We start from the raw sequence: 72,089 nt of genomic DNA on the forward strand, positions 1-72,089 counted from the left end.
ACTCTTGAGAGAGAATCTTCATACACCAAAACACCTCCATATTTCTCTAAGAAAAGAAGTGGTGATTTTTGGCTATGGAGTAACCTATTTATATGTAGGATAATCAAGAGTCATGGGTATAACCCAAATCCATACCCATGGGTTTTACGATCCATGGTTCATGTGGCCCAACTCTTTATGTATCCATACATAAATTTGGTCCAACATGGATCATAAGCCCAACACATATAAATATAACTAATTACCATAATTAGTCCACATAGATTTAATTAGTCTCTTTTGATCACTAAATTAATTCCAAATTAATTCTTGATCAATACTAATTAAAACATATGATTTCTTATTAATATATTAGAACTTATAATATATTAATAACTCATATATAACCTTTTCTCAAGAGTCCATCCTAACAAATTGTCCTGGTGTTATGTAACCCAAATGGACCATGCTACTCTCGGGTCGAGTACATACCAATAATAGTTATGGGCTTAGACATCTAATCCAACAGTCTCCCACTTGGATAAGTCTAAAACTATTATTGCAATTATGACTCCAAAATCCCGACTAGCAATCGTAGCTCTTAAAAGCCGCTGTCGAACTCTGACCTAGTCAATGACGTGTCTATTAGATAAGAGATCATATATTCCTCCATTCTAGATATCATATGGACTGAGACATGGATTATAATCATACTCTCTGTCCATTTGTTGTTTCCCGATTTCTGATTTATGACGACTGAATAATTGAACAAATCAAATCAGTCCAAGCCCGGCCGAGCACTTACGTTTTTGTCATCACTAAATAATCGAGGGGCACACAGATATTGCTTTTATCCTTATAAGGGTAAAAGGAATGGATAAACTTCGACTCAAATGCTTGCTGTATTTACTCATCAAATCACACACAACAATGCGTTTTATAACACCAAGTTACTAGTGAGTTTTCGCATTATCAATGTGCAACCAACTTGTAAATAACAACTCACATGTCTTGGTTTGAAGAATATAAGATATTATCATCTCATGATTCACTCGTGATAAAATCCATGAAGTGATTCAAATGAGCATGGGTTTAATCCAATACTCGAATCTTATTCCAGGAGCACTCATGAATACTGCAACTATGTCTAGGCCACCTAGACAAACTACAGACCCATTCATGACAGTCTTGCCTCAATACCTACTTCCGAAGTATGATCGACTGTGGATGGTTTGAATGACCCAGTTATTCGGGAAGTCAAAACATGCAAGGTGAAACACAAGAATAATACTAATCCTATATGGCCCCAAAACTTTTGAGCCATATTGATTACTCATTATTCATTGTATAATGTTTCGGATAATCAACTGTATAATTGAATGAAAACAATAGTAATGCCATGCTCCAAGCATGCACACTATGTTTACCTATGGTCCTATCTTTGACAACATTTCAATGATGCTCATTTCACAATTTCCAAATCCTTATGATAAATGTAAGAATACAAGATTCTTAGATATTTACTGAAATCTGTTAGATTCTAAACTTATATGCAATGATCCTCTTGTAATGACTATGCACAAAAGTCACAAAGACTTGGCAACAGACATTACAAAATATTTCAATGGAGAGCAATTCCATGGAAGTGAAGTCTCAAATTCAAAGTACATTCCTTTGAACATCCTTCTTGCATTAAGTTTTCTAATCTTACACAGATTCAAAGAATAACTTCCACCTATGGAAACATTTCCATATTCCCATTTTGGCTATCACTTCTGAACAAGAGTTGCCTCTTTTCCAGAATATGTCAATATGTTTCTTTCCGAAGTTTACATTATACTTCTAACTGTCCATGAGCAACCAATCTTTGGTAAACCTCAGATTGTCATCGACAATTGCTTAATCATTTTAGTCATATCCAGTTCTAATCCTTTTTTTCCCTCTTAATGCCCTAGGCATTTGGAAAATTTAGAATGGATAAATATTATAGCACATGTAATCGATCCTATACCCGAAGCATATGGGACACGATTCCTGATGTCTTACACAAAGACATGATACTTGACCAGTCTTTTGCTATATCGGACACGATTCATGATGTCTTACACAAAGACATGATACTTGACCAGTCTTTTGCTACAATATTTTTAATTTTCCATGTTCTCATAATTCAGACTATGAAGAGGGATGCCGAAATCACAGTCGAATTTTGAGAACGCAATGTATATAGAATTTCCTTATGTTGAACCATTGCAACAGAACATTCATATATATCTTTGACTAAAGTTGATTAAAATCTCAATCTAAGCTTTTAGAATTGGAATGAAGTATAATTTCCTTTCCCTTAATTATAGCAAAACAACTTTTCAAACTCTACGAATTTGCAAATTTGAAACTTTTGTTTTATATAATTAATATTGATAACTTGCAACACTTAACATAATAATCATGCTCCCACTAACATGATAATTATTAGCATAACACTTATCCTCCCACTAGCTTTGACATGTATCCATAAATCAGCTGGACTTCTATAAATCAATACTTTATTGACTTTCTTACCAAAGTTCAGATTTCTGATACGAGATGCTTTGATAAGACTTTATCAAAATCACACACCTTTCCTTAAATAGCTCACATGTGTGTCTAAGAAATTATTAAGAGGGATGTCGTAATCATAATGTTTAGACCTTTTCCCATTCTCACAAGTCCATGTTAGTGTGCCGGTTAACCACACATGCTCCACTAACGACTTTGAGAATGCAAATATCACAATTGCTATCTACTTAAAATCTACTTAGTGAAAGCGTTTCCTCACCATCATTTTCATGAATCGGAGAGAAATCTTATGACACTTAGATTTTTTATGATGTATGTTTTCCTATCCATGTAAATTTGTCATAACCTTAATCACAAGACAAGGTTAGTGACAAATCCAAACTCATATGGACTGAACTTGTTTAATCTTAATTTCTTACCTCCTGGCAGCTCAAGAGCCTACCATTGCTTCCAGGTTGTTATGCAAACAATTGAGAACTCATAGAACTCACAAGCACAGTGAACTTTTAACTGGAATAGACACAGAAATAAGAATGTGTCAACACAATAGGTTACAAACCTCAAGTCGTGGGCTAGTGATAAACAATATGTTTTATTCTTGATTAGTTCTTGAAACTTTTCAAGAACTTTAAGACTCCCACTGACCTCTTAACATATAATGTCAAGAAACCTTACTTGACAAACAAATATTCAAGAGTTAGTGCAGATTCTTATCAAGATAAACACTTCAGACAATCGGTCTTAGTTGGTCCTTGTTTTATCCAAAACATCACAACTTACCAATTTCAAATGTACAAGAGTAAGAAACATTTTACTCTCCATTTGAGAAGTGTTACAAACCTTCTAAAGATTATGTCACTCAAGTTACAATCTTGGAGTATAACTCTAAGACTTGTTTTTGGAACGATGTATGATTCACCTTTTGATTTAACCATTTCAACAATTCACGATTCCTTTTCTTAGTCATACAAATGCACTAAGATGTCCTTAGAGGATCAATTGTGATATGGTTTCATAATCACTAAAGATGATCATAAAACACGATACTAAAGTACTTTCCCATCTTTTCATATTGGAGAAACTTTTATCTTTCTGCCTAATTTGATTCTTCTTATTCGTTCTGCCAAACATTGAAACTTTTCCAATGTTTCAGAATTACACTTAAACTTGTAAGTATAATCATATTTACTAAACTTTAGTAAATCATGACGAATAATCTTATCATTCCTTGTGGTGGACCTGATCAGCGCACACCCAAGTGTACTCGATCCCCTAGTCCTCCACTTGACTCACATATACATGTGAACAAGGACTTAGTCTTAATTTCCCGAAGATGAAAAATTCTCATTCATCATACAACACAAGTTGCATGATTCCAAGTTTCTATCCAACTGAAACTTGGTTGATGAGAATCATTCCTTATTTGGTAAACTGTGACACTACCACAAATGAAAGAATCAAATCCATTTTCCAATATTGCTATCAATGAAATCATATAAACAACAATTTTCCACTAATGCCATTGTAAGGATACTTAAAATAAATAAAATCAACACTTTTTCTTTTATTTTAAAACTTGCGGAAAACTTATCCTTACAATTCAAATACATATGAAAAAACATGTTGTTATCTATTCCTAAGCAATATATCATAACTCTTAAGCAGCAACTCAAAATTCTGATCACCGAACCATGCGATCCATCTCTTCGCGATCAGAATCAGCTTACTTTTTCTTTAAGCTTCCATACTTTTCCTTGATTCTTCAAAACATCAAAATGCAATTACATTACATCATGTATTAAGAATCTCCAAACATGAACTTAATAGAGTTAGATAGTGGACTTTACCTGAAGTAGAGTCAAACTTTTGACTTTACTATCTTTTAGATATCTCAGGTAGTCAGGGCAGCTTCGCTTCCAATGTCCCTTCTCTTAGCAAAAGAAACATATGGACTCTTTGGAAATGGTACACGAGACTATCTCAAACTTAGCCTTTCTCTTTACCATTGTGTCAAACGACTTGACCATGGCCGATCCCTTTCCATTGGTAAGAGAAAGCTTTTCTGGACTTCTAATGTTACGATTGTCAATGTCCATGGAAGTTTGGGAAGTAGATCTTCCAATCAAATTTACTTTACCAATGCTCCAAATCATTGCTGATTCAGCAGCAAAAAGGAAACATGTAAGATCGATAAGGGTCATGTCGTGACCTTTCATCAGGGAGTGACTAAAGAACCTAGTCAATAGCCAACTTCCTCGAGACTTCGACACCCTATTCTCCCGGCTTGTCAATATGTGACTTCATCTCCAAAATGTGAGCACATATAGACTTTGCTTGCCAATAGGGATTGAGTGACTTTGAACTTTTGGGTTAGGGAGAAATATTGGAGGAGGTGGAGGAAGTGAAGTATGATTTCCAGTCCCATTAATGCACGATAAAGGGATTAATCTTTCACCTTGATCGCCATGTGGGATATCATCTTCATTAGGAAAGCTTTTTTCAAAAGAAAAAGGAAGACCATAGTTGTGTTAACTAGACATCTATGGGGGAGAAATTCAAGTTAAGTTGATTTAAGTCCTTAATATAACACCCAATATGAAATATTAAGGCTAGGACCCAACACAATATTTTATAACTTGGAAGAGGGATGCCGTAATCCAAGCTACAAAATATTTGAAGGTAGGTAAATGACGATTTACCAATTTCTACCACGAAAAACGAAAAAGGAATTTTAGGTTTTAAGTGAATTGAAACTCCTAGATCTTTTGAGATTCATTGAACTATTCAATGGCATGTTTAAATCTCGATTGTGCCCTTCAAGTTTGTGACTGGGATGTCGAGGATCACAAACAAGGAGTGAATAACCATGCAAATTAGCTTGGTACACCCAATGTTACAACCACCTAATCAATGTGCCGGTTAACAACACACGCTCCATTGATCTGTGATTAACATCAAGCTACCCTTTGCCACACATTATCAGTCCCAAATTAGTGTGCCGGTTAACCACACACGCTCCACTAACGACTAAACAAGGTGCAAAGTGCAATTTCATGGATTAGCACTAAATTCACATTTTCCTAAGTAACTAAGATTGAGAATTTGTAAGTGTTTAGTTACTTAGTGTTTATCATTATACTTTTAATGAAGGGGGAATTAGAGTCCTGTCCTACCCGTTCGGCTAACGACCCTCTACCAGTCAAGGAAGTGGTGGGTGAGAGTGGACACCCATTAAACTGCCATTTTATAGGCAGTAACCTTATACCCCCTTATAGACTGGCTTCGTGAATGAGGCCTACTAACGGTAAGACTGACTTTGTTCTTATACATATATATAAGTATTAACTTTTAATATTATAATAGTATAAGGGTGTATTTTACACATTTAAAATACTTGGTGGTTTAATCTATTAAAAATATTCTCTTAATTTAATTAAACTTAAACCATGTCATTATGGAACTATTAACTCTTTTAATTAAACACTTTAATTAATTTAATGAAGTCCATAAAGTTTAAGTTTTAACTTTTAAAATTCTAAGGGTTGGAATTAAAGTATACATGGGGGGGGGGGGTAACTTTGCAAATTCCAAAACTTGAGGACAAGTTTTGAAACTTTTCAAAACTCTTCAATTTTATAACATATGAGTTTAATATAGGTTTTAAAACTTTTAATGAAGAGACTCTTGAACATCCATAACTTGAGGACAAGTTATGGAGTTCATAAAACTATTTATGAGAAAAATGACTCTTCAATTGTGTAACCTATGGTTTTTAATGGCTCTTTAACTAAAAAGACTTTTGGTTTTCCATAACTTGAGGACAAGTTATGGAATCCATTAACAAATTATCAAGATCATCAATTCAACTAACAAACATGTCAAGAAAAACTATGATCTAGATTAAACTCATACGAACAAGACAATTCAAATCAAACAATTTTCATGTAACTAGCCTAACCATTAAACTAATACAAAACATGAAACTTTTGACAATTATCTTTGAAATTGGATCAGCATGATCCTTACCACATCAAAAACAGGTTTATAAGTTCAAAAACAGCTTAGGGTAATGTTCCTAGTCCAATTCCAGCCAAAAAACTCGAAGATATGCTGTCAGGGGGTCCAATTCGCCGAGTGCAATAGACAATCACATGTGATTATGCTAATCAGTCAAAATAGGTCAATAGACAATCACATGTGATTATGCTAATCATGTAATGTGATTTTGTTAAACTAGTAATGTGATAAACGTGCTATGTAGTTCATGATAAATTCTAATACAAATACGAACTTTCTTTATGATGCAACTCAAAGTATACGTCCATACGATTCCAAAAATATAGAGAACGTATGAATCTGACTTCGCATGAAGAAGTTATGATAAACCGAACACTATAAATCTCTATAATAAGAGGAATTTAAAATAGAATTAGAATTAGCTATTGGAGTCTAAACGAGAGTTGTATTACTCATAAATACCTACGCGTGCATACAAATAACGTCAAAAACGGAGTTCGTATGTGAAACTTACGACCTTCCAAAGATACAGCTGTCAGAAACCCTAATCCGACTGAGCTCACGACGTGAGCATAGAAACTCATGATGTGAGGAGTCATTTTGCCACATTTCGGATCTAGAAGGTGCATGACGAGGCTACGAAGGGATAAGTTCTAAGCTCACGATGTGAGCAAGGATATCTCACGACGTGAGGAGTCACATGGACACCTTCCGAAGCTAGGGACACAAATAGCAAGTCTACGGGGTGACCAGCCATGGCTCACGACGTGAGACTATATGGCTCACGACGTGAGAGGCCAAAAATCTTCCTATAAATAGAAGGTCCGACTCCATCCATTCTTACACCTAAACTTCTTTCTCCTCCCTCCTTTGCTGAAGCCCTCTTGCATCCCGAGCCCCGACGACCTCGTACCGCTGACCGTTTCAGCTTAGATTACATAAAATCACGCTACTAGGGTGAGTTTCATGGCCCCACTTTCTAATATTTTCAGGGGAAAATGCATGCTAAATATTGTATATACGTTACTATTATGTCTATATGATGGTACATTAGTATCAACGTAGATAGTTATATAAACTGGGATATAGTTGTTCTAAATATAATATTTTGAATATATACAACTATTATCAACTTGTTAGCATGTTATTATACTAATGTAGATCTTGAGTTATACATAGCATTCTATATATATGTTGTGTGCGATATAGTTCCGAAGTTATATTCGGAAGTTCTATATGTTAATTTATAAAGTATGTTGCTATTATTGGTTTTATGTCAAGATAAAACTTGGTATGCTATATGTTGATATTGTTAGTTTTATGATAAGATAAAACTTGGTATGTTATATGTTATTGTTGGTTTTATGTTAAGATAAAACCTGATTTTTCCTCAAGTTATAGCTGTTATACTGCCTAAAGTAATACGAACTTAGGAGTAATGTTTAAAGGCATAGTCTAATAACTTAGGGTTTTAGACATGAAAATGCTTTTTTTGTTAGAGCTATAGGAAGCCGTCGAAGTCTACATGAGTAATTGTATTCATCAACTAAGATTGGGGATCTTAGCAGGAAATCCTCTGAACTGTAACCGTTAATCCCGTGTGAGCGAGGAAGTTGTATATAATTAGTATACGGGTCGACCACCCCACTTGTGATTGTTAGCTACAGTCAACCATAAGCAAGTGACGAACTATCCTTTTACTTGTTATTGTTCCGGTGTCGATGAAGCGTGCGATGTTGTTTCTCATGGAAATCATGAGTGTGTTGTTTCTCATGGAAATCATGAGTGTGTTTTATCAGAGGTATTATGTCATAGCAGCGGCTACAGGCTCATGGTAGCAAATTGTTAGAAACATTATACTTTGTCGTATACAAGTATTAATGTTAAGTATAAGTTTCCCCTACTTATACCCTAGGTTCAAGGAACGTTTAGGTATATCACTTAATTGATAAGTAAACTATTATACCTAATATATCTATTAAACGTTGGAGAGTCAAAATGATACTTTCAAAACTATACTTTTGAACATGAAAAATGTATTATTTTCATATGGAGTCAAAACCTGTGAACTCACCAACTTTATGTTGACGTATTTTAAAATGCATGTGTTTTCAGGAACTTGAAAAGCTGGTATGTATTTGAGCAGGAGAAGTTTTACTATTACCTTTCTGTTCATTAAGAAGTATGCCATAGTCGGATATTATGTAATAAGTACTAGGAAAACAATATTGTAACTGTTGGAATAATAGAGTTATAGATCGATAGAGTCCAAACAGAAAAACAATATTTAATCAAGTAAAGAACACAAGAATGGATCAATGGTGTCGAAAGATTAATAACTCACACCTCAGAAGAGCTCGATGAAGAACTTCGACTGTAGAGGTGTGCTAGGGTTACAATGCAAGTAATTAATGAGAACGATCGATTCTGTAAGCTATACATGCATGCAATATTTATATGCTAACCCTAATGTTTATCCACGGTTAGACAGGCCCAAACCGGGTTAACTATATGGACTTATAACCGAGCCCAATGACGCAACACCAGACCCAACAATCTCCCCCTTTGCGTCAATAGAGGCGAGAGACTACTTCGGCTGAGTGACCTTTGTCTTCTTTACAACCTTGAACAGCCGAGGGATGATCGCAAGAAGCGTCTGTCGAAACTGAATATACAACCGAAGCATATTAGTGAACAACTTCTTGTCAGCTTCACTGTTCTGATTGCACCTATATATGATCTCCAAAATGTGCTCCAAACAGGAAGTGGAAAATAGGTGTTTGTCAATCAGAGCGAATAAGCATTTCTGACTTTCGCCTCTTATGAACATAACAGTGTGAGGTTTTGTATCAATCTTCCCCTTAACCATTGTATTCACATCACTTGCCCTCCACATCGGCTTCATAGTAGTCTTCTTGTGAATAGCAGAAGCGATCTCCTGATCCATCTTCGCGACCTCATGAATATAACAAACGAGCATACGCTTGATGTGATCAATGATGGGCTGATACTCATGTGGATTGGTCAGCAAAATATTATTAAGGAGTATCCAGTCGTGAGGGTTCAAGTTCGGCAGGTCAGCCAAGGAAATCATATGGACCGAGCTATCAGAGCCTCAGGTCACTTTGAATTTAATGTTGATGAATTTCCCTGCCGAAGTGGGCTTCAACACCTTGACCGTTGTGATTTTCTGAGTGCTCCAGATCAGGTATTGTGGTTGAGCAAACTCGAGATAATACTCAAGCAAATCCTGATCGACCTTTGGGTCTGGAGAAGGAATGCCAGTCGTTGACTCAAAATAGTGGAAGATAAATGCCTTTCGAGTGATTGACATATCAAACTGTAAGTCCTTCGAGTTCTCAAGGCCAAACGAAAAAACGGGATCAAGCCAATGAGTGCTCGGTGCATCAATAACTTCCCTGCGAAGCGATTCCATAGTCCATTCAGGAAACATGGACTTCTTCTTCTCCAGAAGCTTGTTCGCTTTCAACTCTTTCGCAAGAATTTCCCTCTTCTTTTGAAGTCTATCCCGAATTTCTTGTTCAGTGGGCTTGACTTTCAAACTTTCCTTTTTCAAAACATTTTCTCCTGTATCATCATCATCATCATTCACATCATCATCTCCAATCTTCTTCTTTTTCTTGTCCTTCATACTGCCCGAAGCTTCATTAACCTTCGGCTCAGTAGTGACGTTCGGTTTGGAAGGTGGATGAGATTGACCTTTGCCCTGAGTGGCTTTATCTCCCCCTTGTTTCGGATGGACACCAGTCGCCAAAACACCTTCAATACGACTCAACACATCCAATGCAGGTCTTAGCTTTTCAGCCAAGTGATGTCGGATGGAGATGGTCAGAATGGAGTCGTGAGCTTCCAGTAGATGTAAGAGAATGGAATGCACATCCCCAACTGAGCTTTTAATCACCTCTCACTCAGATTTCAAATCGTCAACCTCTTTGGTGGCATTCTTAAGCTTGATATTCTGAATCTTAAGCTGTGAGGTTCGCTTATCCAGTTCATCCATCACTTTGTTTTCCACAGCAAGCTCGGCTTTAAGTTGAGTCAGACGAGCATCAACTGAAGTGTGAAGCTCGTGGTTAGTAGCCTCAATTGCTTTACGAGGTGCTTCAAAATTTTTCTTCTCTGCCTCCAGTGAACGCGTAAGATTATCAACGGAGGCGTTCACTGTTTGAGCATTTTTCTGAGCTGCCGCTTGTAGAGAATCCAGAAAGATTTGGGCCTCTGAAACTAGTTTTTCGACTTTTGCGGTCGCTTCCTTGCAATCTTCGGTGGAAGCTTCAACGACAAGAGAAGCTTTCAGGAAAGTGGAGGTGGAGGCTTCAATGGCTTTGGCAGCATTGGAGATGGAGGGCTCATGATCTTTGACAACAGAGGAGAACAGAGCTTGAAGAGCAACCTCTGAGTAGACACCAGTAGAAGACGACGAAAGCAACTGATCAAGCTTTTCTGTGACAGCCTTGAGATGCTTTTTAGTAATTGGGGCGTCATCATCGTCATCGCTTTGTACACGATAAGGACTGAAATAAGTTGAATCAAATTCCATGTCCTCACCGCCAAGAACAGGTTCAGGTGATGCAGGTGGGGTTAAAGAAGTTAAGGTAACAGGTGGAGTAGAATCGACAGTGGATGTCCCCATATCAGATACATTGACATGAACTGTAGGTTCGGGTGTAGTAGTGGTTGTGGTAGTAGTAGCTGTAGAGAACAGAGGGGTTGCAATGGGGATGGATGAAGCGGTTGTAGATGTGATAGGTGGAGGACAAGGAGCGATAGTAATATGAACCGAAACTGGAACAGAGCGTGGAGGCGAGGTTCGGTTGCTATCGTTAGTGGGTGAGGGAGGAGGCAAATTACCTCTAGATGGACTTTCGGTTTCAGTGGATTCGTCATCAGTGGACTGAGGATCTGGCTGTCCATCAGAAGGAACATACTCAGGATCAATTGTAGAGGGGGAAGGAGACTTCGGTCGTCGAGCTTGCTTCTTGACCTTTCGTTTCTTTGAAACAGTAGGCACAACTTGCTTTGCCTTGCGTTTCTTAGGAGTAGAAACCTTGGAGGATTGACCCTCTTTGTCGCCTTTGGGATCAGCCTTCTTCCCTCGTTTTGTTGGTTTGTCTGCAGCATCCAATGAACCCTGCATCTCCGGAGTGAGTGGGCGTGGTCCTGTAGGGGTCAACTTCCTGTAATCAGCCATGATTTTACTTGCGTCGGAGACACATCGGTACATCGATTCTGGAATTGAACCGATAAACATGAACTTCGTTGGATCAGTCACAATAATTTTGATTGTGTGAAAGGCCGCAATTGAAGACCACAGAGCACCGTACATTACCATAATTTGTAAAGAATTAAAAGCTCTGTTAGTGATCAAAGTCCAGAAACGGCCGCAGGAGATCTCTGAATGTTTCGTTGAGGAGTTGAGACTCTGCACCAGTTGGGCCTAAAGAAGTGTTCCATAATCTAGATTGATCCCGTTATAGATACCATAGAGAATGGTCAGGAACCCTTTGCTTTCCCCATCCGACCCTGCCACACGTTCTGCTAAACCCTTGTAGAGAAGGGTAAGCAAACCATTCCACTGTGGTGGCAAACAAGACTTCTTGAACTTCGTTACTGTTGAGAGAAAAACTTAGAGATACACTTGAACAAACGTTAGAACAAGTAGATTGCAGAATAGTTAATCTCGAAGGATCTAAAAGCTCAACAATAATATTAATAAGTTAGAGTTAGATAGTTAGAGAGTTAGTTGCGGAAAAGTAAAGAAATAGAAATGACAACAATTGTTATATCAAGTATACACATAAGTTGATTCATAACAAGGAATGCATTCAAACCAAGTTAATAAGGACGATCAAACTTAGTGATTAAGTCACAAAAGACTTGCTCCGAAGAGAGGTTATAATCAGTAGTATTCTAGTAAGATTTGAGAGTAAGAAGGGATGCGTAGTAAGATAGAGAGATAGAAAAGATAACTTCAGAGATGTGCATTCAGAATAGATAGATGCGTGTCTTTGAATACAAGAGAATGAGCTCTATTTATAGAGACTCACGAAGTACACTAGATTACATCTCTATCAGTAGCCATGCAAGGCATACTGGACAATAGAGAGTATTACAATAAAAGACAAGTAAAGTAATCTAGTAAAGTGACTGCGGTAGGTAGAGACTCCGGATGCGGTTGCTGATGAAGGAGCTCAACTGCGGGTGCTTGACGGCTGCGGTAGCTGAAGTTCAAGAGGGTCACTTTTTATGATTCAACAATTTCCCCCTAAGTGACCTCATTAACTTTTGTTCAGCTATCAAGTTTAAGAAACTTGATCAGGATCCACCAAAACTTCCTGATGTTTTCCAACCAGATGATTCTCCTTAAAATCTCAAACTTGACTTCTGCAGTAGTGTGCTTCGAATTTTCAACTGCGGTTCGGCAGATATCAAGTTGCTTCCTGGTGAGGCGATGCATGGCAGTCATAGGAATGAAGTATTTGACATTATCGATTTTCCTTTTGAAAATGACTCCAAGTACAGGAAAGTTGGTTGCACCTAAGGATCTTTTTTGATAGCCTTCGGTAGGCATTGGTGTAGGATCGAGTGGTGGCGGATCAAATTTCTTCGCAATGGTAGGGTAGATGTCTGCATCGATTTTAGCAAAATCGCAAACAGTTTCCTTCAAGAAAATATTAGCCCTTTCAAGCGCAATCTTCATCTTCGGATGCTTCTCCGACTTGTTCTGGAACACCTTAGCTATGAGAAAGACTTCTTCCGGATTTATACAGGGGAAGTCAGCTTGGGTGCGAACATAGTCGTGTTCCCTTTTAGTGAAGGTGTACTGGATGAAGTCAGCCTTCATGAACTTCCGAATCTTGTAGTTCTTGACTGCGGATGGTCTATCGTTAGACCATATTTTCTCAATGGGAGAGGCATGCTTAGCATAAAAAAGACTAAGTCTCTCAAAATCCATTGGCAGTCTTTTGTGATCTGGAAGGCTGCGGTCGAATTGCTCGAACACCGTGAAATATTTGGCATTTGGGGAGATTGGAACATCCCAGTAACCATCCGAAGGGGGTTCAACATAGGTGAGGTGAGGTCTGTAGTCTTCATCCAACAGTCTGCGGTGAGGATTGATCCAACCGTTTATCAAGGATTCGTCCATGATGGTATCAAAACCGCATTCTCTCCATATGAGCTCCGCAAGTTTAGCTGCCTTCCAATCTTTTTTCCTTTGGGTGGTGGCAGGGGAGTCATTTGAGCTTGGAGAGGACATGTGCTCAACCAGGTTTGTGAAGTGAGGGGGAGTCTCTGGTTTGTCAACCGTGGTCTCTTTTTAAGGTGGAGTCTGATGAGATGGAGTGTGATGAGATGGTTGCGGTGAGGGTTGCAGTGTAGGAATTTTTTCGGTAATGATGGGGGGACTCTGATGCTGTGAGATGGAGTGATTTGAATGGACTTCTTCTTCACTGTGATGGACTTCGTCTTCACTTCCCCCTCTTGAGGAATGCAACCCAGGGGCTTCCTCAAGCCATTTTCGAAGGCCATCAACTTTGGCAAAAACGTCTTGAAATTGAGCTTTGAGGGCATCGGCCAACTGTTGATTATTGGGAATGGAGGAGTTGAAGAGTAGTCTATGAATTTCCTTGGTGATCTGAAGAATCTCAGGACCATGGAAGTTGGAGGACAGGGATCGTTGCAGTCTATTGATTGTGGCTTGAAGAACTGAGATAATGGACTCATACACAGTGTGAGTCTCAGCTATCAGTTTTTGAGACTGTGTGGCTTGATCCGCAATGGCTGCTTGGAAATCTTTCTTGATTGCGGTCACTTCAGAGATGAGGTGTTCCGCAGCAGCCATGAAGTTTTTGTGATCTGCCTGTCGATTGTTGTCAAGGGACCGGATTCCCATTTCGACTTTGAGAGAAATTCTCTCAGCAGCCAATCGCTCACGCGTTTCCAACGCTCTATCCGTTCAATTAATGACTGCGGTCCAGGCAGGTCTTCTGGTTGCGGTTGAGTTGGCTTGACCACAACCAGAATTTGATCAACTTTTGCTTGTAAGCTCAGAAATTCTTTTCTTGTGACAACATTCTTCTTCTTTTTCTTCTTCTCTTTGTGTTTTGAAGTTGAATGGTGAGAGCCACTGGATTCCTCTTCTTCATCGAACATCATAAGGTCATTATCAGAGGGAGAGGGTTTGTTTACCTCCTGAATGGTATCATCATCAAGACCAAAGGTGGGAGCAGAACTGACTTCTATTGCGGTTCCTTCGTCTTGTGATTCATGAACTGTTGGAGTTGGAGTTGGAGTTGGAGTTGGAGTTACTCTAGAGGGGCCTGCACCTTCACCTATTGCTTGAGCTTTGAGGATTGTCTCAGCCATCTCGGTCATCCAGTCTTGAACCTTTAGAATGGTGGCTACGGTATTGGCATTATTGATTGCATCTGCCCAATGCTTAGTCACTGACTGGATTTCTTGTTCCTTTTGTTGTTGTTGCTTGATTTGTTGTTCCTTGCGTGCTTGGAATGCCCTCCTGAAAGCGGCATATTTCTTGATGTCTGACTCAGTCACCGGAGTATAGTTCAACCATGAGTCATTTGATTCATCCCCGTCAAATCCTTGGAAGCGCACCGAAGTGTCCTTCGGGTTCACGGATCCTTGCACATTTGTGCTCACCGTGCCTAAACCACCTGCTGCGGATGTAAGCAGAGTAGGATTTCCTGAGCTTCCTTGGTCTCCTTGACCCGGAGTCAAGTTTGGCCTCGGCTCAGTTCTGGCTAGGGCGGAAGAAGTGCCCTGCGGTTGGGGAGGTGTTTGAAGTGTTTGGGTTACGTTCAAGAGGATGAAGTGCAACTCCTCAGAAGAAAATAAATGCAGTCGGGAAGCCCTGGAGACCTTAGGGCGTGCACCAGTGTCATCCTCGTGGGAGTGAACTGGGGGGGAGTCTCCACGATGTGGTGAATCAGACTCACTTTCTGAGTTTGAGTGGTATTCGATGGTGGCGTTGAATGGCTCTGCGGCCACCCCAAGGACTACCGGAGCCTTTTGAGAGGCCGAGGTATCAGTCCGGTCACGTGTATGGCCAGTGGTATTGGTTTTTCTTTTCTTAAGGATGGAAATTGGTTACGCATCCTCATCAGAATCACTATCAGGTGTGGGTGCGATTGGTTTGGTTTTACGTTTCTTGGAGGGTGCGGTTGCTTTGGGAGCATCCTTCTTGGGAGTTCTTTGTTTCTTCTTGGAGGCCAATTGCTTTCTTCTTTGAGAAAGATTGGATAGAGTAGTGGAAGAAGGGACTGCGGTACCTTCAGGGTTGATGATTGCGGATGGGTTTTGAGGAGGCGGGATAGGAAGGTATGGGGAAATACCTTCCGTAGCCTCAATATGATCTGAGACATCAGCAGTCTCAAGACCAAGAGTGGAAAGAATGTGGGTAGGAAGTTTTCAAATTGGTCCAAAAATAGATTGATCAGAGGAGGGATTGTACCTTTTGAGATCCTTAGGGACAAAGAAATTGATGTCACTGCCCATGTTGATCCCTGCATCCGCATGGAGGTCAGAAATGCAGAGGGACCAGAACCTTGCGAAAGTGAGTTCGGTTGGGTTCTCCCTTGGGCTCTCCTTGGGAATGTATTGAAGAAAGTCGTCCCATAGGATCTGCCCGTAGTTCACGTCATGACCTGTGAAGATACTCCACACCAGCTCCAGAAGTTTGAGTCCCATATTGTCCGTGCCTCCGGTTCTGCCAGATAGACTGCGGATGACGAAGTGGCAAACAAATTGCCAGACCGCAGGCAGTTGGTTTTTCTTGAATTCACCAATCCCTTTAATCTTCTTCTGGTATCCCATTTGGTAAAGTGCAGAAGTAACGTCCGCCATGGATGGGGTGAAAATCTTGATGGAGGGATGAACAAGGAGGTTAATGGAAGAAAGAAACTTTTCTTTGGACAGAATGACCAAATAATCGTCAACCAGGTTAATATGGACTTCTTGTGGGTTTTCGAGTGGGCGATAGGCGGAGAAGGCACATTTGAATAGGGTTAAGATTGGGACAACATCCGTGAAAGCATCGAAGGGGCCAAACAGGGGGTGATTCTTCAGAAACTTGATCATCAGTTTGATCGGAGCATTATAGGATGAATGATCTTCGAACACAGCTTTGAAGTTGCTTGAAGCAATCGTGGGAGAGACTGAACCACTAGGGTTCACTGATCCAGATGCCTTGGATTGTTTCTTAGATACACCGGATTTCACCATTGTAGGAGCTTGAGAGAAAGAGTAGAAAACAGAGTGCTTGAAGGAATTTGAGAGGGAAGATTCAATGTTCAGAGAGCGTAAAGTGAATTTGGGGAAGACGAAGGGTTTATATAGGGGTGAAGTGAAACAGTAACTGTTTTTACCCTAGGTAAAAAGAAAGGATAAGGTAAAAGGTCGTTTGGGGGGAATCTTTTGAATTGAAAATTAAATCTCAGCCACATAAGATGAAACGGTTTAAAAAAGTTTTTGAGATTTTACCAAAGAGGGATTTGCATTTAATGAAAAGTCAGACGTACATCATCACGTCAGGTGATCGTGTGGTGAGAGGAAAGGGAGTTGTAACGGATGGGACGTGCTGGGTAAGAGGAAAAGACAGATTAAGGATGCGTTTATGGAAAAACGTTCTTTTTGTCATCATACGTAAAATAGGTCTGACACAAGGTTTATTCAAAAAGGAGAATGTGACAGTTTCTCAAGGAATGTTTTTTATTTAATGTTTTCTTATTTAATGAAGGATCATTAAATAGCACACGATGAATCAAGGATTAATGAAACAGTTGAGAAATTATCAATGTGATTGCGGATGGACACTTTATTGCGGATGACCAGATGTCATTGCGGATGAACAGATGAATGTCTGCAATATAGGAACTGAGGAGAGCACTTGTAAAAAAGGTTAGTAATAACAAACAATAAGGACCCATGAAAGATAAGTATGATATATGGTTGCGGTACATAGACTGCGGTACCAAAACCATCTATCATAAGTAACTTTCAGTTAGAACCGCAACGGAGACCAAGGATGGTCTGCGGTATCTATTAATTCAAAAAGAATTGCGGGTCTGGATTCATCATTCCTAACATTTGCAGGAAGGTGTTAAGTTTTGTGGAGTCGAGCGCTTTTGTGAACACATCAGCAATCTCTTCATGAGTATGGACAAAGATGAGTTCAATGTTACCTTTCAAGATGTGGTCTTTGATGAAATGATACCGTAGTTCAATATGCTTAGTCTTGGAGTGCTGAATAGGATTATGAGAAATCGCTATAGCACTTTCAGAGTCACAGTAAATTGGTATCCACAACATTCTGTATCCGTAGTCCATTTGCTTTTCTAAATAAAGTTGGATCAATCACTCCTCTTTTGTATCCGGACGAGACAAGAAATTCAGAGAGAGTCTCGTTCCATGCTCTTGGGGCTTGCTTCAGACCGTAGACTGCTTTTTCAAGTTTGTAGCAGTGGTCTGGGAATTCAATACTTTCAAAGCCTGGAGGTTGCTGAAGATAAACCTCTTCTTTTAATTTCCCATTGAGAAATGCACTTTTAACGTCCATTTGGTGTACCTTGACGTTTTTGTGGGCTGCGTATGCTAAGAAGATTCGGATGGCTTCCATTCGTGCCACCGGAGCATACGTTTCATCATAGTCAACACCTTCAAGTTGACTGTAGCCCTTTGCAACTAGCCTTGCCTTGTTTCTGACTACCGCACCAGATTCATCCAACTTATTTTTGAACACCCATCTAGTGCCAACAATGGTGTGACCATGTGGCTTCGGGATGAGCTTCCACACTTTGTTCCTTTTGAATTCTTCTAGCTCTTCTTGCATTGCGGATATCCAATCAGGTTCTAGTAATGCTTCTTTGATCGTTCGGGGCTCAACTTAGGACATAAATGCTGCGTAGTGACAATGATCAGATAAGTCCTTGGAAGATCGAGTCTGGATACCTGCGGATAGGTTGCCAATGATTTGACCTGGTGGGTAGTCCTTCGTCCATACGTGTAGACGGGGTTGTAGATGATCAGCAGCTGCGGTAGAGGGAATATCTTCAATATCAGAAGATTCTGCGGTTGGAGATGGCAGTTCCCCCTGGATTTGAGAACATCCTGCGGAATCATCTTGGTTTGTTGGAACGAGAATGGAATTTTCTTGAGCAGTTGGAAGTGGTTCCCCCTGGATTGCTGATGGAAGTTCCTCTGGAACCTGAGAAGGTTCCCCCTAGACTGCGGATGGGAGAGTGATAATTCTTGAATCGGTTCTTGTGTCAATGTTCTCTATGAGTTCATCATCCGAATCCGAAGGTACGTTTGATGGTAATGATTCTCTGCGGATAGGAACTTGAGCAGCATCAAGTACTGGAACCTCGACGGTTGTTGCTTGATCCGGAGTAGAGCTTTCCCCCTCAACCGGAGAGGTGGAAGTATTGAGAGATGCTACTTCGGATAGTGATGGACCAGAAACATCAGCGTGTTGTTGTTGAGCTGCCGGTGACACAAGAACTTCGGATAACTTGGCTGTTTCTACAGGGTCGAAGAGATCGTCATAATTGACTTCAACAAGATTTAAAGGACCTGAAGAGGCAGGAATATCACTTTCCATGATTGCTGTGGTTTCAGTGGATGGAGGGGCGTTACGGATGTGAGAATCATCAAATTTCACATCGAAGCTTTCAATGATTAGCCTTGTACGTCTGATGAGGACCCTGTAAGCAACTTTGTTAGTGGAATAGCCAAGAAAGATGCCTTCATCATACTTCGGTGCAAACTTGTTAAGCTGATCTCGGTTGTTGATCACGAAACATCTACACCCAAAGATATGAAAGAAGCGAACATTTGGCTTGCGGTTGTTAAGGCCCTCATACGGTGTTTTGTTGAGACGTTTGCACACAATGCTACGGTTTTGAACAAAGCATGCGGTGACTACAGCTTCAGCCTAGAAGTAGAGAGGAAGGTGTGCGAAGTTGAGCATGGATCTGGCTGCTTCTACTAGAGTGCGGTTCCTTCTCTCTACTACCCCATTTTGTTGTGGTGTATAAGGAGCTGAGAAGTTATGAGTGATGCCTTTGGAAACCAAGAAACTGTTGAGAAGATGATTAGTAAACTCGGTTCCATTATCACTGCGGATACGTCTTACTGGAAGCTTGATCTGAAGCTCTATTTCCTTGATGAAATTGATGAGAATCTGCGGTGTTTCTGACTTGAGTCTAAGGAAGAAGACCCATGTGAAGCGTGTAAAGTCATCTACAATAACCAGTATGTATTTCTTGTGATGGAGACTGGCTACGGTTGATGGACCGCAAAGATCAATGTGTAAGAGCTCTAGAGGTTCAGAGATTGAAGAATCAATCACCATGTGGTGACTTGCTTTGGATTGCTTCCCACATTCACACGCCGGACATAGAGTATCGTTGCTGAATTTGAGAATAGGGAGATCTCTGACTAGTTCTCCAGTGACCAAATTGTTGATGTACCTGAAGTTGAGATGAGCTAGCTTGCGGTGCCATAGCCAGCTGACTTCAGATACGACTTTGGATAGGAAGCACAACTGCGGTCTACCAATGATCAGAGAGACATCCAAAGGATACATGGTACCTTCGGATCGGGATTTGATCAGACACGTGTTCCTATCACTTGTCATTACATAGCAAAATTGATCATCAAATTCAACTCGATGGCCTGCCTTACATAGTTGGCCAACACTGATGAGATTGTGTTTAAGGCTTTCTACTTAAGCAACCTTTTGAATAGAGAAATTCCCCGTAGTGAGAACACTATAACCTCGGATGACTCCATTCGCATTGTTGCCGAATGTGACATTTCCACCATTGCATATTGGCCTAAAATCCCGAAGGTATTCTAACCTTCCGGTCATGTGCAAGGAGCAGGCACTGTCAATTAACCATTCATCTTCTTGTTCCTCCTTGCACAAAGCCTGAGAATTACATGGTTAGTTTAGGCATCCAAACTAGTTTGGAGCCTGGGGCAATTGGTGAATTTCTGAATGATGCATGGACCGAGGTTGCAGGGACGGGTCTCTTGTCAACTTTTAATCCTAGTCCTGGGTGATTGTGCAGATTTGGAGTGTTGTGAGTTTGTGAAAAAATACGAGGTTTCTGACTCCGACTAGATTTGACATAGGATGAATCCTTTTGACAACTACACTGAGATTTACAAAAAGAGATTTTGTCTTTTGTTCTGACACTATGCTTGGTCAGCGGTCTATAGGATGAATTGGACTTGTTACCGGTCCGAGGTTGGTAATCCCTGACATGAGTGGTGTTGGGTTTTGAAAAAGTTTGTTTTTGAAAAGGTTTAGCACGTGTAGGTCTTTGAGTTCTTTTTGGTGGAGTTGGTAAAATACCCTTCCACTTTTTGAAATTTTGACGTGACTTTAAAAGTGTTGGAGTGGGTAAGATACCCTTCCATTTTGGGTCATCTGAGGAATAGACTTGAAAATCATTGTTTTGAAAAGACTTTGCACCTTTTTGGGTTTTGTCAGATGAATTAGGGATGACTGATGAAACTTGACATTCTTTTTTGTGTGTTTTCTTGATAGGAGAGTTTTTTGAAAAGTAGTGTGAGAAAACAAATTTTTCTGGACTCTTGGACTTTGGAAATCTTACATGCTTCTTGTTTTTCGAAAAAATTTGTCTATTTGTGCCACGGGATCGAATTTCCTCTTTGAAAGCCTTTTTAGCTAAGGATTTTGGTGAACCGCAGTCTTTGTTGTTCAACTGCGGTTTCCTAGAACCTTTTGAAAATTTATGAAAACGAGGGCTTGAGTCATCAGAACTTGAAGATTCAGGGATTTGAGAGCATTGACCCACTTCAAAGTTTTCAGTGGGTAATTCGTGATGAATTGTTTGAAGAGTGGAAGAACTTTTGTTTGAAGACTGCGGTAGGGATGACTTGACTACCGCAGAGTAAGTCTTAGTTGGGACGGCAGTGGGACTTTTGTGGGACTTTTGGCTACAGTGAGAAACACTGCGGTCTGAGGGCAGAGATGGAAAGTCTTTCGAGACTTCGGGGCCCTCAATGACAATTTCTTCATCAACTACGGATGAGGTTTGAGAATTTGGGTAAATGGTGCCACAGATAGGAATTTGATCACATGTGTGACCCGAAACCTAAGGCATAATTTCCTCAATGACACAATTATTGCTTAGATTATGCAGTCTACCGAAGTGAGTTTTGATGTCTTCGGGAAAGGTCTTGTCATTGACTGGGAAATGAAATTCTCGGTCTGGAGGGACATACAGTCTGTCTTTGTTGAACCGGGGTGAGGAATCCATTGCGGTAGGATATCCATTTGACCAACCCCAATTGTATGTATTGTCCACGGTTCCATTGTTTACCAAATTTTAAATAGCTTCACTTTCATTGAACAATTTTTCGATTAAAAGATTTAAGCGTACAATTTCACTCTGAGCTAAATCTCTTTGGTTCAAAGCTATTTCTAATTGGGTTTCACTCAACATTCTTGCATCTTTTTCTAACTCTAAGTCCTTCTCTAACATAGCCATTTTGAGTCTTTTGTTATCCAGTCGTCCTCTCACGTGGAACATCTCTTGGGACACAATGTTCTTCTCATCTAAGGCTTTGTTATAGTCTGTAAGGACGGCAGCACAAGTGTCATTAAGATCATTTATGTAGGGTTGACAGTCATGCATGCTATAGTTTAGAGTTTGGATCAAAAGTTTTACCTGTTCGACGATGCTTAGAGTTCCATCCTTTGCCATGTAGCAGTAGTTCTTGTCCAGGTTTGTAGACCCATCATCATCCGCAGTTGCCAGCATGCAGATTTTCCCTTTTCCTTTGACACTGCTGATGGCTTCATCTTCGTCTCTGGATGACCAAACTTGATGGTCTCTTTGACATGGGCTACGTATGCCCTTGCCTTTTCCTTATCTTCCAGCTCTTGAGCCATTCTAAGGTAGAATGCTCTGTCTTTTACTACATTGGCCTTACAATCTCTTGCAAAGTGATTCTCTTTGTTGCATTTGTGACAAATTACAACATCAGTCTTGTCTTCTGAGGGAGTACCGGAGTCAGTGGTTTGAGTAGACTGCGGTGCTTCCTTTGGTTGATTATTTTGAGATTGCGGTGGTGGATGAGAACTTTTGGGATATCGAGGATGGTTATTCTGGGAACCGAAATTACGGTTGAATGGAGGTTTGTTGAACTGTTGATTCTTGCGGAAGGAAGGAGGTGGTAGACGGTTGAACTGTTGGCTAACCAGAGCAATAGCCTTCTGAAATTCTTCTTCATCATCATACTCTGAATCAGCTTCGTATGACTGCGGTGGAGTGTCATACGAGGGAGAGTAAGATTGATTATGTGGAGCTTGTGCTATGAGAGCAAGAGGTCCTCCGAAGTCAGCACAGTCTTTGAGTACAGTGGATTCTTGTGCTTGCAATTCTCCATAGAGCTTGTAGAGTGACAACGAATGAATCTTTCTATCGCCTTGGACTATCATCTTCGCCGTAGTCCAATGTCTTCCCAAACCATTGAGAAACTGAAGATTTGTTTCATGGTTACTGCGGATGGTGCCCGCATTGGATAACTTGGTGACTATCAGGTTGGACCTTTTGAAAGAGTCTTCCAAGCTTTCGCCAGTATGAGCTTTGAAATTGTTGAACTCATTGAGTGCGGTAGTAAGCTTCTTGTCTTGTGCTTGTTCTGAGCCTTCGTATAAATTCTTGAGAACTTCCCAGATCTCTTTTGCTGATTTGCAATTTATGATAATATCGAAGTTGTCAGGAGCAACTCCATAGGAGATTTCATAAAAAGCAACAACATCATTTTCCATTTTATCGAGATCATCCTTGGTGGGACGGTTCATGACTGGTTGACCTCCTCCTAGTCTGGTTGTAGCGCCGTCAGTTTGGACTGGTGTAAGGACTGGGACATGTGGTCCTTCTTCTACGGATCGCCATACATCTCTACCAAGTCTCCTTAAGTATCTTTCCATTCTTTGTGACCAGTGATGATATTCATTTGCTACCAGTATTGGGGCTCGATTAGAACCACCAACACTGTTGGAAACATTCAGAGATAACGATTGTGCCATTTTTGAAGTTTTTTTTAAGAAATGAGCTTCAGTGGTATAGAAGGCTCTTTGAAAATCAGAGTTCCGTTTTCAAAAAGCAACCACTATGGCTCTGATAGCAATTGTTGAGAGAAAAACTAAGAGACACACTTGAACAAACGTTAGAACAAGTAGATTGCGGAATAGTTAATCTCGAAGGATCTAAAAGCTCAACAATAATATTAATAAGTTAGAGTTAGATAGTTAGAGAGTTAGTTGAGGAAAAGTAAAGAAATAGAAATGACAACAATTGTTATATCAAGTATACACATAAGTTGATTCATAACAAGGAATGCATTCAAACCAAGTTAATAAGGACGATCAAACTTAGTGATTAAGTCACAAAAGACTTGCTCCGAAGAGAGGTTATAATCAGTAGTATTCTAGTAAGATTTGAGAGTAAGAAGGGATGCGTAGTAAGATAGAGAGATAGGAAAGATAACTTCAGAGATGTGTATTCAGAATAGATAGATGCATGTCTTTGAATACAAGAGAATGAGCTCTATTTATAGAGACTCACGAAGTACACTAGATTACATCTCTATCAGTAGCCATGCAAGGCATACTGGACAATAGAGAGTATTACAATAAAAGACAAGTAAAGTAATATAGTAAAGTGACTGCGGTAGGTAGAGACTCCGGATGCGTTTGCTGATGAAGGAGCTCGACTGCGGGTGCTTGACGGCTGCGGTAGCTGAAGTTCAAGAGGGTCACTTTTTATGATTCAACAGTTACCGTTGTTAGAATGTCTGTGTAACCTATATCGTAGAGCATTTGAAATAACTGGGTCGTAGTGATGAAGTCCGGTGAGATGACAGAGGCATCAACTGCAAGCCCTAGCAGCGAACAAAATCTTGCCTTGGAAACAGATGTCTTGTGATTGAAGATATCGAAAAATATCCGTTCCTTGCGCTTGTCGTATGTAGCAGTAAAATACACCTGGGATAAAAGAGACATCGGAACGGATTCCACCTGAGTGAGTGCGATCACCAATGGAGAATACTTGAGGCACTCGACAACATGGAGCATGTAGGAATCGTAGAGAAAAGGATCCAGTTGAATGATGAGGTTCTGATTGGGTTTGATCGTGAGCAACGAGGAAGACACAGTTTGATCTTGGACTGAGGATGATTCCGCCATTATTGCAGTAAGAAAGAAGAAGATGAACAGTGTACAATCGCCAAAGAGTTCTTGAGAGAGAAAAGAGTTGGTAAAGGAGTCCAAGGGTTCGAGAAAATCTTTTATACCATCTCTAGGAGAGAGAAAAATCCGGTTGTGATCATGACTGGATCTCTGCAACGTCGCCTGAAAAAGCGCGATATGATAGCTTGGTATCCCTAGAAATGCGTCAGCAGGCATGGGTATGGAAACCGTTTCAGATTCACGCGCCTTCTCGATCTTATCTCTTATTCAAATTTCGAATCGTTTCAACTTCATGCTGACTCATCCTCATGTGATTTTTATTATTAAAATAAATCAGCGTTACATCCGTTCGCTTTGTGGAAATTAACTGTCGCTTCTCCATAATTAAGAAGATCACCATATCTGGTAGAACCGAAAGCACACATCTGAAAAATGCTGTTAGAACCACGAACAAGAATTTTTGAAAATCCTAAAGACTTTCGTGCATGAGTGTGCCAATGATAAAGAAATAAAGCAAAATATTTGTGGGATTTAGTGATGTCTATTGAGACATGGAACTGATGATCCCGGGCACGAATGTCTTCCTTCAAAGTCAAGAGAGACTGAGAAGTGTCTGTGTGGTTTCCCGTGAAATACGATCAAATGTTTATAAAGAAACGTTGAAAGGCATCATTTCAATTATAGGCTTTATAGGGTGGCTTACCTTCAACCGAACCTTGATACTTGAAATAAGACCAAAAGTCGGGTGAAGTACTTGTGAAACCGATGTGGTTTGTTGAACAAGTAGGTTTGAAAATATAATAAGTAACTGGAAAATATTAAGAAATCTCAAAAAAATAAAAATAAACGGGATCTTATGGGAAGAAACGTCCTGGTGTTAGACGGTTTCATAAAGATCACGCAAAAAAGAGAAAGAGATTTCGTGAGGTAACAAGTAATAGCTTGAACATTATTGCGTCCACCGTCAATGCATTCAGGGTGTTGGATTTTGGGTTTCACTTAGCACGTGGTAAACGAAACTAAGATCATCAACACAGAGATTGTGTAACCATAAACCTCAGTGGTAATTGCTGAGAGTCTCAAGGGTTACTTTTAGGAAGCGAAACTGAAATGGAGAAATGTGAGGTGGCTAAGAAACCGAAAGTACCTCTGCTATATTGCAAGGACAAAGCAGAAAACTCTTAACTCACTATGAGAAGAGTTAGGTAGCTCATGACTTGAGTGATTTAAGCAACCTAATTTGGAAGAAACGATTGATATTTATCGAATCATTAAGGCTTCGTCCAGAGTCATGGAGGCTTCGGTCTACATACAACAGCATGCTTCTAGGGACGCTTAACTAGTACAAAGAAAAGAAAATTATACCTGCCCCATCATCAGCGTGTTTCGCATCTGTGAACTTGATATTAGAAAATTGATGTTTAGAAGAGTAACTTTAGATAAAAGTAAAAAGAAACATGGAAATATTTAGAATTTATGGTTTTTCTGAAAAAAAAATAAAAAACAGAAAAGAAAATATTTTTGGATTTTTGGATTTTCTGAAAAAAATAAAAACAGAAAAATAAATGTAAACACTCGAAAGAGAAAGAAAACTTTACAAGATTATACAACCGAAACCATCCTTAGGAAAGATGAAGCGCAATAGACCGAACGTTCGGTTCATTTCGGTTCCCAAATATTTAAGAGCCGAAATAGACCGAGCGTTCGGTTCATTTCGGTTCCCAAAAATTTAAGAGCCGAAATAGACCGAGCGTTCGGTTCATTTCGGTTCCCAAAAATTTAAGAACCTGAAATAGACCGAGTGTTCGGTTCATTTCGGTTCCCGAAAATTTAGGAGCCGAAATAGACCGAGCATGCGCTCTATTTCACTTATTTACTTTAAATGATTAGAAGAAGGTTTCGGTGCTGACTCAGCTTCCATCATTCCTAAGCCTTGGAGTATTTTGTTAAAGATTGCTTCTGGTAAGGCCTTAGTGAAGATGTCAGCCAATTGATCTGAGGACCAAACGAAGTGAATTTCAACATTTCCATCTTCAACGTGGTCCTTGATGAAGTGATATCTCAGTGCGATGTACTTTGTCTTGGAGTGTTGCACTGGATTGTGACATATTCGTATTTCACTTTCAGAGTCACAGTATAGAGGGATTTTCTTCATGCTCAAGCCATAATCTCTAAGTTGGCTTTGTATCCATATGACCTGTGATGTGCAGGACGCTGCATCGATATACTCTGAGATACACACGTCTGTTTGTTTGACTGCCAGCTGACAAGTTTGCCATCTAGGAACTGACATCGACCTGTTGTGCTCTTTCGATCCAAACCACATCCACCATGATCATCGTCTGAGAAAGCTCGAATAAAGAAGCCAGATTTTGCAGGATACCAAAGACCGAGAGAAGAGGTTCGCTTTAAATACCGAAAGATATTTTTCACTGCAATCATGTGAGGTTCTCTTGAATTAGCTTGAAACCTGGCACAATAACAGACAGAAAACATTATGTATGGCCTACTAGCCGTTAGATACATTAGAGACCCTATCATTTGACGATAAAGAGTCATATCAATAGCTGGTTTCTCTAGAGATGGAGTTAGCTTCGTGCCAAATGCCATTGGAACCTTTACTTTGGAATCCCCCGTCATGCCGAACTTCGATAATAGAGTCTTCGTGTATGCTTCCTGATTGATGAAGATGCCCTCTGGTCCATGTCTTATATTCAATCCAAGGAAAAAGTTAATCGGACCCATTACGCTCATTTCAAATTTAGTCTCCATCAACTTCCTAAATTCAGCTGTTAGGCTAGGATTCATGGAGCCGAAGATGATGTCATCGACATAAATCTGAACTATCATTAAGTGTTCGCCTTCTTTCTTGCGAAAGAAGGTTGGGTCAACCGAACCTTGATCGAATTTTGACATTTTGAGAAAACGAGTAAGAGTTTCATACCAGGCTCTCGAGGCTTGCTTCAATCCGTAGACTGCTTTATCCAGAATATAGCAGTGATCAGGATACTTCTCGTTCACAAATCCGGGTGGTTGCTCAACATATACCGTTTCTTCTAGTTCTCCATTTAAGAAAGCACATTTAACGTCCATTTGGAAAACTTCAAAGTTTTTGTGTGCAACATATGCCAAAAAGATTCTTACAGATTCCAGCCTTGCTACTGGAGCGAAGGTCTCTTCGTAGTCTATCCCTTCTTCTTGGCAATATCCTTTCACCACCAGTCTTGCTTTGTTGCGAATAACATTTCCCTCTTTATCCAATTTATTTCTAAATACCCACTTTAAGCCGACTACAGATGCATCCTTTGGTGTGGGAATCAGTCTCCAAACACGATTACGTTCAAACTCATGGAGTTCGTCTTGCATAGCTTGCACCCAATCAGAGTGATCAAGAGCAGCATTTACCGTCTTCGGTTCAACTTTAGAGACAAACGAATTAAACATGCAGAATTCTACTTGAGAGAATAAAGCAGTTTGCTTCGCTTTCATTTGTGAGCGTGTGAGAACACCCTCAGATGATTCACCAATAATTTGTGTTTTAGGATGATCCTTTGTCCATTTTACAAGAGGAGGGTAATTGGGATCATAGGCAGGATCCAGTTCAGCGTTGACTTCTTCTTCCATTTCTGACATTTCTCCTTCGTCATTTGCATTTTCATTCTCCCCCTCAAATGGTGAACCGAAACCTATGTCAGATTCAGTGCTCTCCCCCTCAGATGGATCTTCATGGGTTGTGGCCTTTGAAGGATTCTCCCCTTGGAGAGGCATGTCGTGTGGTTTTGGAGTAGACGAACGCTCCCCCTGGATTGTTGAGCTTTCTATTGGAGGGTCATTGGTAGCTGAATGATCACATGCTACAGTAGGTTCGCTTTGAGACTGCTTCTCGGTTGGTTGGTGAGGTTCACTTTCCATGTCTTTAGCAGCTTCATCGATGATTTTCTTCAAGTTATCGATTTTGTTATCTGCTGCTTTCTCTTCTAAGTTGGTCGCCTTTTCTGGTTCATCGAAGAGTAGCATGTATTCATCAAACAGGTTGACAATAGGAACCGAGGCCTGACCTGATTTTGGAAAGATTTCCTCCGTTGGATTTTCCGTTGTTCACATTTTCTTCATATAATTGTCGTCAAAAGTTACATAATAGGTTTCTTCAATCTTCTTCGAGCGTTTATTTAGAACCCTATATGCTTTGGAAGTAAGCGAATAACCGAGAAAGATTCCTTCGTCTGCCTTAACGTCAAACTTGTTTCGGTTCTATTTGGAGTTGAAAATGAAGCATCTTGAACCGACCACATGGAAAAACTTCACATTTGGCTTTCGACCATTCAAGATTTCATACGGAGTGATGGCGAATCTCTTGTTTAGGAAGGATCGGTTCTGAGTGTAGCATGCAGCAGCAATTGCATCAGCCCAGAAATATAGAGGAAGTGAGGCGAAGCTTAGCATGGTTCTCGCTGCTTCACATAAAGAACGGTTTCGCCTTTCGACAATCCCATTTTGCTGTGGAGTGTAGGGAGCAGAGAAGTTGTGAGTTACTCCCTTTTCAACAAGATAATCTTCGAAATCTTTATTCTTGAACTCAAGACCATTGTTGCTTCTTATATTTCGTACCACCTTTCGTAGCTGGACTTCCAATTGTTTGATGAAAACTTTCAGCTTGGGTGTCGCTTCTGATTTCTGTTTAAGAAAGAAAACCCAGGTGAAGAGAGAAAAATCATCTACAATCACGAGTATATACTTACTACCACCGAAGCTTTCGATAGCTGAAGGGCCACATAGATCGATGTGCAGTCGTTCGAGGGGTTCAATGATCTTTGTGTTGATGCGAGTAGGATGACTTTTTCGGCTTTGCTTGCCCATTTCGCATGCTGCACACAGATGTTCTTTGTCAAATTTGAAAACAGGAAGTCCACGCACGTGATCACCAAGCACCATTTTATTGATATCTTTGAAGTTCAGGTGCGATGGTCTTCGGTGCCACAACCAGCTTTCATCTGAGTTCGCCTTTGACAGCAAACATATTGCTGGCTTTCCTTTGATCGGGTTGAGAATTAGAGGAAACATCTTCCCTTTTCGCTCTGATTTTAGCAGAATTTTCTTCGTTTTTTTTTCAATTATTTTAGAGCCCTCATCATCAAATGAGACTTTCAAACCTGTTCCTGCCACTAGTTGAGAAACGTTGATGAGGTTATGTTGCAATCCTTCCACGTAGGCTACCCTTCGTATAGAGAATTCTCCGTTGGTTATCATCCCATACCCTTTGATCGTGCCGTAAGAGTTGTTTCCGTATTTAACACATCCACCATCCTTAAGGGACCGAAACTCCCTAAGTTCTTCCCTTCTTCCAGTCATGTGACAAGAGCATCCACTGTCAATATACCATTCTTCGTCAAACTGCTCGTCACTGAGTACCTGCAAAATTAAGCAGATTTAGGAACCCAAAGTCTCTTGGTTCCTTGTGAGTCTTTTACAAAATAGGGAATTGCAACCGAAAGATCAACCATATATGTTTGTTTTATTAATGTGGTTTCATCTTTTCGTTTAATGGTGTAAAATTTGATTTGATTTTTATCTTGTTTTAACTGGGGTGTGTTATTGTTAGATGGTTTCGCAGCTGAGGTTTTCTTTGGAGTTCTAGAATTAGCTTCCTTTCTGGTATTTTGGACTTCAGAGTCTGAGTACACCTTTCCTTTTCCTTTGATATCCTTCACTGAGTTGAGTTTAAGATGAGAGTGAGGAGGATGAGATTTGGGACCGAAACTTGACCTTCGGTTCCGAGCTCTTGTGTTGGGACCGAAACTGGTCCTTCGGTTTTTGGCGTAGTAGGAGCTGGGACGAAAACTTGTCTTTTGGTTCTCGTGACCACAAGTATTAGGGCCGAAATGGGTCGTTCGGTTCGCATGACGGTACGATTGATGTTGATTGCTGGAATGAGACTTGGCCTGTGCTTCCTTTTTGAGAGCAGAAGCCTTTTCAGAGCGAACATAAGAGGGGTTTTGTGAGTGCCAAAACTGCTTTCTCTCATTGAGATTCTTCATGTATCTTTTGTTCCTCTGTCGTTTCTGATCAGCAATTTGCTCTTGAGTCAAGTGAATGTTGGCCTTAGGCTTTGCTTTCTTCTCATGAGCACTGTTTGTTGTTGATGAATCGCTGGTAGCCTTCAGTGGTTCCTCTGGTATATCTTTTGTACCACTTGTGCTAGGTTTATCGAAGCTTGAGGGCTTGTTGAGGGGTTCGGGTATATATCGTCCCTTAACTCTTCATCAGGTTTTCTCTGACAGACCAACTGTTTCATCTGCATTATCGATGGGAGCCGACCAAAAGAAGTTATCACATCCTTCAGCATTATCTTTGTCAACCATTGATGTTAACTCCGCCGTTTGCTTCTTAGTTACACCAGTCACAACATACACTTGGTTTGGCATCGTTTGAACCTTCTGATAGACAACAACTTTTTCTTTGAGCTTCTTTGATTTGTCCTTTAACACCCGAGCGTATTCAACCGAAAAAAAAATGAATTCTGAACAATCGACAACATCTTCTACAAAGATTTCACTCATCTCACTCTCCTCATCAAATTCAGAAGTGGTTTCTAAATTGATTTTATTTTTTGAACTCAATTTGGTGTTGGATGAGTCAAATTTCTGTATGGTCTCGGTCTTTATTTTTAATTTATCATTTTCGTCCAACAAATTTTTAAGCATACACTTATGTTCTTTAGACTCAATGAAGGATTCAATTTTGTCTAGTCCAAAGTTGTAGGTGACAAAGATTTCATCAGAGGACATTATAGATTCACATTCAGCAATGACTTCGTCCCCCTTAAATTCAAGGAAAGGCAAAATCATTTTATGAATCTGTTTTCCTATCTCACAATCTAAATGTAACTGAGTGATATTAGTATATAGATGTTTAGCAATCAAACAGAAAACATTTCGTTGTTTCAAAAATTTCAAATTGTCTCTTTGCAAATAAATAATTTCATCCCTAGCCCTACTCAACTCTAACTCCTTCTGTTGAATCTATATTCTCCTCTCCTCACTCTTGGAAGACTCCCTGCTGAGTTGGTCAGTTAGGTTAGAATTGGCTAAGCGAGTTTGCATAAGACTACCACTTAAATTGGAAAACTTGGATTTTAAATCATTCAAATCTTTTTCATAGTTTGTTATTGGTACTTTATGAGATTCTAGGATAGTTTGTACCTTCTTGATCAACTGATCACAGTCGTTGATCTTTTCACCCATGGGCTTGGCTACGAAACATCTGTCTTCCACGTCCTTCGCTTCCTCATGCTTACTTTTGGTTGTAACCATTAAGCATCTCCCAGCCGACTCATCAACTCCTTCTCTCGCTACATATGCTTTTCCATGCGAGGGTCTACGTACCTCTTCATCCTCAGAATCTGTAGACCAAACTTCCACTCCACCGAACTCATCATTAACAACGTTTTCCTGCACAATCAAAGCATTCATGGAAACGTTAGCAGTTTTCTTCTTCTTTATCTCCTCCAGCTTTCTCATGTAGTAAGACTCATCATCTTCACCCTCCTTCTTCTCAGCCATCTTTCTTAGCAGACAATCCTTGGCAAAGTGGTTCTCGCCATGACAGTAGTTGCAATCATACCCAGAGTCTCCCATAAGTTTACTCTCAGTCTTCTCATCATCCTTTTGGTTGTTGTTCTTCGGTTCTTCCTTCACCTTTTCAGAACTAAAGCTTCCCTGCCAGTTTCGGTTCTTATTGATTGGGAACTTTCTGCGAGCAAACTTCTTTGGGTTTGTGACCATCATGGCATATTCTTCGTTGGATAGATCACACTCAGACAAATCAGAATCCTCCTCCTCGTTTACTACATTCTTGCTTTTAGAAACGAGGGCCAGTGAACCCATACCTGAAACAACCTACGCTTCCTTCGTCACCACGCTTTCGTGAGATTTTAAAATACTCATCAGTTTTGCCAGTGAATATGATTTAAATTGCTCATGAGCCTTCACAGTCGAAACTACCGCCATCCATTCGGGCCTTAATCCATTCATGAAGGTAACCTTTTATTCAATCACCTTCCTTTCAATGCCATGCTTCATCATCTTGCTGAGCAGATGATTGAATCGCTCGAATGTCTGAACAAGCTTCTCTTCAGGTTTCTGTTCAAAAGCACCAAACTCAGAGAGCAAAAGGGTTTGAATCGAATGTTCTAGATCTTCATCTGTTGAATACAATTCTTTCAACCTATCCCATATTTCTTTAGCTGTTGTGCATGAACTCACTAGATGAAAGGTATCAGATTGTAATGCGAATCGGATCATCCTCATGGCTTTGACGTTACATAACACCTTGTCTTTTTCGTCTTGAGGCATCTTTTCTTGGTCCGACAGGAGTTGGTTATACTCTTTTTGAGTCTTGACTGTTCGATTTGTTCCAGAGTGAACAAACGGACCCAATGTTATTGCTTCCCATATCAAGTAGCCATTGTCTTCAGATCTATCTACATAATCATCGGAGTGATGCGCCCATACTTCATAATCTTGAGTGTAGAGAATGGGAATCCTTGTAGTTGATCCTATGCTGTTGGAGATGTTAACTGGATTGCTTTGAGAGTCATCGTGAGACATGATGAACGTGTTCTGTTAGAATCAGACTTGTAACGTTGAACTTAGGGTTTTATCAAACACTAGAGATACCGTCAACAGGAGGAAGACGACCTCTTTATATTGATAAAAGAGGAAACCCTAAAGAATTCTTCAAACAGAAGAGATGCGTATGTATTACACAGTCTCCTGCTCTGATACCAATTGTTGGAATAATAGAGTTATAGATCGATAGATTCCAAACAAAAAAACAATATTTAATCAAGTAAAGAACACAAGAATGGATCAATGGTGTCGAAGATTATTAACTCATACCTCAGAAGAGCTCGATGAAGAACTTCGACTGTAGAGGTGTGCTAGGGTTACAATGCAAGTAATCAATGAGAACGATCGATTCTGTAAGCTATACATGCATGCAATATTTATATGCTAACCCTAATGTTTATCCACGGTTGGACAGGCCCAAACCGGGTTAACTATATGGACTTATAACCGAGCCCAATGACGCAACACCAGACCCAACAGTAACTTTCATTCATCAATAAAGGTATGTATTTTCTTTAGTACTGTTCAGTGTATGTTATATAACTGTGATATGAAGAATGACGTTACACCACCCGATGTTTCCGCCGACGGCTGGGGGTGTGACAAAAGTTGTGCCAAAAATGTAAATTTTTGATAAGAAGGGTTAAAGTTGTGAAATTATAAAAAGTTGGGCCAAAAAGATGAAATTATCTATAATGGGCCGAAAATATATACTTTTTATAAAAATTAAGCCAAAAATGATATTTTTGACAAAAGTGAGTTAAAAATGTTATTTTTACAAAAACTAGCCTTAAATGCAAGTTTTGTCCAAAAAGGGGCCTAAAATGTTATTTTTACCAAAATTAGACTTTAAATGTAAATTTTTGGCTTAATGGGCCAAGAATGTCATTTTTGTAAAAGGTGGGCCTTTTATGTCATTCTGGTAAATAATTGAGCTAAAACTAGCAATATAATAACAAACAGTCTAATTCTGTAATTCTCATGGTTTTTGGGCCTTGGTGACCCATTTATATGCTTGATAGGTCCTGAATACTATTTATATGTTTATTGGGCCTCATTGACCCATTAACATGCTCGACGGACCTTGGATACCCTTTGCGTGCTATTTGGGCCTGTAAATACCTTACATGTGATATGGGCCTTAGTTGTCATTTTACATATATTTTGGGCCCATTTTATATAATCTCATTCCTTTCGGGCCTGGAAATGACTTACATGTTTAGTGAGCCTTAGTTGTTCACTTACATGGTTCGTTGGGTCTGGAATGTGTTTTATATGTTTCTCTTCACGTAAATTCGATTAAGGATCTAGTGAGACGTGTCGGTTGACACCTATTGAGTGTACGATCGTAGCCTGTAGTTATAACCAGAGTGTCTTGGAGGGAGAGCGGGGGTTTGTGTATAGATATATACGGGGATGACACCCCACACTTGAGCTGTTCGCTACAGTTAGACTAAACCAGTCTAGGGTGACAAAAACCTTATTCTATTCTGTCGGCGTCCATAAACGCTAAGACATGCGAAATTGTCACTATCTAGTATGGTTATAACGACTCACTTAGAGGAATTAACATTATAAATTTACGGGAGACCATTCTCTTTTCTCTTTGGATTACTTGGGAACATACTCGCGCCGGTACTCGACCTCGGGGGTTGACATACCAGCATTCTCTTTTAAAGGCAACATAGGGTTGTCTGGGGGCATTCTCTTTACATTCTCTTCATTCACTTTTGGCATTCTATTAAACAATAACACACATGCATTAATACAAGATCAGACACAAACATACTAAACTATTTTAAGAAAATACAGGATTTTCTTGTGATTACAAAGTTATACAAATCATTTTCTCAAACATGCATATGAACTCACCAACAATTTTATGTTGAACTTTTTAAATTAACTTGTATTCTCAGGAAACCGTTGCAGCAGGTTGGGCTGAAAAATCTAATGGATGTTTTGTTATATTTTATTTCATCATACTTTAATTATTTTGGCATGTAATATTCAAACACAATACTCGATGTAGACAATGTATGTTGTTATATTACATGTGTGATGATGATGGTGTTATGTTTCAATTATATACTATGTGATGATATTACAAGGATGGAGTCACGCACAAGCCCCCAGACGTTTCCGCCGTCTAGTTCGGGGGTGTGACACCTAGGAATAGAGCCAGAGTGTTAGAGAACAAGCAGTCCTCCAAGTAGTCACTGAATAAACTTTTATTGATTGAATAATTCTAAAAACAATGGTGTACCATATTTATAATGACTTGCTATAAACATAACCGAATATTCAAAAAATAGGAAAAGTATTATGAAGTAGATAACTAAACAAACTAGATAACTCTATTTATTTGAAATACAGAAAATAATCTTTCGTACTCAATCTTAATCTCTATTGTTTTCCACTTTCCTTTTGGTAAACCTGACCAAATTATCGAGGCTTATAATTAATCTCAACCCGAAGACACACTTTTTCGTGAAGGTGGAAATCAGGAAATTGAGTATTTATGACATTGAATAGCTCCCAGGTGGCCTCATACTCGGGAAAATCCAACCAACATATTAAAACCTCTTGCCCACCAGTTCCTTTACGCGTTCCTTCAACCTGATTTGATCTGGCTACAGTAAAACTTCCATATCCCTAGTTAAAGACGCTGATAATTAAGGGGCAGTACCTTCATGCATTCCTTCAACCTGACTCGACTGCTGGTAAAACTTCCATATCCTCAGTTCAAGTCGCCGATAATTGATGGGCTGCCGTCGCATCACCAATAACCTTGCGTAGTTGAGATACATGAAACGAATCATTTAATCGCAACCGGTAGGACACCTTGCCAATTTGCTCTTAGTACTTCGAAGGGACCGAAATATCTTGGACCTAGTTTTTCATTTAAACGTCTCGCTACTGACTGTTGGCGATAAAGTTTGAGTTTCAAATACACCCAATCACCAATAAAAATTTGAACCTTCAACTTTATTGATGCTTTAGAAAAAATCAGAGTACTTCTTTTAATAAAAATGTTGCGGAATTTGTTCCCAGAAAAACATGATAAATGTGTTATCAAAGCATTTCCAAAGAAATGTATTTTATTCATTTAAAAATATTGGGATGTCATCGTCAATACAGAAACATAAGCATAAACAGAACTTACATTCATTATCACTAGTGATTTATATCTCCTTAATCTCTCAGTGTAATGTAACTTCATATCGACACCTGTGATACCAATAAACTGAGTGGGTCAGGTTGGGAAACCTGGTGAGTACATAGGGTTTTCAACCCACAATAATATAATTATTATGTTTAAACATCAAACAATCAACCCAATTACCCATCCCCATTATCTTCTTTACTCTCAAGGATCTACCCTAAGAATCGACTATTCATCGTTAATTCATTCCTAAGGATCATCCTAAGGAAACGACACGAAATCCATCGTTGCCAGGGTTTACTCAACATGCACTAAGTCGCATAGTCGCCAGGGTTTAGGCACTAAGTCTCATAGTCGCCAGGGTTTATACAACAGACACTAAGTCGCATAGTCGCCAGGGTTTAGGCACTAAGTCTCATAGTCGCCAGGGTTATCTCGTTTATCGACAGTATCGTTTCCGAGAATCCACTCGCAGTACATGTCAATGGGTTTTTAGAGTACAGCTGGTGAATACACAGTTCAAATACACCTACAGGTTGCGAGCCTGCTAGTGTTCCACTGGACTGTCTAGAATAGTCCGTGGTTGTCATCCATACTCTGCTAGATGACGGGGCCAACACTTGGGTAAAAGGCTTTTCTCATGGTTCACCTCTCACCCTTATCTCATGGTCTATATCACCTCTCATCATTTTGTTTTTGTCACACAACAACTATTTCATCTACCCATGTTTTACCCAACACATTTTGTAGATATAAAATACATATACAGTTTAAATCATTTACAACATGTATAAAAATCTTTCACCCAGCATAGACGGCAAGTATACAGACAATATGCACACATAGCATGTAATTTATATTAAATACTTCATATCTATGTGTAAGATGAAAGTAACTATGCACTCACTTGTTAAAGTGATGATTCCAAATTCGGCCAGCGCTTCACTTTTAACGATTCTATTTTCCTTCGACGAAACCTAGCATTATTATCGTTAAATTTTAGTCTGATATTTACCATGATTAATTATTAGTCTTAGCATTATTATTATTATATAAGAGTTTAAACAATATTTTCCAACCACTATGTACAGACAGGGGCCAGACATAAAACACCGGAGGGCAGGACCATTTTGGCATATAGCACTTCTGAAATCCAACAACCCTATGCGGCCCTTTAAACCAGTTTCCCCGTACCGCGAGTAGTTAAAAAGATATTATAGCGACACTTATATAACTCATAATAATAGCCCAAATACTCATTATAAGGTCCTAATAACATTACTATATTGAAACATAAGCTATACTAAAGATAGGTTAGGCATAGCTCACTTACAACGAGTTCTCTCGAAAACCGGGCTCTGCTGGAGCAGAGTTTCTGAGCCGAAAGGCTCTTTTCTCCGGGCTTCGGGAGCCTCGACGCTTTCTTTGGGTGCTAGGGCATTTACCTAGACGTTAGGGGGGGGGGGTTAGGGAGCTTAGAGAGAGAGAGTATAGAGAGAGAAAGAAAAGGGTTGAGGGGTGAGGAAATGAGGGAACCCGACATTCTTATTTATAGGCTGAATTCCTGATGGACTCGCCGAGTCGGTCAACTGACTCGCCGAGTCAGTTCCATGTGTCATCATCTAATGGCTTTCCTTGGAGAGAAAGCAACGATTGTGATCGCGCCACGTCACCCAAACTCGCACAGCACCCTCCGGACTTAGAAAAATCATAACTCTCGCATACTAGCTCCATTTTCGACGTTCTTTTTTTCCATGTGTAGGTAAAAACAAGATCTACAACTTTTGTTTAGACTCCTTCGGCTAATTCTCGACCGATCTTAAATTTAACAGTAGGAGGAGATTAGACCGTTAAATGACCGTGAAAAATTCGTAACTCCTTCATACGGACTCCGTTTTCATATGTATTTTTACCGTTGAGTTCCTATGAGATCTTCAACTATTATTTAGGTCATGTAAGCGAAAAACCGCTCGAACTAAAATTCGAGTTTCGGGCCGTGCACTGCTATGCCAAATCTTAGAAAATTCATAACTTCCTCATACGAAGTCAGATTTGGGCGTTCTTTTTTTGTATGTTCTCGGTTTAACGTATTCTACAACTTTTGTTTAGATCACTAAGTCTAAAAGTTGCTCTATCATAAATTCACTATTTACGCTTCCCGGTGCCGTGCCGGTTTTGCCGTAAAACTTCGACGGACCATAACTTATTCGTTATAACTCGGATTTCGGCGTTCTTTATATGTACGGAACCCTTGAGACATATTCTACAACTTGGTTAAGATTATTTATTCTAAAGAATATTTTGTCAAAAAGTTGTTTTCGACCCCTATTATCTCTAAATTGACTAGTCCGGATCTACGGGCGTTACAATTATCTCCCCCTTAGGATGATTTCGTCCCGGAATCATCAACGAAACATGGCTGTATAATGACTCTGTATGTTATCTCTTTATCCTAGGTAATAATCGTAACTTCTATGTTCCTTCGAATGAGTATCTAACTCTTGGACTCCTTGACTGCAGGCAGTGCTCGATCTTGCACTTGCTCCCTATCTCACGTTAGACTCCAAATTATGACCTTCAAGTCACAATCTCGATCCTCACTGGATACGAACTTAAGATAAGTTCTTTTATTACTACAATAGAACGATGTGTCATATTCTAATGACCTATCATTGTATGTTGCAACGCTTAAACTCAGGTCTCTTAGAGTCTTCCAGAACAGACTATACTTTCCTTCATGTTCTAATCTCATCTTAAAAGGTAGAATTTCTAGCTACAAGCAACCGTCGCGATACCTCTACTGATCGCTTTGATTAATTCTTCCGGCTTAAGTCAGGTGCTACATCGGACTTGGTTCTCTGAACCATGTAACATACTCGTCTTAGTCAGACTCAATTCGATATGACCACTAGGGTCGGAATAACAACAATCTTCTTAGTCATTACCGAAACAATGGTAACGACATACTTGAATAAAATGGTATCAGTTACTAGCTTCTTGGTAACCTTGTGACTTTCCTTGATCCAAGTGTGAGTCCTGTGCTTCCGGTAGTATAGGCCTCTACTACCTTTCACACCTACTCATACTCGTCCCAAGTATTGTCTCGCAGTTCTCCAAGTTTTTATCACAAAAACAATTTTAACACATACAAATGTGTCCAAACAATCATAAAATTTTCCCTAGACTCTACTAGGACTTCTTCCATGCGTATCTTCAATCATTAACTCTGCTTCAACTCGGTTGGTGATGGAAATGTCCGACGATGGGATAACTTCATGGATTATACCAAAAATCTTTCTTTCTGCTAATCGAATGTGTACTTCTCCCGTACTAGACGTATTATTTCTTAGACGCGTTCTAAAGGCAAGATATCACTCTTAAAATAGCTTCCGATAGGTATCATTCAATATCGTAAGCCTTCTCATTTCCTCCATTTGCTCAGTCTACTATGAGTCCTTATCATGACATTCTATACACCAAAGCAGGCGTTCGGTGTATTGAGATGAGAATATAGATAGAGGAAGATTTAGACGCGTATTCCTCCTTATTACTCCAAAAAGTTACATGCCAGTTCTAATATCGTAATTAAATGTTTAGAAACCTGAGTACATAAAATTTCTAGATCTGGTCGGCAACAACCCATAGATCCGATCAAACGATAGCATAAAGCATCACAAATCATTTAGCACATAAAAGCATGTTAGGCATTTTCCCTAAATAAGCTAGTGCTTGCGTCTATTTAGGTGTACTACCTAAAATATATTAGACACACTCCTCACAATCATCGCTTAGCATTCTAAGTTTAAGTCTAGAAATAAATCCTTATTCCTAGTTGTCTTAAACTAATGCTCTGATACCAACTGTGACATCCTCATTTTCATGGCCAGAAAAGACCGATTTTATTTATGCTTTATAAAAAAATCAGAGTACTTCTTTTAATAAAAATGTTGCGGAATTTGTTCCCAGAAAAACATGATAAATGTGTATTCAAAGCCTTTCCGAAGAAATGTATTTTATTCATTTAAAAATATTGGGATGTCATCGTCAATACAGAAACATAAGCATAAACAGAACTTACATTCATTATCACTAGTGATTTATTTCTCCTTAATCTCTCAGTGTAATGTAACTTCATATCGACACCTGTGATACGAATAAACTGAGTGGGTCAGGTTGGGAAACCTGGTGAGTACATAGGGTTTTCAACCCACAATAATATAATTATTATGTTTAAACATCAAACAATCAACCCAATTACCCGTCCCCATTATCTTCTTTACTCTCAAGGATCTACCCTAAGAATCGACTATTCCTCGTTAATTCATTCCTAAGGATCATCCTAAGGAAACGGCACGAAATCCATCGTTCCCAGGGTTTACTCAACATGCACTAAGTCACATAGTCGCCAGGGTTTAGGCACTAAGTCTCATAGGCTCCAGGGTTTATACAACATGCACTAAGTCGCATAGTCGCCAAGGTTTAGGCACTAAGTCTCATAGTCGCCAGGGTTATCTCGTTTATCGACAGTATCGTTTCTGAGAATCCACTCGCAGTACATGTCAATGGGTTTTTAGAGTACAGCTGGTGAATATACAGTTCAAAGACACCTACAGGTTGCGAGCCTGCTAGTGTTCCACTTGACTGTCTAGAATAGTCCGTGGTTGTCATCCATACTCTGCTAGATGACGGGGCCAACACTTGGGTAAAAGGCTTCTCTCATGGTTCACCTCTCACCCTTATCTCATGGTCTATATCACCTCTCATCATTTTGTTTTTGTCACACAACAACTATTTCATCTACCCATGTTTTATCCAACACATTTTGTAGATATAAAATACATATATAGTTTAAATCATTTAAAACAAGTATAAAAATCTTTCACCCAGCATACACGGCAAGTATACAGACAATATGCTAGCATGCAATTTATATTAAATACTTCATATCTATGTGTAAGATGAAAGTAACTATGCACTCACTTGTTAAAGTGATGATTCCAAATTCGGGCAGCGCTTCACTTTTAACGATTCTATTTTCCTTCGACGAAGCCTAGCATTATTATCGTTAAATTTTAGTCTAATATTTACCGTGACTAATTATTAGTCTTAGCATTATTATTATTATATAAGTGTTTAAACAATATTTTCCAACCACTATGTACAGACAGGGGCCAGACATAAAACACCGGAGGGCAGGACCATTTTGGCATATAACACTTCTGAAATCCAAAAACCCTATGCGGCCCTTTAAACCAGATTCCCTGTACCGCGAGTAGTTAAAAAGATATTATAACGACACTTATATAACTCATAATAATAGCCCAAATATTCATTATAAGGTCCGAATAACATTACTATATTGAAACATAAGCTATACTAAAGATAGGTTAGGCATAGCTCATTTACAGCGGGTTTTCTCGAAAACCGGGCACTGCCGGAGTAGAGTTTCTGAGCTGAAAGGCTCTTTTCTCGGGGTTTCGGGAGCGTCGGGGCTTCCTTCGGGTGCTAGGGGGTTTACCTAGACTTTAGGGGGGGGGGGGGTTAGGGAGCTTAGAGAGAGAGTATAGAGAGAGAAAGAAAAGGGTTGAGGGGTGAGGAAATGAGGGAACCCGACACTCTTATTTATAGGCTGAATTCCTGGATGACTCGCCGAGTCGGTCCACTGACTCGCCGAGTCAGTGCCATGTGTCATCATCTGATGGATTTCCTTGGAGAGAAAGCAACGACTATGATCGCGCCACGTCACCCAAACTCGCACAGCACCCTCCGGACTTAGAAAAATCATAACTCTCGCATACGAGCTCCGTTTTCGACGTTTTTTTTCCACGCGTAGGTAAAAACAAGATCTACAACTTTCATTTATACTCCATTGGCTCATTCTCGACCGATCTTAAATTTAATAGTAGGAGGAGATTAGACCGTTAAATGACCGCGAAAAATTCGTAACTCCTTCATACAGACTCCGTTTTCGTCTGTGATCATCTGTTGACTTTCCCTGGAGAGAAAGCAACGGCTGTGATCGCGCCACGTCACCCAAACTCGCACAACACCATCCCGACTTAGAAAAATCATAACTCTCGCATACGAGCTCCGTTTTCGACGTTCGTTTTTTCCACGCGTAGGTAAAAACAAGATCTACAACTTACATTTAGACTCCGTTGGCTAATTCTCGACCGATATTAAATTTAACAGTAGGAGGAGATTAGACCGTTAAATGACCGCGAAAAATTCGTAACTCCTTCATACGGACTCTGTTTTCGTCTGTCTTTTTACCGTTGAGTTCCTATTAATGAGATCTTCAACTCTCATTTAGGTCGCATAAGCCAAAAACCGCTCGAACTAAAATTCGAGTTTCGGGCTGTGCACTGCTATGCCAAATCTTAGAAAATTCATAACTTCCTCATACGAAGTCAGATTTGGGCGTTCTTGTTTTGTATGTTCTTGGTTTAACGTATTCTACAACTTTTGTTTAGATCACTAAGCCTAAAAGTCGCTCTATTGTAAATTCACTATTTACGTTTCCCGATGCCGTGCCGGTTTTGCCGTAAAACTTCGACGGGCCATAACTTCTTCGTTATAACTCGGATTTCGGCGTTCTTTATATGTACGGAAAACCCTTGAGACATATTCGACAACTTGGTTAAGATTATTTATTCTAAATAATCTTTTGTCGAAAAGTCGTTTTCGACCCCTATTCTCTCTAAATTGACTAGCCCGGATCTACAGGCGTTACAATAGTACAACAAGTGTGGCAAATATCTTCCATATAACACCTTAAAGGGTGTACATTTGGTTGATGTATGGAAATATGTATTATACCAATACTCAATCCAAGCTAAGCACTTACTCCACTATTTTGTGTCCCCAACAAAACATCAGAGATATGTCTCCACACGATGATTGAGGAATTCAGTTTGGCTATCCGTCTATGGGTGGTAGGTGGTACTATGCTTGATGATCCTTCCATAATAAAATAAAAATAAACTTGGCGTATACGAGTGTTTTAACGGTACAAACTGGGCGTATTTACTTAATCGTTCCATAATCACAAAAATAAAGGTTTACCCCTCAGAACTCTGTAAACCTTCAATGAAATCCATGGTGATCGCATACCATTGTCAGTAATTAAAGTATTTGTAACAACCAACTTCGTGCTAAAGTTGAATATTTATGGCAGATATCACATTCAGTCACCATTTTTGCGAAATCTCCTTTCGTCCCGGACCAAAAAACTTCCCGAGCCATGGGTTGATATGTATTCTAAACCCTCATGTAACCGCCAACAACCTCCTTATGGAATTCGTTAAACAACTTTGGAATCCAATGAGATTCTCAGTTTAGAACTAGTTGTCTGTTAAACAACACTTTGTCCGACTCAAACGTGTACCATGACGATACTAAATTTCCATTAATAAGTTTTGTTTAATGGTAATGATTTCGTCTGCTGCCTCTAGATCCTTCCATAATTCCTCCCGGTTAATTTTACATGCTGTAGTTTTACCTTGAAGTTGAGTTTTTGGTACTTTTCGTGAAAGAGCATCCGCCGCCTTTAGAGTCTGTCGTGAGGTTTTAAATATCCTCAAATGCCCTTGATGAGCCAGAAAAAAACCATTATCTCTATTATATATATATATATATATATATATATATATATATATATATATATATATATATATATATATATATATATATATATATATATGTTAAGGCTAAGATCCTCAAACCTATTCAGGATCCCTGATCATCAAGAACTCTCAGGATCCCGAACATATATCAAGATCCTGACCATTATTGTTATTATTATTTCCTAACATTTCTAACAGATACATTTCTAGTCTTTTTCTCACATGTGCAAAAATAATCTAAATAGGACTAATTTTTAACGAAGAAACATTTTTACCAGGAAGAAGGCCCGAAAATACTAAGTCAAGCCAACGTGTTCATATTTATTCGAGAGGATCCCAGAAATATCGGACTTATTGTTACATAGATTAGACTATAAATACACATGTACTTCGCACACTACACAGAACTAGACCTACTGCAATACTTGTACTTGTTTACACACTTTCATTTATGTAATCCATCTTTCAATTAATACAAATAAACAAGGCAGGTGATCATTATCACCTCCCAAGGTTTTGTGTCGGAGATCCTAGAAAGGATCGAGGGCTATCCTTGTAAATCACTTGTTTAATCTTGTTCTAATTTCGATAATCACTTTACCTACAACACCACACCCTCTCATTCAATTTGGTTGATATTCACTTAATTGATTTTTGACCAAAAACATTTGGCGCCCACCGTGGGGCCGTGGTGTTCATAATCCTCAAAAATCATGTCTTCACAGCCAACCCTTTCTTCTTCCTCTGTTCCCTCTGTTCCTCCGAAAAATCTTCCACCTCCTCCAAGCGGATTCCCTGGTCATAGGAAAACTTCCGATGTACCAAGGAAGAACATTCTGCCGGTTGTTCTAGGATCCATGGGATCCTAGGATCCTCTAGCCTCGCTCTCTAATAACGAACTCTTCTCCATGAAGAAGCTGTTGACACAACAGGTGGCTCAGCAACAGGAAGAAAACATAACGCTACTGAAGGAAGTGGAAAGGATAAGGGAGGAGATCCGCAAAGCTCAGGAGGCAACACCTTTAATCTTACAACCGAGGATCCTGAATTTCGACAATAAATATCCCTAGGGAAACACCCGAAATCTACAACTCCAACATACTTTGCTACCCCAATAGGGAGAGCAATCCCAAACATCCAAACTCCTGTGACCCATGATCTTGATGAGACCTTCAATACTCCTAATAACAGAAATATCGGTGACTTCTTTAACAATAACACTATTGATAGTAAGTCTACAGATCTTGGTGTAGGAATAAGTACAATTATGGACAAAGAAATCCAACAACAAAGACATATGATCTCAAGTGTACCAGGGGTGGTCCAACCTATACCGGAAGTATCCCCCACCAGTCACAGGATCTCAAGATTTATTCCCTCAATAGCCGATACCAAAGTTCCTAAGCGCTTCCAAACTCCTAGCATGAAGCCTTACGATGGAACCACGAATCCTGAAGAACATATCACACAATATTGGGAGAGAATGGATTTCATTCCTATTCCGCCACACTTAAAAGAAGTCTGTTTATGCAAAGGCTTCGGATCGAATCTTACAGGATCAACCTTAAAATGGCTTCTTAATATTACTCCTTATTCTATTACATATTTTCTCATTTAGTTAATCTTTTCAATAATCAGTTTTCTTGTAGCATAATATTTGAAAGGATCACTAGTGATCTCTACCAGGTGGTCCATGATCCCGAAGAATCCTTAAGGGACTTTGTAAGTAGGTGTGGCAGGGAAGCTCTAAACATACAAAACATCGACATGGCCATGCCGTGGAGGCCTTTAAGATGGGTTTAAAGAAGGATTCTTCATTCTACGGGGATCTTATAATGATTCCATGCAAACGAATGGATGAAGTTAGAAGCTGAGCACTAAGGTTTATCAGATTGGAAGAAGACAAAGAAATACAAAAGAGGGCCAGCACACCAAGTTCCTATGACAATCCTAACAGGAAGGCTGAATCTTCATCCCAGAGATCCTATAAGTTAAAACCATATTATAAACCTGATCATCATAGGGTCAATGCCCTTGATGATGAAGGAGAGGAAGACGAGTTTCATAAAAATGACTGATTATTGCTTCTCTGTGGATGTTTCAGGTCTAATATTCTCCATGCATCTAATCTTCACCATGCAGGATCTTGGTGACAAAGCGAGATGGCCAAGAAAGGGAGAGAAGTCAAACAACTAGAAAGACAAATCCAAATGGTGTGCATATTATTAGGATTTTGGTCATAACACCGAGGACTACATAGCCCTAAAAAAGGAGATTAGTTATCTCCTGAGCCAGAGATATCTCAAAGAGATCCTAGGAAGGAAAAAAGATAGATCCAGGGGAAAAGAGCAAGACTCTACGAAGATCCTGGAAAAGCCATAATCTCCTCCCTTGGATGCCAAGGTAATCAATGTTATTTCCGGAGGAACTGACATCTGTGGAACTTCTTATTCTGCAGCTAAAAGGCACGCCAAAGTGTCCAAGATAAAAAGGACGAAAGACCCCGCAAAAACACGTCGATAACAAACAGCAAGGATATCATCTTTGACGCACACGATATGGAAAACATCCAGGATCCTCACCACGATAGGTTGGTGATTACTCTATATATCGCTAATCACTTCGTCAGAAGGATCATGGTAAACGGAGGATCCTTAGTGGCCATTATACTTTTAGATGCTCTAACCAGGATGAACATCCCTGAATCTGAAATAATCAAGAGATCCTTGGTCCTAATAGGATTTGGTGGTGAAACAAAGCACACCATTGGAGAAATCAAGCTACCCATCTACATTGAAGGGGTAAATTCCATGAAACGTTTTTGAGTTATTGATGATTTGTCTTCCTATAATGTTATATTAGGTAGACCATGGATCCATGACATGAAAGCAGTCCCATCGACATGCAAACAGTGCATTAAGATGCCCACCCCATGGGGGACATTGAAGATCGCGGGGATCAACAAGAATCTAAAGAGTGTTATAAGACCTCGATGAAGCATTCAACAGTACCACGACAAGCATAACAATTAAAGAAGGGGGTATGAGGTGTGATAGAAACAAGAGAGCAAGATGTAAAGGAAGTGCCCCTAAACCTTGAGGATCCTGAAGGAAAATTGGATCCTCAATACTAGAAAAAATCGAGCAAGAACTAATAAAGTTCTTAAAGGACATAAACAAGACCTTTGCTTGGAAGCATGAGGATATGACTTGTATAGAGAAGAAAATTATAAGTCATAAACTCAATATAGATCCTTCTTTTAGGCCTATACACCAAAAAAGAAGGAAATTTACACATGAGAGAAACCAAATCATTCAAAAAGAAGTTCAAAAACTTCTCAAAACGGGGATGATTAAAGAGCTACAGTTTCCAAGATGGCCAGCGAACTTGGTGGATGTACAGAAGAAGAATGGAAAATAGAGAGTATGTGTGGATTACACAGATCTCAACAAGGCCTAGCCTAAGGATCCTTTTCCTTTACCACACATAGACTTGATGATAGATGCCATAACATAACATGATCTGCTAACATTCATGGACGCCTCGACAGGATTCCAACAAATACAAATGGAACCATCCGATCAAGAAGATACTGCCTTCATAACCCTTGCATGTATATATTTATATATTTCCATGCCTATTGGTCTTAAAAATGTAGGGGCAACATACCAAAGGCTAGTGAATCGAATGTTCAAGGAAAAACTAGGGGACACCATGGAAGTGTACATTGATGACATGGTGGTCAAGTCTAATAGAGATGAAGATCACCTCAAGGATCTTCAAGGAGCCTTCGATATTTTAGATGAATACAACATGAAGCTGCATCCCTCTAAATGCCACTTTGGAATGAAGGAAGGAAAGTGTCTTGGATATATGGTCACCAAGAGGGGGATAAAAGCAATCCCTAAACATATTAAAGCCATAATTGATCTAAGATCCCCAACTATGACCAAAGACATCCAAAGGCTGATCGGAAGAATAACGGCTCGAAACAGGTTCATTCCGAGATTCTCAGAGAGGTGCAAACCTTTATACAAAATCCTAAAGAAAAACAAGAAGTTCGAATGGAAAAAGGAGCATGAAAACGCCTTCCAAGAACTGAAAAAATACTTTAGTTCAACACCCCTATCACTAAATCCATTAAATGGAGAGCGATTCCTCCTATACCATTCAGTATCCTCAAATGCTATTAGTGCAGTCCTGGCCAAGGATATTGACGGGGACCATCATCTCATTTACTATGTAAGTAAAAGTCTCCTAGATGCTGAGACTAGGTATTCTCATCTCGAACTACTCATACTTGCATTATTTACAACTTCTACTAAATTAAGACATTATTGTGAGACTCACACCTGAAGAGATAAGAAATTCAGTTGCTCTGATACCAAATGAAGAGATAAGAAATTCAGTTGCTCTGATACCAACTGAAGAAAGTGAGAAAATCAAGTGAACCTTAGACTTGAAGAGTCCAAGTGTTGAAAACACTAAAACAGAGTTTCAAAATCGTCAAGTGGCAAGTAATGCGGAAAATAAAGAGTTGTGAATCAACCAAGTTAATGATAAAAACGTTTTTGTATGTTCAATATTAATGATTAAAAAGTGTCTCATATTCATAAAGATTCAGTTACAAGTGTTTGAATGGTAAACACACTAAAACACTCAAATGGCTCTCCGAAATCTAGTCTAAACAATAAATACGAAGAATGAGAAGGAAGAGCTACTTTATAATGGATCCCAAGGGGCCTATCTATTGGCTTTGGAAAAAACCATGACATGGATTGACCAATCAGGTGCTGAAACGTCATCATGCGTTAGTTATCAGTTGACACCTTTGCCCTACTTAACGGAGAATGGATGAATTATTCCAATTCTTTTTGGGTTCCATCCAAGTTTTGAGTCTTTATATTTCTTGAGCCTTCTTGATCAACATTGAAAATATGATGAGCAACATGAGCATCATGTTGCTCCATTGTCTTCTAAGATGTCATCATCTTCCAGAAGTGTCGTTGATCAAGTTGAGTTGTTTCTTGAATGTTGGAATGTGTCTTGAACTTGAAGATGTACAAAAACATGTTCATGATAGACCATGGACGAACTTCATGTACCATTGAGAATTTGGACGTTCCATCATTGTACATGATGTGCCATGTGCAATCTTGTTGAGCCATCAACGTGATCATGTTGATCCATTGACTTGAGATGAGCCACCAAGTATTCATGTTGATCCATCAACGTCTTGTTGAGCCATAGAGTTGTGGATGAGACAACAATGTTTCTGACGAGCCTTCAATATTCCAGATGATCCATCAATATATTGATGCTCCACATATGATCTAGATGTGCCACTTGAGATCATGATGGTTCAACTTGCTTTCAACAAGTGCTCCATGTAAGCTGTAAGTGCTCCATATCACCTTCAAGTGCTCCATATCAACAACAAGTGCTCCATGTGTACATCAACTGCTCCAAAATCTGATTCGTCAAACACTTGTTGAATCTTCAGGATATTTCCAACCTGAAAAATTCTGATAATATTTGTTAGAAAATGTAAACCAATACTCAACTTATTTCAAGTGACAATCACATAAAAATATTTCCAACAGTTCCCCCCTATGTGATGGTTACTGAAATAAGGAGTCTTAAAAATGTGCAAAAGGAAAAATATTGATTTAACATTTCCCCCCCTACTTCAATGGAATTTTCTGTTGAAGTAGACACACTTAAAAACAACTTTAAAAATGATTCGAGTGAATGTGTTCCTCGAAGTTGAAAGATTTTCTTGGAGAAAATGTAACTGTGAAGATGACCATTGGTAAGAAAAACAAAATTTAAAATATGTTTGAATTTGCGCAATCTAAACAAAGATTAATGTTGTTTTGTCAAGATAGGAAAATAAATTGACAGAAAGGAATATTTTGCAAATTCGTTTTTGTGTTTTATGAAGGTCAGCCGTTTGAAGAAAAATCAAGTGTTGAATAAGAGTGAAAAACTTGATCTTTTTCGACAAACGCAGAAAAAAAAAACTTTGATATTTTGCTAAATCATACCAATGAGTGTTATGATAAAACAAAGTTGCTAAGTCTTGACTTTAAAAGACTATAGCATATCAAGAATAATTTGAAAGAATTTTTTTTATTAAAAAAATGATACTTAGAAAATATGTTTTTTTTAAAAAAATTATTGATATCTTTTAAAATCAGATAAATACTAAAGTTTTAAAAATAAAAAAATAATAAAAAAATTATTTAAAAAAATTGGTTGTTTAATCCAAAAACACTTATTTAAAAAAAATTAAAACAACATAAAAAGAATCGTAAAAAAAATGATGGGCAAGATGAATGAAGATGCTTCATTCATTCGTCCAGTTGATCCAAAGAAGTAGAGATGGTCCATGTTGATCCAAGTGCATGTAGTTGCTCCAAGTTGGATGAAGATGGTCCAAGTGATCAAGTTGGTGAAGTTGCTCCAAAGTACTTCTAGTTGGTACAAGTTAATGAAGTTGCTTCAAGAGAATCTAAGATGGTCCAAGTTGAATGCAGTTGCTCAAAATTTGGTCCATGTACCTGAAGTTGTTCCATGTTGGTCCAAGTGCATGAAGTTGCTCCAAGATGCTTCCAGTTAGTCCAAGATGCTTCACAAATGTCCTTTAAAGCTTTTGATCTTTTCTTTCTTCACTATTACAAGAATGCTCCATGAACCAAGACAAGAACATATGGTTTTCTTGAAGAGGATGGTCCACTTTTCATAAGGTGCTCCACTTAGCTAAGGATGTTCCATGATCAAGTAAGTGATATTCTCTATCTAACTTAGTTGCTGTACCTAGATTTATAATTTAAATACAAAGTATGAAAATAAAGACTTTAAATAATCTATCTTTTATGGTAATGTGTGTGCATGTGAATAGAGAATTTGAGAAGGAAATAGTAAAATGCGGTGACGTGTGTGTATGTGGAAGAAATAATCTTATGGAAACATTAAAACTTAGAAGGATGACAAATTTAGAAGCATTGTGGATTATCTTGCTATAACTTACATGTTTATCAAGCAACTAAATTCTGTGTATGATCCTTCACTTCACATTGTAAAGAATTTCCTTTGTTGATTATTAATTTTGAACTCATTAACATCACACATAATAATCCGATTTGTACTCACCAATTATTTCTCACCGCAATGCATATATTTGTGTCTAAGGCCTAGTTACTTCCCAAACCCAAAATAATGACAATCCTCATAAACGTTCCCCACTTATTTTGAACAACATTTATTTTTGACATTCCTACGACCTATAGCCTTTTATTTACCCATTTCGTTTCAAAAGGTATCGCCAAATTCCAAGTGACACGACTTTAAAAAAAATACTATATATAATAATTTACCTAAGAATATAACTACACTTCTTTATATTTTTATAGAATTTTTTTTGATTTTTTTTGATCTTTTCTCATAACTCTAACTTTGACAAAGTAAACAAGAAAATAATTTCTAGCTTTATTTCTATTTGTACTTTAGTTCGTGAATTTCTAAGAAGTTCATTGGAGTGCTCGGAATCACTTAGGTCACTAATGGAGTCCATGGCTTTCTATGAAACCCTTTTGAACGATATTTCTTCCCATCCATCCAAGCTTTTATAATTAGGTGGATAGATAAAAATATCCCTCGAGGGAATACTCATCGAGTCCTAAAGGTCACAGATTGACTCCAATCCTGAACTATAACTTATTGAATATATAACTAGACTCAAAGTGCAAAAATTAAACAGATAAACTTGGAGCTTGAGTCACTTTGTAAAAAAAAAAACTTGGATTCATCAAGAGCTTTTGTGAGCACATCTGTATTAGGCATGCCAAGTCTGGATTAAGCATGCCAAGTCGTCATAGAAAGTGTAAGAACTTGGATTCATCAAGAGCTTTTGTGAGCACATCTGTAGTCGCTTCATCTGTAGGAACAAAATGAAGCTCAATATAACCTTTCTGAGTATTATCTTTTAGAAAGTGATACCTAATATGAATGTGCTTGGTCATTGAGTGGTTGACTGGATTGTGAGAGATTGAAATTTCACTCTTAGAGTCATAATAGATGGCGATATGTTGCATTTTGAATCCATAATCTCTCAGTTGTGTTTGCATCCAGAGCACTTGAGAACAACAACTGGCAGAAACAACGTATTCAGCTTCAACAATAGAAGTTGAAACACATGTTTTTTTCTTTGAAGTCCAGCTAACCAATCTACATCCTAAGAATTGACAGCTACTAGAAGTTCTCTTTCTTTTGAGCTTGCATCCTCCATACTCTGCGTCAGTAAAGGCTTGGAGATAGAAGTTTCCTTTAATAGGATAGAATAGACCCATAGAAGTAGTTCCTTTCAGATTTTTGAAAATTCTTTTGACTGCCATGAGGTGTGATTCCTTTGGATTGGCTTGAAAACGTGCACACAAACATGTTGAAAACATGATGTCTGGTCGACTAGCTATGAGGTACAATAATAACCAATCATTCCTCTATAGTGTTTATGATCTACAAATATCCCATCAAGGTCTGAATCAAGCTTGTAGGATGTAGACATTGGTGTCTTTGCAATTGATGCATTTTCCATGGAGTATCTCTTCAACAGGTTTTTGATATACTTCTCTTGACCAATGAAGATTCCTTTAGGAGATTGACAAACTTGTAGACCTAAGAAGAAGTTGAGCTCACCCATTATACTCATTCTGAATTTGCTTTTCATCAACTCAGCAACTCATCACTAAGGTCTTTGCTGGTTGAACCGAATATGATGTCGTCGACATATATTTGCACAACGATCAGATGGTTGTTGTGGATTTTCCTAAAGAGAGTAGGATCGCTAGAACCTCTTTGAAATTTTGAATCTTCCAAGAAATTGGACAATGTTCCATACCATGCTCTTGGAGCTTTCTTTAATGCATAGACAACCTTTTGAATATTATAGCAATGGTTAGGGAACTTTGGATCTTCGGATCCAGGAGGTTGTTGAACATAAACATATCTATCAATTTCACCATTCAAGAATGCACATTGCACATCCATTTGGTAGACTTTAAATTTCTTGTGTGTTGCAAATGCCAAGAAAATCCTAATGGATTATATTCTTGCAACAGGTGCAAAAGTTTCATCGTAGTCTATGCCTTCTTCTTGCGAGTAGCCTTTGACAACCAATCTGGCTTTGTTCCTGATGATGACTCCATCTTCATCACTCTTGTTTCTATAGACCCATCTTGAACCAACAACTGATGCTCCTTCTGGTGTTGGCACTAAGTGTGACACATTGTTGCGTTAAAATTCAACTAACTCTTCTTGCATTTCTTTTACCCAATCTACATCTTGTAGAGCCTCTTTGATTCCTTTGGGATCTATCATGGATAGAAAGATAGTGTATAGACATTCATTCTTGGTTGTTTAACGACTCACTACTCCAGAATCTAGATCATCTGTGATTTGATTAGCCGAATGATCCTTTGTCCATTTTGTGAGACGAGTTTCCTTAAGAATTTGAGGAGTACAAACTGTCTCATATTGTTCTCTTGGACAAGGTGGGTAGTCAGAAGTGAATGTTCCTTCAAAAAGATAGGCTTGAAAGAGTCCAGAACTACTGGAAACTGGTGGTTCCCCCTCAACTGTTGCACTCTTAAATTGAACAGATGGAAAGGATGTGAAGGAACTTGAAGGACTAGAACCAGTCGAGTGAGGTTCCCCCTGAAACCATGGACTGGATGGTTGGGAGGATTGTAAAGTACCTTTAAGAATGGAACCATCCAAAGGTGGTTCCCCCTCAGAAGATGAAATGACTGGTGTTATGACCGGTCCAGATTGATAATGGGATGTTGGGGTAAATGGTTCAGAAGATTCTAAAGCACTTTTAGGAATAGAATCATTCGAAGATGGTTCCCCCTCAACTTGATCTTTGGTGGAACTCGAGTCTTTTGATGGTTGATGAGGTTGAGAGACATCAGGAGAAGCTGTTTTTGTGAGCTTTTCTGATTCTAGGGCAGAAGGTTGAGTTTGAAAAAAGAATTCGAAATCTACTTCAATAACATGAACTAGAGTAGAAGCATTAACATTTGATGGTTGGTTCATTCTATAAAAAGGTACTACCCTTTGAGGACCAAATTGGTTTGGATCCAGAACCCTCACATAACTTTCTTCAAATGTGACATCAATGCTTTCCTCTATCACCCTGGTTCGCTAATTCAGAATTCTATAGGCTATAACATTAAGGCAATATCCAATAAAAGTACCTTCATCAGCCTTGGGTGCGAATTTGCCTAGTTGATCCCTGTTGTTATGGATGTAGAAATGATAGCTAAATATGTGAAAGAATTTGACGTTGGGCTTCCTCTTGTTCATTGCTTCATAAGGAGTGACTTCAAGCCTGTTGTTGATTAGGGATATGAATTGAGTGAAACAGGCGGCTGTTGTAGCTTCAGCCCAAAAGTATTGCGGTAGGTTTGCGAAGATCAACATGGATCGAGCATCTTCATATAGTTTTCGATTCTTCCTTTCAACTACACCATTCTGTTGTGGAGTGTAGGGTGCAGAAAAGTTGTGCTCGATGCCTTTGGATACAAGAAAGCTATCTAAGGCGTTGTTCTTGAATTCGCCACCATTGTCACTTCTCAGCCTTCTAAGTGGCTTGCCTACCCTAAATTCTATGTAGCGAATGAAGTTAATTAGCTTATTGGTGGTTTTAGATTTGTTTCGCAGAAAGTACACCCAAGTGAATTTGGTATGGTTATCAACAATCACAAGAATGTATTTCTTACCACTTAAGCTAGGAACTGTAGTGGGACCATACCGATCGATATGTATAAGCTGAAGAGGTTCAGATACACAATGTTCTGTTATACTTCTATGAGGAGATTTGGAAAATTTGCCTTGTTCACAGGCATCAAAATGTATATCTTTGTCAAGTTTTAACAATGGTAGTCCTCTCACAAGATCCTTTCTAATGAGTTTGTTGATATAACCAAAGTTGAGGTGAGAGAGTCTTCTATGCCACAATCAACTGATGTCAGAAGCAACTTTGAAAAGAATACATATATGTGGGGTTCCCTCAATTAGTTCAATATCAAGAGGATACATGTTCCCATTTCGTGGGGAATCAACAAGGATACACTTGTTGGTATCCATAATCAAACTCTTGATTTTAGTGAACAAAACCTCATGATCATTGTCACACAGTTGTGCAACACTGATAAGGTTATGCTTAAGACCATCTACTTATGCTATACGTTTAACGGTGAAGTTCTCGTTTGATATGTTTCTATGTCCTATAACTTCTCCCTTCATGTTGTTTCCGAAAGTAACATACTGACCTGGCGTTGTGATCTTGAAATCTCTGAGGTAACCTTTGTGCCCGATCATGTGCCTGGAGCATCAACTGTCAATGTACCATGTATCGTCGTGTGGTACCCCGACACAAAAATCCTGCATTTAGAGATAAGGTTTAGGTACCCATTTTGTTTGGGTCCTTGAGTGTTAGCTTTCTTCGGACTTGTTGGAGTTGGGTCAGTCTTTTTTTGTTTTGCATCAACCTATTTGGGGTTTACTTTGTTTTTAGAGACTTTGGTTATGGCTTTCTTAGAGGTCTTATTTTGAGGTTTGATCCGTGCGAAAGAAGGAGAGTTGGTGAACTGATTAGGAATTCCTAGAGAAGGAAATCCATAGTTAACAAACATTCCAACTTGATCAAACATGGGAAACTGGGTATTTCCCCCAAACTGATTGATCATTGGAAACCTAGAGTTTCCCCCCAAACATGTGGTTCCCTCCCATGGATGGATTAAAACGACAATATGGACCAAGAATAGAATTCATAGGGTAATTACTATTTTAATACATGAATGGGTTGGTTGGAACAAGTTTTGGTCTCATCATTTCAGACAAATCTAGAAGATTGTTAGGTCTGAAATTATTCTGATAGTTGATTCCAGTTTGGTTTGGAAATTCAGAATTTGAGAAACCATGATTTGAAGGAGAGTTTCTTTGAGTCCTTGAAGTTTTGGGAGGACTGGTATGTCTGATCTTCCTTGGCTTGGCTTAGCCTTTGGTACTCTCTTATTCTTTCTTTCCTTCTCATCATTTGTAGTGTTAACCACTTTGGGGTTTGAAGAATGGACTACAGTTGGAGCTTTGTTTTTAGAGACATTAACTTTCTCTTTTCACTTATCTTTAGAGACATTAGTTGGCTTTACAGTTGCTTCTTGTTGTTTGGGTTTGGGTGAATTTATTTTTATTGGAACGAAAGGTCTCTTGAGAATTTGAACAACAGTTTTCTCATCACTCATGGTCTTCAGGTTTCACCCTTTTTGACTTGAATTTGAGATTTCCTAATCTATTGTTTCTTAGAATTTTACGTCCTAATTCCTTTGTTCCAGAGACTGAAACATTAAGAGATGGAAATGTTTCTTGACTGAAGAATCCAATGGGTTCATTCTTGGAATATCCTAGCAGTTCATATGATTTGGGCTGTTTACCATTAGATTTTGAGCCAGAGATATTTGATTTTTCAGAAGTGGCATCTTCTGAATTGAAACTTTCCATTGTGGGACATTCAAGTGAATATTCAACTAGGGAGTTGGACTTATTGTTCAAGTCTAGAAGATCATGGGATGATGTGACTTCCCATGGGATACTTGAGATTAAAGTGGTAATTACATAAGGACTGCAAGTTACCACCTTTTCTTGATCCTCATTATCTCTAGTGAAGTGACTTGGATCACATTGCGACAACTCTGGTTGAGTACTGGGACTCATGATTTGTTTGTTCATTTCATCATAACCAAGACCATATCTGATCCATGATGGTTTTGGTCCAGAGAGAATGGCTTATAACTATTGATTTTTGTGTTGAGTTAGATGGCTTATAACTATTGATTTTTGTGTTGAGTTGGGCGTACATCTCACAATTGTCTTTTCCAATGATGTCACGTTGATTCAATACAATTTCATGTTGTTCAACTGACGTAATATGTGCCTCAGTTTTGATTTCAAGTTCATTTTCTAACTTAGCCATTTTACATTTCAATTCTTCAAATATGAAATGAGTGGCGGTCAGTTCATCTTTGTAGTAACTGACATGATATTTTGGCATTCTTTGATTATTTCAGAAATGTAGGAATGTTATCTAGAAAAGGCTCAATTGTTAAATAATTATCACGAAGCATGAAGTGTACATTCTCAACAACATGTTGATGGAGAAGAGAAAGCTCTTTTTCATCATCAGCCATGAAGCAGAAATAGTTTTTGTAAGATTCTGTTTCTTCTACTTGATCTGCTTCATCATCAGTTTCCCAGACTTCCACACTTGGAGTTTCCATGACCATGAAAGCTTTGTTCTTTGATTTCTTTTCGAGTTCTTCAACTTTCTGAAGGTAGTATGCTTCATATTTGACCTTCTTGCTCTTCATTTTGAAATCTTTAGCAAAATGATTTTCACCTTGACAGTTATGGCACCTGATTACTTTATCATCATCATAAGATTTCAACTTATTGTCCTGAACCCTTGTGTTCGTCCTATTAGAGTTGTAACTTTCAGAATTTGAGTTCTGAGAGTTGTACTTCTGTTGGCTGGAGGAATTCTGAGAGTTGAAGCTCTGTTGATTGTTGTTCCCTCCTTGGAAGTTTCAAGAGTTCTGATGATAGTTTTGGGATTGCTGATAACTTTGTGCTCTGAAGTTCTCAGTTGGCTTGTTCACGAACTTCTTGAAGTTTGGATTGAACAAACATTCTTCATATTCATTTTCGTCATTAATTTGAGGTGATTCCATTATGGTTCCAATGAAAGCTTGATGATTTTCCATGTAGCCATTTGCTATTTGAGGAGGTTGTTGAGTTGACATGTAAAGATTCTGATTGTACCGTTGAGCCATACTTGAACTTTGATAAGGATACGCTCCATATCCTTGGTTGGAAAACGGATCAGCAAAGTGGTTTGGGATTGGATTATGATGTTCAATCAAGTTTTGAGAATGATTTTCCATGGTTGCCGAATTTCCCATGACAAGTCCTTGATTATCAAAGGGAGTTTCTTGAGTCAGCTTGTTGAATTTAGGCTCATTTGTTGAAGTTCAGCATACAGATCAAACAAAGACATAATATCCAGGTTGATTGCAGTTTGTAGCATGATCATGTGCACTTTGTTCCATTTAGGAGATATACTATTCAAGAATTTCATATTGAAATCCTCTTGCGATCTTTCACCTTTGAGCTTCTTCACCCTGTTGACAACAATGCTGTACCTGGAATATGCATCAAAGAGAGTTTCATTAGGTAACATTTTGAAGTTGTCCATATCTAACAAAGCAACTTTCTTCCTGTTTGCAAGAATCTTGTCAGTTCCCTCGAACTGTTTCTTGAGTGCATTCCAGACATTGAATGGTGTTCCCTTATCTTCATCAGGAAGTTACTCATAGATGTCATGAGGTATTCCAGATAAGAGTTTTTGCATTTCCTCAGCCTCAAGTTTCTTGATTTTTCTTTCACGGAGTTGAGCAGCAGGAGAAACATATCCAGAAATGACATTAGAGGTTTAAGGAGAAACATCAGCTTCAGGAACTTTTGTATCTCTTATAAATTCTAGAGTATGTTTCCCAATGGAAATGAAGGTCCATATGTCGGATTCATGACCTTCCAGGTAGTACTTGATGCGCTCTACCCTTGAAGAGTATTCACTTGGCACAAGTGTAGGTGCACGATTTCCTGCACCAAGACTGTTTGCAACTGAAACTGAATAGAGAACATTTTGGTTTTGATTCAAATTTGCCATTGAGAACAAGTGATACTAGTTTGAAACTTGAAAACAAATATTTTTTGAAAAAAGTTCTAAGTCTCAAAGTCGATCACACAAGCTATGATACCAACTGAAGAGATAAGAAATTCAGTTGCTCTGATACCAACTGAAGAGATAAGAAATTCAGTTGCTCTGATACCAACTGAAGAGATAAGAAATTCAGTTTCTCTGATACCAATTGAAGAAAGTGAGAAAATCCAGTAAACCTTAGACTTGAAGGGTCCAAGTGTTGAAAATACTGAAACCGAGTTTCAGAATCGTCAAGTGGCAAGTAATGCGGAATATAAAGAGTTGTGAATTAACCAAGTTATGATAAAAACGTTTTTGTATATTCAAGATCAATGATTCAAAAGTGTCTCATATTCATAAAGATTCAGTTACAAGTGTTTGAATGGTAAACATACTAAAACACTCAAATGGATCTTTGAAATATAAGTCTAAACAATAAATAAGCAAAATGAGCAGGAAGAGCAGGGAATGAGTAGGAAGAGCTGGGAATGAGCTGGAAAAGCTACTTTATAATGGATCCCGAGGGCCTATTTATAGGCTTTGGAAAAGCCCATGACATGGCTTGAACAATTAGGTGCTGACACGTCATCATGACTTAGTCATCACTTGACACCTTTTCCCTACTTAACAGAGAATGGATGGAATATTCCAATTCCGTTTGGGTTCCATCAAAGTTTTGAGTCTTCATATTTCTTGATCCTTCTTGATCAACATTAAAAATATGATGAGCAACATGAGCATCATGTTGCTCCATTGTCGTCTAAGATGTCATCAACTTCTAGAAGTGTCGTTGATCAAGTTGAGTTGTTTCTTGAATGTTGGAATGTATCTTCAAATTGAAGATGTACAACCACATGTTCATGATGGACCATGGACGAACTTCATGTACCATTGAGAATTTGGACGTGCCATCATTGTACATGATGTGCCATGTGAAATCTTGTTGAGCCATCAACGTGATCATGTTGATCCATTGACTTGAGATGAGCCACCAAGTATTCATGTTGATCCATCAACGTCTTGTTGAGCCATAGAGTTGTGGATGAGCCAACAATGTTTCTGATGAGCCATCAATATTGTAGATGATCCATCAATATCTTGATGCTCCACATATGATCTAGATGTTCCACCTGAGATCATGATGGTCCAACTTGCTTTCAACAAGTGCTCCATGTTCAGAAAGTGATCCATGTCAACTTCAAGTGCTCCATATCAACAACAAGTGCTCCATGCATACAACAAGTGCTCCATGTCAACTGCAAGTGCTCCAACATCGGATTCTTCAAACACTTGTTGAATCTTCAAGATATTTCCAACCTGAAACATTCTGATAATATTTGTTAGAAAATGTAAATCAATACTCAATTTATTTCAAGTGAGAATCACATAAAAGTATTTCCAACAATACCATACATGTACTAACTAATTATCCAATTAAGAATGTTATGAGAAAACCAGAGATGTCGGGAAGGATGGCTAAGTGGTCGGTGAAGCTTAGTACATTTGACATAAAGTATGAGCCAAGATCCGCAATAAAGTCGCAAGCAATAGCAGACTTTATGGCCGTCTTTACTGATGATCTACAAGCCAAAGTAGAAATGGAAACATGTCAACTTCTAGAAGAAGAAAACATGGGAAGGTGGACACTCTTCACCGATGGAGCATCCAACCAAAGAGGAACTAGTCAGGGGATCATACTAAAGTTGCCACAGGCGGACATGCTACCCCAATCTGTTAGCTGTAAGTTCGACGCAACCAACAACGAAGCAGAATACAAAGCACTGATTATGGGACTACAACTAGCCAAGGATATTCAAATCAAGGATCTTTAGGTATTCGTCGATTCGTTATTGATTACTAACCAATTTAATGGATCCTATGCTATTAAAGGTGAAAGGATAAAATCATACCTACAAATTATTAAAAAATTAGCCTCCGAATTTGAAGCCTTTAACCTAAACCAAGTTCGCACGGAAGATATTGTTGAAGCAGATGCATTGGCCAATCTAGGATCTTCCCTTAGGATCCAACCATAGGCGAGGATTCCAATAATCCATGTAAGGATCCCAAAAATTGAGGATCCCGCCAAACGATCAGAAGATCCTGACGACCATGATCATACATCCAACATCGCAACAATTCAAGATCCTGATCGCCAACCCGCCCACAAGGATCCTAGTGAACAAAATCTTGATCCAAATAATCAGGTTCCTCCAAGATCCTGGATCAAACCCATTATAGAATACCTTCGAGATGGCATAACCCCAAAAGTTGAAAGAAGCGACAAAGCATTGAAGATGCCGGTCTCATGCTTTGTGATGATCCAAGGAAAGTTATACAAAAAGTCCATGGCAGGTTCATACCTAAGATGTTTGGAAGATCACGGAGATGAAAAAGTCCTAAAAGACATACATGGAGGAGATTATGGCAACCATACTGGGGGTAGATCATTATGCTCCAAGATACTAAGGATGGGGTACTACTGGCCGACAATAATAAGGATGCCTTCTTACATGCACAAAAATGTGATGCTTGTCAAATACATAGAAACATATTTCATCAACCGGCAGAACCTCTACACCCTATCATCTCCTTCTGGTCATTCATGAAATGGGGAATGGATATAGTTGGCAAATTACCAAAGGCTCCTGGTGGAAAGGTCTTCATGCTAGTAATGACAAACTATTTCTAAAAATGGATAGAGGCTGAAGCCTTTGTTCAAGTGAGAGACAAGGAGGTAGTCTCATTTATTAAACGTAATATCCTGACCAGGGTTGGGATCCTGAACGAAGTCATATGTGTTAATGGTTCCTAATTACTAAGAAAAAGGACTAAATACTTTTGAGTCAGTTAGGGAATTAAAATAAAAACATCCACTATTATTCATCCTCAAGCTAATGCACAAGTAGAATCCAACAACAAGATCATAGTCAACAATTTGAAGAAAAGGCTAGATGAAAAGAAAGGCAGATGGGTTGAGGAACTTCCTTTCGTTCTATGGGCAAACAAGACTACATCATAAACAGCCACGGGTCCAGCTCCATGTTCTTTGGTGTTTGGAATAGAAGCCATGATCCCAGCTGAAGTAGTAATCCCTACGGCAAGATACCAACTCCAAAATCAGGAGAACAACAATGAGATACTTGCTCAGGATCTCTACACTACTGATGAACTCATGGATCTTGCCAGGATCCGCATTGCTGCTCATCAACAAAGGATCGCCAAAACATGCAACAAGAACGTCAAAGTAATCCCAAAATCATGAAACAAAACATGAGGAGGTGCACGATCACGCCTTCGTCTTCCCATGATCCTCTCAGGTACCTGAAACATAATCCAAAACTGTAAGCCTAAAGCTTAGTCAGTTCGCCTCCAAAATACAAATACACAACAAGTAGCATAAATATAATAACAACATGCAATGGGTCCACAGATAACAGGACTGGATTACCCCTGAGCTCACAACATAAGTCTGGATTGCCCCTAGCCCCATAGCTTGTGTTTGGCATGCTCCCTGTCCTGATCAGTCCTCAGACAGAATACCACTAATTCCTCATTACGAGTCTGGCATGCCCTTCCCGGCCCTCAGCTCGTATCTGGAATGCTCATGAGCCCTCAGTATGAGTCTGGCATGCCCTCCCCGTCCCCCAGCTCGTATCTGGCTTGCTCTAGGGTTTGTTAGCTACAACACAGAATAGTACAACCGAAACCCAACCCACACTATATGTCGACATATAACAGATAATATCATATACATATAAACAAACAGTATCATAGGTAGTCATATTGATCTACCAGACTATCATATCAAGACTAGCATGCATATGTATACCAAACTCAACAAATCAACAATATCAGGTTATCAAACCAATGGGTCGGCCTTGGTGCCTTCGATCCGAAAGTATAGTGAGGAAAACTCACCTCACAAGCTGCACATAACTGATAAGGCTCGACTCCGAATATCAGGTCTCCACTCAAATTCCTACAACCACCAAGTGACCAGTTCCATCAAAATGCCAACAATACCCAAAATGCCCTCAAAAGTCAAACTTGGTCAAACATGGTCAAACTTAGTTAAACATGGTCAAACTTGGTCAAACATGGTCAAACTCCATAAATCCACTGAGTCAACCCAGCCGAGTCAACCTAACCGAGTCAGCCCAACTCAGTTAACTCAAAATCGGCTGTTCCATGCGAGTACGCGGGGCGTACTCCGGAGGTACACTCAGGGTACACAAGCTTCGAATTGACTGATTACAGGGGAGTTGATCGAGTACACGGGGCGTACTCCCTCCTATGCGGGGCATAACCTCACAACTTCATTTTCTTTATTAAGTGCTTAATGGCTTCAACACTTAAGCTCCCACTTCAGATCCAAGGTCTAGAGGCATACTAGAGTCATATAGTTTCCAACTTTATGACTCTACACGTCCATAAAGTAGTTAATGCAAGGTCTTAATCCATTAAGACCTTCTACAAGAAACATGGAGCCAAACTTGCTAAAAGAACCTCATTTTTATGGCTTGGGACCCTTCCTAGGGTCTGAAAGGACAGCCCAAATCGTTCAAAACCAACCATGCATAGAAATGGGACTTTTGGGACTAGAAGAAGCACAACAACTATCAAAATGAGATCCAAGCAAACAAAGCATCAAGGTGAAGACTTTTTACCTTCTGGAGCTTCCCAAGAATGTGATAATCCAAGATCCACAAGCTTGCTTCAATTTCTAAGCTCCTTGATGCAACTCCTTCTTCCCTAAGCACACAAAGGACACACTTTTAGCTCAAAATACACTCTTATGGGGTTAGGGTTTGCCAAAAACAACGCCAGGTCTTGGAGGCTAAAAAGATGGGGGAAAATGGTCCATAAAGATGCTTAAATACTCCACAAACCCTAAAAAATTGGGTTTTCCTTCGGACATGAGTATGCCCAACGTACAAATGTGTACACCCAGTGTACTAAGGCGCGCCCTAGTACGCTTAGCGTACCCACATGTATGGTTAGCATAAACCTTCTTCCCCAAAATTACAGTCTTGCCCTTATGTATTCCCAAGGCTACTTCCTTTCAATCCAAGGACCAAAATGACATAAATTAAAACCAAAGGAGGGATTTGCAAATACCTGAAAATCGGTGTGTTACAAATCTTCCCCACTTGAACTAGACTTCATCCTCGAAGTCTGCTGCAGAGAACAAATCTGGATAATGCTCCCATATCTCAGCCTCCGGCTCCCAGGTCCACTCGGAGCCCCTTCGATGCTTCCATCGTACCTTTACCAAAGGTACTTCCTTGCTACGCAAAACCTTTACTTTCCTCTCTAGAATAGCTACTGGTCTATCAACATAGTTCAGGCGCTCATCAACCTGAATATCATCCAAGAAACTACCGCATCCTCATCCAATATGCACTTTTGCAGCTGCAAAACATGGAAAGTGCTGTGAATCTGACTGAGCTCCTCAGGATGATCCAATCTGTAAGCAACCTTGCCAACCCTGGAAATAATCCATAATGGCCCAATATATCAGGGACCCAATTTACCCCTCTTATTGAAGCGAATCACACGTTTCCAAGGTGAGACCTTCAGTAACACCATGTCGCCGACTTTAAACTCCAACTCGGATCAGCACCGGTCGACATAGCTCTTCTGCCGACTCTGAGCAGTCTACAATCTCTGCCTGATCTATTGAATCATATCCGTAGTCTAAAGGACCACCTCGCTCCGCCCCATAACCCTATGACCAACCTTGCCCTAAAAAACCGGGGTACGACACCTGCGCCTATACAAGATCTCAAAAGGCGGAGCACCAATGCTGGAGTGAAAATTGTTGTTGTAGGAGAACTCCGCAAGAGGTAGGTAGGAGTCCCAACTCCCACCAAAACCAATGACACTGGACCAGAACATATCCTCAAGGGTATGTATCGTCCGCTCACTCTGGTCGTCGGTCTGCAGATGAGAAGCTGTGCTGAAGTGCAACCTCGTGCCCAGTTCCTCATGGAACTTCTGCCAAAAACGGGAGGTGAACCGAACATCACGGTCTGAAACAATGGAGACTGGAACCCCATGGCGAGCAACAATCTCACGAATATATACATCGGCCAACTTCTTGGCCGAAGAACTCTCCCGAATCGCCAGGAAGTAGGCACTCTTGGTCAATCGATCCACGATGACCCAAATAGCATCGATACCCTTTGCCGTCTTCGGCAACTTGGTGATGAAATCCATCGAAATCTACTCCCATTTCCACATGGGAACCTCCAGAGGCCACAACTTGCCATGCGGCCTTTGATGCTCGGTCTTGACCATCCTGCAGGTCCAACACCTCTCCACGTACCATGCTATCTCCCTCTTCATACACGACCACCAATAGCTCAATCTTAGATCCCAATACATCTTGGTAGCCCCCGGATGGATAGAAAAATGAGACTTATGAGTGTCCTCCAACACAATCTGACTAACCCCACCGGACATAGGAACCCATACCCGACCACAACGGGTCAACAATCCACGACTACCTGGAACAAATCTAGCGATCTCACCCCTGATCCTCTCTATCTTCCAGTTCTCTTCCCGAACACCCTCGGCCTGAGCCTCCCTAATCAATCCTAAAAGCAGAGAATCCACTAATATCCTCATACACGATACCCCAACTGAAGACCCAACTGAATTGCGGCTCAAGGCATCCGCCACCACATTCGCTTTACCCAGATGGTAAAGGATCTCGCAATCATAATCCTTGACTACATCTAACCACCTTCACTGCCTCATGTTCAGGTTAGAATAATCCATAATATGTCTCAAACTATTGTGGTCCGTGTAGATAGTACAACGGACCCCATAAAGATAATGCCTCCAAATATTGAGGGCAAAAACTACTACCCCAACTCCAGATCATGCGTGGGATACCTCGTCTCGTGCAACTTCAGCTGCCGGAAGCATATTCTATCACCCATCCTATCTGCATGAGGACCGCCCCTAAGCCAATGATGGAAGCATCAAAGAATACCACAAAATCCTTAATTCCCTCCGGAGGGTCAAAACAGGGGCCTCACATAATCTCCGTCGAAGGGTCTCAAATTTAGTCTGTTGCTCAGGGCCCCATCGAAAATCCATCCCCTTCCTCATCAGACGAGTGAGGGGTACCACAATCTTGGAGAAATCCTGAATGAATCTCCGATAGTACCCTGCCAACCCCAATAAACTCCTGATATCCGAGGGAGATTTCGGAACCTCCCACTGCATCACCGCCTTGATCTTGGCCGGATCGACCAATATCCCGTCCTGGTTAATGAGGTGTCCAAGGAACTGAGCCTCTCATAACCAAAACTCGCACTTTGAGAACTTAGCATAAAGCCATTTTCGCTTCAAAACCCCTAGAAGCTCGCAAAGATGTTTCTCATGCTGCTCTTTGGTCTTGTAATATACCAAGATATCATCAATAAATACAATAACCGATCGATCGAGCATCGACATGCATACCCGATTCATCAAACCCATAAATACCGCAGGCACATTGGTGAGCCCGAATGGCATCACCACGAACTCGTAATGCCCATAACGAGTCTGGAACGCGGTCTTCTCCACGTCCTCCTCTCTCACCCTAACCTGATGGTACCTGGATCTCATATCTATCTTGGAGAAGCAAGATGTACCTTGAAACTGATCAAAGAGATCATCAATCTGCGGAAGGAGATAATGATTCTTCGCCGTTAGCTTGTTCAACTCCTGCAAATCAATACACATCTAGTGTGAACCATCCTTCTTCTTGACGAACAAAATCGGTGCTCCCCATGGAGAACTATTCGGTCTAATGAACTTCTTGCCTAGCAGCTCCTGAAACTGAGATGACAACTCCTACATCTCAGGCAGTGCCAAGCGGTACAACGCCTTGGCAATCGGGGCCGCAGCTGGCACGAGGCCAATCCTAAACTCGACCTGCCTCTCAGGAGGCACACCGGGTAACTCCTTCATAAATACATCGACAAAATCCATGACAACTGGGATCTCTAAAACTGCAACGTGATCCCTAACATGCGTATCCACCACATATGCCAAATAAACTGCACACCCGTGCTAAATATACTGCCGAACTCTGGCTACAGAACAAAACCCTGAACTCATCCTGGTGCCCTCTCTATAGATCACCAGCTCTCCCCCATTTGGGGTTCGAACTACTATGCGCTGGCCCACACAATCAATCATAGCACCGAAACGGATCAACCAATCCATACCCACAATCACGCAGACATCCCCCATGGGGATAGGGATCAAATCGATCGGATAAGGCACTCTGAAGATCTCTAGAACACAACCCCGCTATACTGATGATGCATAAACCCCGTGTTCGTCGGTGATAGAAACTCGCAACGGAGACTCTAGTCCTCAATGTGCATATCGAACTCCCTACTGAACGATCAAGACACAAGAGACCGACTCGCACCCGAGTCAAACAACACTAGAGCAGGCAAAGAGTTCACTAGGAACGTATCTAACAGAGATACAAGCATAAGCATAACAAAAAACATAATCAACAGAATAAGGGATAGAAACATACCAGTCACAACATCTGGAGTTGCTCTGGCCTCCTATGTAGTAAGTTGGAAAGCGCGACCTCGAGCCCTCAGGGGCTCCGCCCTGCCCTTACTCCTGTTAGTGATCCTCAAAGTAGCCGACCTAGTAGCAAGCAATGGGCAGTTGGCCTTCACATGGCCAACTTGGCCGCAATGATAACAAATCCTGGAACTGAGTGCTGGGGCCTCCTGGCGGCAGTCCCTCGCCATATGGCTCTGCCGGCCACAATTGTGGCACCCAGATGATGATCGACAAGCACCCTCATGCACCTTGCCGCACTTCCCACAAGTGCGGCCCTTCCGTCCCCCAGATCTGACATCAACGGTCTTAAACCGCTTTGCCACAGGCTGCGACTGCGTCGGGGCCGACCTCTACTCCCTCGTCTGCAAATCAATCTCATTCTCACACTGCCTGGAGGCTTCCTGCATCTCCAAAAATGTACCATAGCTCTGAGTAGAAACAAACTGTCTAATCTCCGTCTTTAGAATGCTCAAGTAAAGGGTCATCTGAGCCTGCTCAGATGCAGCAAACTCAGGAAAAAACATAGCCCTGTCCGTGAACATCTTGGTGATCTCCGTCACTGTCTCAGAACTCTGCCTCAAATCCAGGTAATCCTGGCCCAACCTCTCACGCTCCACCAACGGCCCATATCGAGAGTGGAACATCTCCGAGAACTACTCCCAAGACACATCGGCTCTCTGATCAGTAGAATATGAACTAGTAGCAAGCCTCCACCAATCCTTCGCTCCGGTCCTCAGAAGGTTCAAAGCGCACCTGACCTTCTGGTCAGCCGGACAAGAACACATTAAGAAACATCCCTCCACATCAGATAGCCACCTCATGGTAATGATCGGGTCCTGCACCCCATCAAAAGTCGGGGCTTCATATTGTCGAAGTCCAGATACTTAAAACCCCGACCCGATCCAACCCTTGCAGCTGCAACGGCTGCAACAACAACAATCTTAGACAAAGCTGCATAGCGCTCATCAAAGTACTCAATCATGGAGGTCTTGATAGAACTAAACATCTCTAGCAACTGAGCTTGGAAACGAGCTACAACCTCCTCCTACAGGATCTCTGTGATCCTGTCATCCAATGCAGCTGACTCACCCTGACGGCCAACTCCTGATCCCGAACCGGATCCTGCCTCCACTCAACACGTAGTCACTATACTGAAAATAAACCAGAAGGATATCAGATAAAACACATATCATAACGGGGAACCAACTCCCAACAAATCCCTAGTGGTTGTGACTTCCTTGCTACGCGTATGGGTTCTGTGCTTTCAGTAGTACGGGCCTATACTACCTTCCACACCTACCCGTATTTGTCTCAGAGGATCATCACAACGCCCTAACGATACTTGATAGCATACTCATACACTCAATCCCTACACCCTAGAGGCAAACTATGTATCTCAAAACTGGACGGCTGACCCCACACAACTCATCCATGAAACTTCCACCAACCCTGCAACACTCGTGTATGCTAGCCATACATAACACCGGACCCTATAGACAGTTGAATATCTCATCCTACCGTAAGCCCTTCATCCAACAAGAACCGGAAATAAGGCCAGATCAAACATTCTCAGACTATAAAATCTTAGCTATGCATGAGCATGATGCATACACTAAGCAACTATAGTAATGACGTCAATTCCATTAGAGAAGAACCCTAGGCTATCAGGCATAATATAATCATACAATTCTATCATGCAAAATCCTGAAGATTCCTAGCCTATCGCTAGCATGTTGTTCTAACATATCACAATATCAAATAACAGTATGTTATTCTGGGGTCTACTTACTGGCTCCGACCGATCTTACACATCATATCCTCCTTGATTATTTTGAAAACCATTTGAAAAAATCATTTAATAATATTTTTCCTTAGTTTGAGACTGGATTCACACGAGTGTTCCTCCAATTCATTGAAACCAAGGCTCTGATACCAACTTGTAACATCCATAAAATTCATGAAAAATTTAAACTTTTAAAACAACCCAAAAATCATCATTGTTTACAAATAGTTTTCAAAAAAGGTTCAATATCAGAGTAATCCCAAAATCATGAAACAAAACATGAGGAGGTACACGATCATGCCTTCGCCTTCCCGCGATCCTCTGAGGTACCTGAAAAACAATTCAAAACTATAAGCCCAAAGCTTAGTGAGTTCCCCCAAAATACCAATACACAACAAACAACACAAATATAATAACAACATGCAATGGGTCCACAACTAACAATCTTGATTACCCTTGAACCCACAACATAAGTCTGTCTTGCCCCTAGGCCTACAGCTTGTGTCTGGCTTACTCCCCGGCCTGATCCGTCCTCGGACAGAATACTACTAATCCCTCAGTACGAGTCTGGCATGCCCTTTCCGACCCTCAGCTTGTATCTGGAATGCTCATGATCCCTCAGTATGAGTTTGTCATGCCCTCCCCATCCCACCGCTCGTATCTGGCTTGCTCTAGGGTTTGTTAGCTACAACACGGTGTAGTACAACCTCAAACCAACCCACACGATATGTCGACATATAACAGATACTATCATATATAGATAAATAGACAATATCACAGGTAGTCCTACAGATGTACCAGATTAGCATATAAAGACTAGCATTCATATCTATACCATACTCAACATATCAACAATATCAGGTTATCAAATTAATGGGCCGGCCGTGGTGCCTTCGACCAAAATTATAGTGAGGAAAACTCAAATGCCTACAACCACCAAGTGACTAATTCCATCAAAATCCCAACAATACCCAATATACCCTCAAAAGTCAAACTCGGTCACACTTGGTCAAATTTAGTCAAACATGGTCAAACTCCATAAGTCCACTGAGTCAACCCAGCCGAGTCAACCCAAACGAGTCAACCCATCCGAGTTAACTCAAAATTGGCTGTACCATGCGAGTACGCGGGGCATACTCCGGAGGCACACTCAGCGTACACAAGCCTCACATTGACTGATTACGGGGGAGTTGGCCGAGTACGCGAGGCGTACTCCCTCCTATGCGGGGCGTAACATCGCAACTTCATTTTCTTTATTAAGTGCTTAATGGCTTCAACACTTAAGCTCCCACTTCAGATCCAAGGTCCAGAGGCATACTAGAGTCATAAAGTTTTCAACTTTATGACTCTACATGTCCATAAAGTCCTTAATGCAAGGTCTTAATCCTTTAAGACCTTCTTCAAGAAACATGGAGCCAAACTAGCTAAAGGAACCTCATTTTTATGGCTTGGGACCCTTCCTAGGGTCTGAAAGGACAACCCAAATCGTTCAAAACCAACCATGAATAGAAATGGGACTTTTGGGACAAAAAGAAGCATAAAAGCTATCAAAATGAGATCCAAGCAAACATAGCATCAAGGTGAAGACTTTTTACCTTCTGGAGCTTCCCAAGAAGGTGATGATCCAAGATCCATAAGCTTGCTTCAACTTCTAAGTTCCTTGATGCAACTCATTCTTCCTTAAGCACACAAAGGACACACTTTTAGCTCAAAATACATTCTTATGGGGTTAGGGTTTGCTAAAAACGACTCAAGGGATTGGAGGCTGAAAAGATGGGGGAAAATGCTCCATAAAGATGCTTAAATACTCCACAAGCCCTAAAAATTAGGGTTTTCCTTCGGACATGAGTATGCCCATCGTACTATGGCGCCCCCTAGTACGCTTAACGTACCTACATGAACGTTCAACGTACACCTCCTACCCCAAAATTACACTCTTTCCCCTAGGGCTTCCAAGGCTACTTCCTTTCAATCCAAGGACCAAAATGACATAAATTAAAACCAAATGAGGGATTTGAAAATACCTAAAAACTAGGGTTTGACATTAGCTAGTCTAACGCCCACCCCAAGCAAACGAGCGGGTATGAATAGAGACTGATCATCTCTCCTCCGACTAAGGGTACCTAATCCCCTCTAAGGTTTTAAGAGTTAATAACCTATTTCTAACGAGTTTAGGTTTCTACACCTCGCTTAGACGCACGATATCTTACTATGGTATGTGAGTAAGGGGATCATTTCATGCTTTAGTGACTTGACACCCTCTTATTTATGAACATATGCTAAGATCCTAACGAATAATCTATGGTTTATAACATTGACATGTTATCTTAAGTTAGCATCTTCCCCAGTGAATTTCTTAAGTAAGGATCTGTCACAACTAGCATTTTAGCTAGGAAATTCTATTCTCATGTAAACATTCATCTAGTGTAATGACTTGTACTCTAAATGAATATCATACTCTATGCTCATTCAAATACATCTCATATGTTCAGTTAAAGGTTGGAAACCCTAGAAATCCCGGTTCCAGTTTTATATGAACTAGGATTCTCTTATTGGGTCTAATGGACCAATAAACCTTCAACTTCACTATCTTGGGCCTAAGAACCCCAATTGGGCTCTAAACGGACCAAACTTTAGCATTTGGACCATGTGAATCTA

The sequence above is a fragment of the Lactuca virosa genome, chromosome 3 (genome assembly GCF_052849685.1).
Source record: "Lactuca virosa cultivar CGN04683 chromosome 3, Lactuca_virosa_CGN04683_v6, whole genome shotgun sequence".
NCBI classification, from domain to species: Eukaryota; Viridiplantae; Streptophyta; class Magnoliopsida; order Asterales; family Asteraceae; genus Lactuca; species Lactuca virosa.